Raw genomic sequence first — 72,089 nt, 5'->3', positions numbered from 1 at the left:
GGGATGGAAGCACTACAAGAAAATTGTTAATTAGCGACGGAAATTAGCGACGGATTTTTTCCGTCGCTAATTAGCGACAGATTAGCTAGAGATAGAATTTGTCGCTAATTCGCGACGGATTAGCGAGGAAACAAATTTTATCGCTAATCTGTCGCTACTTAGCGACGGATTAGCGACTAAATTTTTTGTCGCTACTTTTTATTACAAGAACACCATTTTAGCGATGGATTTAGAGAGGGAACTCTATCGTCGCTAATTCGTCGCTAATTAGCGACGGAGTAGCGACAGAATATATTCCGTCGCAGTTTTTGTATTTTGATTTAGCGACGGCTTAGCGACAGAATGTTTCCGTCGCTAAGCCGTCGCTAAATATCGCGTAAATCCCTAATCCCATCCCTCTTTCTCTTTTTCTTGTTTCGCTGTATTGCTTCCGCCCGCCGCCCTCTCCCTCCTGCCGCCCGTCGGCTCTCGCCACCGTCCGGCCGCCGTCGCCTCGCCGACGATCCTCGCTGCCGACCTCCCTGCTTGGCTAGCGGCTGCGCTAGGGACCCCGAGCACCGGCGACCCGCCGCCGACCTCTTCCTCCTCCCTGTTGTTCCTCCCTGTGGCTGCTGCCGGGAGGTGTTGTCTCCCCTTCGCCGGCGACTCGCAACCGGCGTCCTCAGCCGCCGACGACCGACGATCCTCCCTACAGCCACCTCTTCGCCTCCGCTCTGAGTTCCGGCGACCCAGTGGCCCCCGAGCTTCGCTCCAGGTCTCCCCCTCTCTGCTGTCGACTGCGTCGGCCACCGGCGACCTCGCCAGCCGCCGCTCCCCGTGCTTTCCGGCAGGGGGGTCGACCCCCTGCGTTTCCGGCAGGGGGGGTCGACCCCCTGCCGGAAAGGCATGGGGGTCGCCCCCCTGCGTTTCCGGCAGGGGTGGTCGACCCCCTGCCGGAAAGGCATGGGGGGTCGACCCCCTGCCGAAAATGCAGGGGGTCGACCCCCCCTGCCGTAAAGGCACGACAGGGGGTCAACCCCCCATGCCGTAAAGGCACGGCAGGGGGTCAACCCCCCATGCCGGAACTGCCTTTCCGGCAGGGGGTTTAACCCCCTTCCCTACCGGAAAGGCAGGTGGTTTAACTGGCTAGGTTGAGATTTAAAATTCAAAAAAAAAATTAATTATAAAAAAAAAATTCAAATCGAAATCAACTGGCTAGGTTGAGATTTAATCAACTGTGGTTAGTTAGAGTATTTCATAAATTTTTATCAATTTGTTAGTTTGTTCTAGTTAGAGTAGTTCATAAATTTTTATCAATTTGTTAGTTTGTTAATGTCTACTGGTAGTTAGTTTTACTTCAATTTGTTTTCTTGAAATCTGGTTAGTTAGAGTATTTCAATCTATTAGTCTTTTATAATTATATTTTTCTTAGATAGATTGGTATTTAATGTTCTCACAATCAGTTAGTTAGATTAGGGCTATTTGAATTCTTTATGATAGTGGTGGTTAAACGGAGTTCACATCTTTTCTAGTAAACTAATTGATTGATTTACTATTCCTTTGCTAAGTAGTTCAGATTAGAAATTGTCTATGACTTTATGTTAGTCGACTGGTTCAACATGTTATAGCTGGTTTGTTAAATTAGCATCTTCTAGTTAGATTTGGCTTAACATATATACTATTTTTCTTTTCTCTTCTTTCAATTAGTTAGAGTTGTTTTAATTTGTTTTAATTTTTTTAGTTAGTGTTTCATCTTGTTTCATGATTAGTTAGTTTGTGTTTAATTTGTTTTGTTTTTGTGCAGATTTTTCAACGGAACCAACTCGTGCTCGGCCACCTGTGGTAAGTAAATGACAAAAACAATGCAAATCGGGTAAATACCCGTGGTGAGTAAGTGATGTAAACGTATCACATGTTATTTAATTTATTGAATGCAGCACTTTATTGTTCACACACTCACTTAGTTGTTGATATCTAGGACTGCTTTGTTGGAGTTCGGAGATCATGCTGAGCATGATTTTAATGTAGAAATATGGAAGTGTTCTTATTTTTGGAGTACGGAGTCCATGCTAAGCATGGTAGTAGTTAGTGAGATATTGAAGTGTGTTTGCTGCAGGTACATGTTTGCCATTTATTTGATATGAATGATTATGATGTATTGCAATGTTTGATGTAATTGTATCCATGCTTGCATGTAGTTATTTTCAATTTGATTTTGACTTCCATGTGAAATTTTATAATAAAAGCATGCTTCAAATTATTGTATCGTCATTAATAGTTTGCAGATGAAAATATTAAGTTATCAATGCATGCATCAAAATTCTTGTTATTGTTTGACATAGTATATTGCATGATAAATTTGATATTTTCTTCATCGTAGCATTCTGATTGTTTTTTTCTTAATTCGTTAGGATACTATTCGTAACATCATACGACAGAATGACTGCAAACCGTGAATGGATGTACCGTAGGATAGTGGACAATGAGTTATCGCATGAATATATGGATGGTGTCGATAGTTTTATTGAATTTGCAACGGCGAGTGTCAGTACGGTAGATCCCACAAGTCGGATTAGGTGTCCCTGCAAGATTTGTAAGAATAATCGATTTGTAGAACCTCATGGCGTTAGACATCACCTATACAGGAAGGGTTTTGTGAGTGATTATCAGAACTGGACGTTTCATGGAGAAGAATTTAGAAACGATTTTGATGCACGGGTGAATGTGGTGCACGATAATCCATATACGAATTTGATATTTGATGCTGCAGGAACAGAACTGGGTTCTGCTATGAGTTCTAGTGATGTAAGAACTGTCGTAGATGAAGAATCACCAAACGATGCAGCTAGTAGATTTTATGATTTACTTAAAGATGCTGATGAGCCACTTTGGAACGGTTGTGAGAGTCACACTATCTTGTCTGCAGTTCTTCAACTAATGAATTTGAAGTCCGAGTATAATTTGAGTCAATCATGTTTTGACCGTTTGTGCATGATTGTGAAGAGTATGTTGCCTAAAGATGAGAAATTGCCACAAAATTTCTATCGTGCGAAAGTTATGGTCAACGCTCTAGGTATGGGTTACAAAAAGATTGATGCTTGTCCAAATCACTGCATGTTGTATTTCAAGGAGCAGGAAAACGACATATCATGCCCGTCATGTGGGTATCCTCGGTTCAAGCCAAAGACAAGAGGCAATGGTAGCACGAGATCAAAGGAAGTTTCATACAAGTCGCTCCGCTACTTTCCTATCACTCCTAGATTGCAGCGATTGTATATGTCTTTTACAGCAGGCACAACTGAAATGGAAGGTTCATCCTCAAGATTGTCTGGCATAGAGATTTTAAGAAGATTGCGATACTTTCCAGATGTATTAACAGATGCCCGCAGTCCTACACCCTTCCGTGGATTTGAGAAGGAACACAATTGGACGAAAAAATCTATTTTTTGGGAACTACCGTATTGGCCGACCCTATTGATACGACATAATTTGGATGTGATGCATGTAGAGAAAAATGTGTTTGATAATGTGTTCAATACAGTAATGAATATTAAAGGAAAAACGAAGGATAATCCGAAGGCCCGTATGGATTTAAAATTAATATGTAAAAGACCAGAATTGGAACTCAAAGAGTATAATGGCAAAGTACTGAAACCAAAGGCGAAGTACGTGCTCGGACCTGATCAAATAAAACATATATGTCAATGGTTGAGACAACTGAGATTTCCAGATGGATATGTCTCTAACATTGCTCGGGCTGTGAAGATTGACGATGGACAGTTATATGGGTTGAAGAGCCATGATTGTCATATCTTTATGCAACGATTGATACCCCTAGCATTCCATGATATGTTAGACAAACCTATATGGGGGGTATTGTCTGAGTTGAGCGGATTTTTCAGAACATTGTGCGCATCGGAGGTCATTGTATAAGATGTAAAGAATCTCGAGGACTCTGTCATCACCACTGTTTGTCTGTTAGAAAAGATATTTACGCCAGCATTTTTTGATGTTATGGAACATTTGATCATACATTTGCCATATGAACTAAGGGTTGGTGGCCCTGTGCAATATCGATGGATGTACCCATTTGAAAGGTATATGTTTTTTTATATTTGTCTCTTTAATGACAGATATTTAAAATTTGAAATATATATTCTTGTCAGATGCATGTTCGACCTAAAAAAAAAGGTTCGTAATAAAGCAAGAGTAGAAGGCTCTATTTGTGAGGCGTACACTTTAGAAGAGATTTCAAATTTCTCATCTATGTACTTCGAACCTCATATTTCAACACGTTACACATGCCCGCCCCGTAACGATGATGGAGAACAAGTAACTGTAGCTGACAAGCTGTCAATATTTCAACGACTTGGGCATGCATTTGGTAGTTGCCGATCAAGGCTATTGACAGATCGAGAGCAAGATGCAGCACACATCTATATTCTTTTTAATTGTTCAGCGATCGACCCATACATCGAGTAAGTATATGTATATGCAACTCAATTATAAATCTGTTTATGTTCTATATGTGGATACATGGCTCGGTAATATAAGTATTTGTGGTTTGCAGACGATTTGATCTGGAGTTGCAAAGCAAAGTTTCACATCTCACTAATGCAGAAGTACAAAAAGAACGTGAAACTAAGTTTGTGGAGTGGTTGAAACAGTTGGTAAAGAAGCTAACATAAATTTTGTACTTATAAACAACACTAAGTTACTTAATTGATCGTGATCACAATAATTGTTTATGTCTGTGCGTAGGTTCGCCATGGTGATGTTAAAGATCAAGGAATATGTGATTTAGAAAATGGTCCGACCAAAGTTGTGCAATGCTACAACGGGTATATCGTAAATGGTTATCGATTCCATACAAAAGACTACGGTATAAACAAATCAACGATAAATAGTGGCGTGTGTGTCAAGGGTAGCAGCTACGGTGAAAATGAACATGATTACTACGGTGTTATAGAGGAAATAATGGAGTTGACTTACTTAGGCATGAATAACAGGGTTACGGTATTCAAGTGTCATTGGTTTGATCCAACTGCAACAAGACTCGACAAAGCTTCAGGCATTGTGGAGGTGAATCATAAATCCAGGTTTGGAACATATGAATCATTCATATTAGCCTCGCAAGCTCAACACGTTTATTATACTTCATATCCGAGTATAAAAAAGTCAGATAGAAATAAATGGTGGGCAGTTTGCAAGGTGAAATCCAAACTATACCCCGAGTATGATCAGTTACAGGAAGATGAGTTAGCTGAAGACAATGATTACTATCAATCAGATGATGTCTGTGACTTCGCTTATGGTCACGATGTTGCGCATGATATGCATGTCATATCTCCATTGGCTGATGAAACATTCATAGAGGAATGTGATCCAAATGATGTACCAAGTGGATGGGCAAACAATGAAGAAGAAGAAGAAGAAGAAGAAGAAGAAAGTCAAACTAGTGACGAGGAAGAATTCTCAAGCTAGTGAGCAAAATCTTATACTACAAACCTCTATTTAAATGCATTGTAATACTTGATGTGAGTTGTATTGCAATACTTGGTGTGAATGATTAAAAATTTTATTTCAATGTATTGTAATACTTGATACGAATGATTCGAATGCATTGTAATACTTGATGTGAATGATTTCAATTATCTGAATGTATTATAATTTATGCAATTAACGAATGATTTGAATTAGTGCAATACTTGATGTCAATGATTTGAATTATTTGAATGCATTGCAATGCTTGATGTGAATGACTTGAATGCATTGTAATACTTGATGTGAATTATTTGAATGTATTGTATGACATATGTTATTTGTTAGAATATGGTTCATGGAGGTTATAGTGGTCGCTCATCCAGTAGTAGCCAGGCTCAACCTTCATCTTCACGGGCTCCTGTGATAGGTATATCATATAACTGATTAGATGCTTGATTAGTTCAAATGCACATTCTGAGAACTTGGTGTGTATTTTTTTACAGATGATGTTGCGCCTGTACACGACCCACCTACACCAGTTGATCGCACAAGTCAACAACCAACACAGGAAACAGGGTCTTCTCAGGCTGGCACAAGAAGACTCATTCGAATAGTGTATATCGATAATCGACCATAAGTATTTTGTTTTCAATTATTGCATATCTTTTAAATATTTTATATTGATATTTACTGTGTAACAATTCATGTGCAGCACGAGGTTTAAGCCACTAGAAGTAGTACGGGAGATTAGGAATTCACTTCTTCAACATCTACTAGGACCAGTTGCTCAATGGAAAGAGTACCCAAAGGAGGTGTTAGACAGATTGTGGTCCTCATTCATGGTATACAGTTGTTCCTCATAGTTAATGTGTTTCATATTTAATTTATTTAAGCAATGTCTACTAATTTTCTGAAAATATTTGTAGGCTTCGAATCGCTTTGCAACTACGGTGGAAGAAAATGATGCAAGGAAGGTGTGGCAGAAGGTGGCTGTCAATCGATTTGCAGACATGCTGCACACTATGAAGACTGCAGCAAAAAAAGCATCTGGCGTAGTAGATGATCCATTACTGTGGAAGGGCCATGATCCTATTACTATCAGGAGAGATTACTGGGATGAAATGTGCGATATGTGGGCGGTAGATGCATTTAAAAATCGCTCTGCGAAGGCTTCACAAAATCGATCGAAGATGCCCGAAGCCCATCTACACACAGGTGGATCTAAGACATTCGGGAGTCACCTAAAGAAAATGGTAACTCATCAATATATAATATTAATTTTATAAGTATTGTTGCAAATTTGTGTACTAAATCTTTTGTCATTTAACTTCGCAGGAAGCAGAAAAAGGAGGCAGTGTACCATATAAGGATGTGTTTGTAGAAACACATAAACGGAAGACCACAGGAGTCTTCGTATCAGAGAAGGCGAGAACGACAACGGTATGTATTAATTCTATTAATAATCATTGCAATATATATGCAAGTCATCATAATGTTATCATTAATTATTAATGAATACTTTAAACATTATTTTGTAGGAGGCATATGAGCAACAGATGGTAGAGCGATATGGCGAAGACGCTACTCAGCATCCATTATTTGATCCTACAGCATGGGTGACTGCAGCAGATGAACCCAAAAAAGGTCGCGTGTTCGGGTTTGGGAGTAATATGAACACTTCACCAGTTATTGGTTCTTCCAGTTACGGCTCACCGACTTCTTGCGCCGACATAAGCTCCAAGCAGCCGACTATTCTTTCCGGTGATGATGTACGCGAGATCATTAATAAATCACTGAATAACTACTTTCAATACACCGTCGCCCCCTTTCTCCGAAATGAGATCAAGGCCGCTGTTCAGGATAGGGGATCTTCGATTCCAGGTCCCTCTCAGGTATAATCACATATATAGTTTTTTTGTCTGTCTTAAAGCACATCTGAGCATGGTAGAATCACATATAGAGTTTTTCTAGATGCCTTAGAACACATATGAACATGCTATAATCACATATTCAATTTTTTTACTGCCTTAGCACACATATGAGCATGATAGAATCACATATAAAGTTGCTTTGCCTGCCTTAGAGCACATATAAGCATGCTATATTCACATATTCAATTTTTTTACTGCCTTAGCACACATACGAGCATGATCGAATCACATATATAGTTTTTTGCCTGCCTTAAAGCACATCTGAGCATGGTAGAATCACATATAGAGTTTTTTTATATGCCTTAGAACACATATGAACATGCTATAATCACATATTCAATTTTTTGACTGCCTTAGCACACATATGAGCATGATAGAATCACATATATATATATTTAACTTTTTGTCTGTCTTAGAGCACATATGAGCATGATAGAATCACATATAAAGTTTTTTTGATTGCATTAGAACACATAAGCATGCTATAATCACATATTCAGTTTTTTTACTGCCTAAGAACACATATGAGCATATTATAATCACATATTCTGTTTTTTGACTGCCTTAGCACACATATGAGCATGCTATAATAACATATAGAGTTTTTTAACTGCCTTAGAACACATATGAACATGTTATATATCATTTATGATAGAATCACATATAAAATTTTTGGCTTTGCCTGCCTTAGAGCACATATGAGCATGCTATATTCACATATTCAATTTTTTTACTGCCTTAGCACACATACGAGCATGATCGAATCACATATATAGTTTTTTGCCTGCCTTAAAGCACATCTGAGCATGGTAGAATCACATATAGAGTTTTTTTATATGCCTTAGAACACATATGAACATGCTATAATCACATATTCAATTTTTTTACTGCCTTAGCACACATATGAGCATGATAGAATCACATATAGAGTTTTTTTATTGCCTTAGATCACACATGAGCACATGATAGAATCACATATAGTGTGTAATTTATTTCATTATATTTTGTTTATCAATACTGATTGTTCTTTTCTTGTGTAGGCTGCTAGCGATAATCAGGGTAGTGGAGCTGAAGGGACAGATAAAGACAATGAACAAGAAGACGCACAAAATCTTGGCGATGATTAGAGGACTGTGTTGAAGAAGTTCTATTTTTTTTATTTTTCCTAATTGTAATTGTTGAATTGTAAATGATTAAACTTCTTAGTTTTAAGGTGGAACGATTAATTATTATAGATACTTGTTATATGAATTTTTTTGTGTGGTTTGTTTTTTATTTACAGGAAATATAAATTATACAGGAAATATAAATGGTACAGTTCTCGGTAATTAATTTTTAAATAATTTTTTTTGATTTTTTTTCGTTTTTGCGACGGATTAGCGACGGATGATTCCGTCGCTATTCATATTAATCTAGCGACGGCTTAGCGACGGAATTAAATCCGTCGCCACTCCTGGTCGCCGTTTAGTACCGGCGGATTGGCGACGGAATATAGCGCTCATTATTCCGTCGCAATTAGCGACGGACTTGGCGACGGAATAATTCCGTCGCCAGTTAGCGTCGAAATATTCGCGACGTAAGCATACTGTCGCCGCGTTGTCGCTAATCCGTCGCTAACCATGTTAGCGACGGAATGTGGTCGTCGCTAATCTACTGCTTTGTTGTAGTGAAGGTTGACCTAAGTGAAATTGATCCCATAAACAAATACATTAAACTTTGAGATTGGATTGAATCAAATATTTTTAAAACAACTACACATTTGATCTCAAACTAGATTTGATATGTTCATATGCAAAACACATGTTTGCAAGATTGCATTTTTGTTCATGTGCACTGCACGTGAGTATCACTAGTCTATGATATGTCACAGGGACACACCATTTTGGCGGTGTCCCTGGTGACATGAGCGGACACACACAAACACAATGATTCGGATATTGATACGTATGTCACACCGAGACCTACTTCATCTTCCAAAGAGAGAGGCGTGTGGAAAGAAGGATGAGAGAGATAGGTAGGGAATATGGGTTAGAGAGAAACTCTTAGGAGGGCTTGTGGGAAGATGTAAGAATAGGCCTCTTTTTATAAGTCTATGTGGGGTTTCTTAATCTCATATGAAAACTCCTTTAATTTCTATCCAATTTAAATTTCAATTATTTTTTATATGAATTAAGTGTAACTTTAAAGTTCTTAACTAATTAGAATTCCAAAAAAAAATAGGAAACTGCTAACTAGACTTATTTATGAAATATGAAACTAATGATTTAATTTGACTTTAAATTAAAGTAAGAAAAGTAGGAGAGGCCCACATAGGAGGTGTCCCTCCCTATGGTTTAACTTACCTAATTAATTTAAATTAATTTTAAATTAAATTCAAATTGAAATCCAATCATAATTTAAATTCAATTAAATCTCAAAATTAAATTCAAATTCAAATTAAATTTACATTACAATTTAAATTCAAATTGAAATTAAATCTCAAATAAAATTCAACTCCATATTAAAATTAAATCCCAAAATAAAATTCAACCCAAATTCAAGACATAAAATTTATTTTTATTTGTTAAATAATTATAAAAAATTTGCAGGTAGCAGGCTTAGTTTGGGCAGAGCTTGGGCCTAACTTATAAGCTCAAGCCCCACCCGTGACCAATTGGGTCGGGCAGCCTAGCCCAGTGCCACCTCTACCCACTACCACTTAACAAAGTTATTAGAATTTGTTTTTTTTTTAAATGAATTTTAAGTTAGCCCCAAAGGGTTTGGTGTAGTGGGAGGGGCCTTGTGGGTGGTCAAGGTTCTATTCTCACATGTGTCAATTGGCGGAGCCACATTGGGGCTAGGGTGGGCAAGTGCCCACCAGGACCTGAAAATCTCCTCATAATTGATTATATGGTCAAAATGGGCAGTGCCCACACTAACCGGAAACTCGTATGAGGAGCCTGGGTCAAGGTGGGCACCACCTAGGCTTGATCCACAACACAACGTAAGGGCATTGTGTTGTGTCCCCATTCCCCCCCTCTCTCTCTCTCTCTCTCTCTCTCTCTCTCTCAAACCCTCCGCTTCTCTACTACTACGCTCTTGGCCATTCATTGTGTGCCAATCCTAGTTTAGTTTCTTAGCTCCATACCTACATAACGCCACACCTGCTTTAATGTGAAGCAAGGTGACTCTCTAGGGGTGAAGAGTGCCACATATTTACACCACCGAAACAATGATCGAAGTACAACAGGCATAGCCAACACATCTAGGCTTCATTTCAGAGGTGTTTTTCCTGTTCTTCAAGTAAATAAAAAGGAATTTTAAGTTTCTTTTTAATTCATTTTCTATGTAAATTGTACAGTGAAAACATATAAAATATATAATAAAAATTGCAATTCTTTTGATATTAAAACAACATTTTCAATATAAAAAAGATTTATGTTCATAACAATTGAAGTAAACTTTATATTTTTTGGACACATAAAAGAATCTTTTTTTATCATGAGGGATGGGAAAATCATTCTCGAAATTAGAGACCTTTACTGATTGCTGCCTTGCTTTGGCACGAGCAAGGGGCACAATACCCTTGCCATCCATAAAAATGAACCTTGACCGCCTGCCTAGCAGCTAAGGCCTTCTTTTACTATGCCAAGCTCCTTGAAGCTAAGAACTGTTTCAAAAGAGCTTCATGGGATGAGAACTTTCCTATAGGAATCTTCTGGTAACTGTTTGACTCACTGCTGAGTTACCATTGTGATGGTATCTATGTTGGACGATTATAACGGGGTAAATATTGGCTAATAAAAATCACTATTTTCTTCACAAATTTTCAAATTTTTGTAGATCAAATGTTACGGATGTGATCTACATAGTTTGTTTAGTAAAAAGCTTGTTTTGAATCATGTGATTATGACAAGTTATTAGGTTTTTAAATAAATCCAAAAAGCATTGGCACACATTGTGCCAAAATTTCATAGCTGAAAGGATCACATTTTTTCAACAAAAAAGCATGATCCAAGGCTTGATCCACAGTAAAGGGTTTTGAATGAACCTGGTCAATAAGGGGTTGGACAATTATGACCTTTATGTCATATTTATTCTTGAAATTTAGTAAAATTACCACTTTACCGTTAAAACTTATCGAAAGCGCTTTGAATGCATTATAATTTTGATTTTTATGAAATCAAGACAGTTTTCTTAGAATTTTGATACGAATGCAATACAACATTTAAAATTCTATAAATAGATCAATAAAATTATGATTTTGCCCTTAACCCCTTTATTTCTCTAGAATTGAGAGTATATATATGTTTGAAACAAACATGTTAAAATAAAAATTTATTTTTTTATTTATTCAAGAATTTTGTAGATATTACAACTTGACGGAGAATATCCTATTTTTTTGTGAAGGTTTGTGCAAGCATTAAATGCAATCATCATTAATACAAAAGTGATATTTCGTATTCTAGGGTTATTTTTACATAAACTAAGTTTTTTTTTTGTCTCCGAGAAGTGGCTCCCAACATTCTTCACTTAATAAAACATTTTAACAAATTTTAGGTATGTGGTTAGATTGAGTCTACAACTTGCACCTATGATTTCTTGCTTGTTAGTTCCTAACCTTCGTTAGTAGCAAATATTTCCCCATTATAACGTGACTAAGTAGACATATATAATGTCATATTGTCTAGAAATCAAGTTATGCTACAATGCTGCCGCATGTAGAGATGTTCCAAATATCTTAAAAAATTTATACAATAATGGCAGGAGACTTTTGACTTTTCGTTCCAATAATATGAAAGTTTGTCATGCATCTTATTTATTACCCTTTTATGGTTTAAGTTACTTATAAAACTTTCTAAAAGTCATAGGTTTGTGTTTTTTTGCTTGATATGAACCATTAAATGACTTTATCATTGTTTATTTAATAAAAAACATGTTTTTGATTAAGTAGCTCATGTGTTTTTGTTATGAGTTAAAAGGCCAATTATTGCACCACATTTGTAAGGATGGTCAATTAGCATATAACAAAAAAAAGATACTTTGAAATGTGATGAAACATTTATTTCAGTATCATTTGCATTATTTACAAGGAAAAGATTTGTTATAATCTTTTATATATACAAACAACTTATCAAATTATTTTATCTAGATTTTGATAAATTTGACTTTTTAAATATCATTTTCATAGTTTGTCTTACGATTGTATTCGAATTTTGGATTTCGAGCATGTGAATAATTTTTTTTTTCAATGATACAAAAATCAACAGCTAAAACACTCAGTGTCTAACAAATCCACTAGTTTGAACACATCTGCAATGTTTGGTTGAGTCAAAACTTTTCAACTAGAATGTACATACAGTTGGTTGTAGCAAATATATTCTTTTATTTACTAATTTTATATATTTTATATATTTATATACGGCAATATTTTCCCCATTTTTTTCAAAATATCGCGAGTTTTTAGATTTTCTTAAAAATAAAACTAGTGATATATATATATATATATATATATATATATATAGAGAGAGAGAGAGAGAGAGAGAGAGAGAGAGAGAGAGAGAGAGAGCTTCTATTTTCCTTTCCCCACTCCCAACCCTAACCCCTACTACGTCTCTATTCTTCCTTCTCCCAACCCCCCAACTTGTTTCTTGTAGATATTTTTTTTCCGCCTCCGGCGAAGGCGTATTCATTTTTCGGCGTTCCTTCTCTCTGCTACTGCTGTGGATTCGGAATCTCCTTCCCTAGGTGTGTTCTCTCTACATCTATCTATCTATCTATCTGTTTTTCATAATGATATAATTCTAGCCAATAGTTAGAATTACAGCAGCTGAGACCCTCCCCTTTTTTTTTCTCTTCTACTGAACGGAGTTCCATCACGGTCTCTCTCTCTATCTAGATTTTGTCCTTTTTTTGTTGGTTTCTGGTGGTTTGATCGATTTGGAGTTAGGGTGCACTTGAAATCATCGTTTTGTTTGGGGATTGTTCTTTCTCTCTCTCTCTCTAAATATTTCTAGGATGAATGAGTTGAATTTTGGGGTTTTATTGGGTGGTTCTTAGTAATTGGAGTGGTACGGGGATTTAGGGTTTGGTTGACGGTACCAATGATTTCTCATATGCTGAAATTGCTCAGATGAAGGTTTCTCGCAGAAGGAGCTCGTCCCGTATCAGTTTGTAGCTTGCCATTATGCATCAAGGCCGGAAGTTGGTTTTCTTCTTTTTCTTTGAATGCATTGGGATTCATTCTTCCTGGGATTTATGTTTGGGATTGGGGTTGGATTTGTGGTGATTGTAAGATATTCTTTCAGATTCAGCCCTTTCAAAATTTGCATTGTTTGGCGAACACGATGTCACTTTTAAGTGATTCATAGGCGAGCTTCTGATACTGTAGCATTTTGATGGTCATTAGGCCTTGCTTGTGTTCATGTACTGTTGAATTGGCTAGATCTGCCAAACATGATTTTCTCACTGAAGTGAGCTTTATTGAGTTGATCTATCATGCGATATTTGGCCTGTTGCTTGAGGTGGGAGTTTGAACCATAGTTTGTTGCATGTGTATTTGAGTGTATCACTCCCATTTCTGGAACTTTATTATCAAAGCGAAGTGATGTAGCAAGCTTATGGCCGTGTCCGATAAGCATGGCTGCTCATGTACAATTGAACAGCCTTGTTTCATTGGCTTTCTGGTTGAGCTATGTTTCTGGCCAAAATATTATGGTGCATTACATCTGGATGTTAGTTGCAAATTGATTCATTTTGAGCTCATTCAAGCTTCTTGAGCAATTATGTTGGAAACTTCAGCACTTCAAGGATGTACACAATGATCTGATGGCTGGATGTTAGTTGTGATATTGATTCATTTTGAGCTCATTCAAGCTGCATGAGCAATTATGTTGGAAACTTCAGCACGTCAAGGATGTACACAATGATCTGATGGCCGGACCACAGATTGAATTTTCTTTTTTGAATAGCAGTTTGGCAGTTTTATTTGGAATCTGGACATTTTGGAGATTCAGGTTTTCATGGTTACCACCACATATCTATCTCTTTTAGAACCAAGCTTATCCTCTTTTCTCAGAAACGATGTGGGACAGGGGTTTCAGTCAAAGGGCAATGGGTTTTTTCATGGCTGGTATCCTTTGATTAGGCAGCAACTACCAATAGGGTAAATCCCAAGAAGAGAGGTTTTCATATGGCAGTAAGTGCCTCTTGTTCTTATGGAAGATTTTTAATCTTGCTTGGTCAGATTGGGATGTTGATATTGCTGGGATCTGAAATTCCACTAGAGTGGGTGGGGGGGGGGTGAATAGTGAATTTGATTATGGATAGGAAATTAAAAATAATGGCAAGCACCACACAGTCAACACAAGATATATACTGGTTCGGTCAAGTTACTGACCTACGTCCAGTCCTCAAGTCTTATCACTTGAGTAATCCACTATTTACTCCTTGTTAAACCCAACAAGGATAAATAATACAAGCACCCTCATACAGACAACCCTGTAGAGGTCTTCTTCTCAAACCAAGAAGGAACAACACCCTCGTACAGACAACCCTGTAGAGGTCTTCTTCTTAAACTAAGAAGGAACAACACCCTCGTACAAACAACCCTGTAGAGGTCTTCTTCTCAAACCAAGAAGGAACAACACTCTCGTACAGACAACCCTGTAGAGGTCTTCTTCTTAAACCAAGAAAGAACAACACCCGCGTATAGACAACCCTATAGAGGTCTTTTTCTCAAATCAAGAAGGCAACAATATCACAACAGAAAGTTACACTTTCCCTATAGAACCTTTAAAATGATATGCAATAGATGAATGCACCTTTTGGAATATCTCAGTTTTGAAGATTCTCTTAGATTGTTCTCTTTTCAAAAAGAAGTAAGAATGATCACTCAGGAGAATAATTAGTTCTTTTTGCTTTTTCTCAACACACTCGATTTTTGTCAGAGAGCTTTTCTTGTCTATTTCTTCCTCTTTCTTTTAAATGCTTTGTGTGTTTTCTTGAAAAATCTTGTTTTTGACATTTTTTTGTTTGTATATATAGGTTTACAAAAATATATCTTTGTGAAACACTTTCAAATGAGTGTACCTTTTGATATGAGACACCTTGTCTCTTCAAGACATCCTTTCTTTTATGAAAAAGTTATGTTCTTTAGAATATAATAATTTGTGTACAATTTCACTTTTTCATAAATGTCTTGTAAACCAATAAATGTTTGTATATAAAAATAATGTTTTTTATTACAAATCGTCATATCTCAAATAAATGATTTGAAGTGCACTAAATGCTTGAGTATTTAAAATAATGATTCTTTTTACAAATCGTCATTTCTTAAATAAATGCTTTGAAATACAATTAATGCTTGAGTGTTTAAAGTAATGATTATTTTATAAATTGTCATTTTTTGAGTAATTGCTTTGAAGTACCATCAATGCTTGAGTAATAAATAATGTTCTCAAATACAAGTCAACACTTCTTGAGTGAGTGTTTTTGAAATTACATTTAATGCTTTAAGGAATATATAAATAAAAAGTCATTTCTTGAATTAATTGTTTTGAAATACAATTAATGCTTTCTTGAAAAATCGTCAATTCATATGTGAATGCTCTTATCTTATGAGCTAGTATATCTTATCACTAGTTGTCTTTTACATAAATGTTTTTGAAATCATGAACTATTATGTCTTATCAATAGTTGTCTTTTTCATAAATGCTTTTGAGATCATGAACTATTATGTCTTATCAATAACTGTCTTTTTCATAAATGCTTTTGAAATCATGAGCTATTATGTCTTATCAATTTGTCTTTTTCATAAATGCTTTAGAAAGTACAATGATTGTTCTAAAAAGATCTTTTTGAAATAATACAACACATACTCAACGGTTACTTTTATGAAAACTTGTCTTTTTGTACATGAATGACTTATATGTTTATTGAGTGAGTTTAAAACATATACTGTAATAAGAAATATGCATGCTTATGAAGGTTTTGTTACATATGACTCTAATAAGAAAGAAACATTCTTGAGGTAGCCGATCATCTTCATCTTTAAGAGCCTTTATGAAGATTTGGCCAATCAAACTTTTCCGTCAGAATCCAAGTATGATTGCTTCAAATGTTGCACGTGATCACATAGTCTTCACTATTCTTTATTGAAAGAACCTTGCATCAAATAATAAACATATGTCCTTCTAGGAATATGGTGTCAAGCAAAAGACCTTTAAAGCTTCTTCATCTGGATCTTTTTGGTTCTTCTAGGATAGCTAGTCTTAATCATAATAGATATGCTTTTGTCATTGTTGATGATTACTCAAGATTCACTTGGGTAATATTTTAAAAAAATAAAAGTGACACGTTTTATGAATTTGAGATTTTATGCAAAAACTTACAAAATGAAAAATCCTCTACAATTGTCAAAATTCGAAGTGGATGAAACAAACTTTAAATGATTTTGGATTAAAATACGAAAACACTTCTATATTTTGTGATAATAAAAGTACTATAAATCTTTCAAAAAATCTTATATTACACTCTCGTACAAAGTATATCCAAATTAGACATCATTTTTTACGTGAACAAGTTCTTAACAATATAATTAAACTTGAATTTGTGCCTACAAATCATCAATTAGCAGATATTTTTACTAAACCACTTATAAATGAAGATTTTGTATGTATTAGAAGAGAATTAGGAATTTGTAAGCTAAGTGACTTATAAAACTGTCATTAACTTAATACACTTAATCATATTTTATGATTTATTTCACACAGCTAAAACTCTCTTGTGTCATATAGTATTTTTACCTCACGATTTTCTATTCTTGTACTATACACTATCTTGTCATTCATTTATATCACTCAATTTTTGTCATTCATCTTTAAATATTCAAAACTATTTATTATTATCTATTTTTTCTTTATATTATGTCATTCTTTTACACCATTTTTGGCCTCTTTCTCTCAAAGTACTATTCCAAAATGACAAGTAGTCATGTCAAGTACACACCACTTGATCACTTCAAGTCATTATTGCCTTATGTCTCTCTCTCCTTTTCACGCCTACCCATAAAGGCCATATGAATTATTTCAAGACCATCATGCAATTACTTTATGTCATGCACTCTCTTTTGTCATAAATTGCATGACATTGATTGAATGTACCTTATGATATCTTCTCCATTCACTCACACATAATTAAGTTGTCCTACACTTCTTTTCATTTCTTCTTTTATCTCAAAACCATGGTTCGCCCCATGAAAAATTAGAAACCTATCACCTAAGTTCTTTGTCTTCATTCTCAACTTGAATTATTTCTCAAAAGAATGGATATGACCACTGATTCACGAGTTGCCTAAAGTTACATCTCCTCTTGATATTCAATAATGCTACACTATCTATTTAAAGGGATTCGTCTTCATAGTTTCTCATCACACGAAAAATTCTTAATCATTTCATTTAAAAATTTTCGTTACATTCTTCTAGTCTCTAATTACCTAGTTCATATTTCAAGACTCCTATTCTGCTCACAATGGCCTCATCTTCCCAATCCTTCAATGAGGAAATTGACATGATTGACTCATCAGAGCTTCGATATCCGGATTTAATCCAACACCACTATTATGTAAGTTCTCTTCAAATCTAACCCGGTAAGCTCATTTCCTTTGAAGACTTTACATATTTCGATCTCGAAATCTCTCTACAAGATATCGTCTACATTTTAGGCTCATCCAACCGTGCTTCCTATTATCCTGATCTTGTAAAACTTTTCTACACCAACATGTCGGTCGATAATGACCATCAGAACATCACTACCATGGTTTGTGGCCATCTCATTTCTTTCGATGTTCACACACTAGGTGCTATTCTAAACCTCGCATCCTATGACATTGACTTATCCAACATTATACCCATTGAACGCACTCTGTTCAAAAAGATTCTCAACTCTTTTAGGTTGATCAAGTTTTCTTGGCACTCCAGCAACCTTAAATCATATCAAGTCATAATATAACACTGTGTTCAAATACATGTTAGATACACAACAAATCATATCAAGTCATAATATAACATTTCACATATCATCATGTTAAGCATAAGCATATCATATTATATCAATATCACATCAGATATTCATCATCAAAATATTGTTTCTCAATATTCTCTCCCTTTTTGACGATGACAATATATGCTCTCCTTATCAATATGCCATATATATCAAGATGATTAAACATGATAGATCGCAATGCATACGATAGAGATTCATAAAGAAAATAATAATCAAGCAGTAGATGCTTATTACAGACACACATAGAGTTTATAAGTTGTGTACACATCATATGTGCACATAAGTTTAAGTTTTTTCCCCCTTTTGTTTTTTTCCCTTTTTGTCATCGACAAAAAGGAGATAAGAGTATCATCATAAAAAAATATCATTCCGAGTTTGATGGCGAATGCAGATGTTTGAGGATAAGGTCTTGTCCAATCTTCAATGATTGAAACACTGATATTAAAGAAGCTTGATTCTGCATAAGTAGATCTTGTGTTGTCTGAACATCCACTGGAACAGAGAACATGTCTGAATGAGATGTCTGCTCAGTATCTGGCTCACCATATTCTTCGTCTTCATTTGGTTGATGAGGATAATATACTTGAGAAAGAATGGTAGCGTCAAAGACTTGAGTAGAGAAGGATACTACTTCGTCTTGAAGCGATACATTGAAGTATGAAAGAGTGAATGTGATGAAATAACCAAACTGAAGGAGACGAAAGACTCAGAAGTTTATCATGTTTTCAAAAATAATAGACGACCAATTTATAGGGAGAGGACAAAAAATTGCATACAACAAGAGAGAAATCTCATTGGCCACGAATCCTTTTCAATTTGTCTTTGGAAATACATTTTGAGAGAGGATTTATGAGAGAAGTCTCGCATGCGGTTTAAGATTGCTAGAGTGCCATGAAAACTTGGTCTACCTAGTAGAGTTGAGAATCTTATTGAACACTGTGCGTTCAATGGGTGCTATGTTAGACAAGTCAATGCCGTAGGATGAGAAGTTTAAAATAACTTCTAGTGTATGAACATCAAAGGATATGAGATGGTCACAAACCATGGTAGTGATGTTCTTATGGTCATTATTGACAGTCATGTTGGTATAAAAAACAATGTCAGGATAGTAGGAGGCACGGTTAGATGATCCTAGAATGTAAACAAACTCTTGTAGAGAAGACTTTAGGTCAAAAAATGTGAAATCTTCAAAGCAAATGAGCCTATTGAGTTGGATTTGAAGAGAGCTTACATAGTTGTGGTGTTGGATTAAGTCCGGATATCGAAGTTTTGAGGAGTCAATCATGTTGATTTCATAATTGAAGAATTGAGAAGATTAGGCCATTGTGAGTAGAATGAAAAACTTGAAATATGAACTAGGTCGTTAGAGACTAAAAGAATGTAACGAAAATTTTGAAATGAAATGTTCAAGAAATTTTCGTGTGACGAGAGACTTGGGGATCAATTTTCTTTAAATAGAGAGTGAAACATTATTGCAAATCAAAGAAAGATATAGCTTTAGGAAACTTGTGGATGAATAGTCATATAAACTCTTATGAGAAATGAATCAAGTTGAGAGTGAAGACAACAATTCAAGAAATGAATTTAAAAAAAGACATAGGGCGATCCATGGATTTGAGATAAAGTAAAAGAAGAACAACTCAACTCACATGTGAGTGTGAGTGGAGAAGATGTCATAAAGTACTTTCAATCAAAGTCAAGTTCTTGATGACAAAAGAGAGTGAAAGACATAAAGAGAAGTTATGATTGACTTGAAATAATTCATATAGACCTTATAGACAGGCTATAAAGGAGAAGTGACATAAAATGATTATGTCATGAAGTGATCAAGTGGTGTGTACTTGACATGCCTACTTGTTATTTTGGAATAGTACTTTGAAGGAGAGGCCAAAAATGACATGAAAGAATGTCATGATATAAAGGAAGTGTTATTACAACATCAACAACAACAACTACGCCTTCATCCCAAAATAATTGGGGTCGGCGATATGAACCAAAAAAGAAAATCATTCTGGGTCTTCCACATGAATCCTTCTCCTCCAATCATTTCTATCCAATGCCATGTCCTCGTTGATGTTCAAAGCATTCATATCCTTTCCTATCATCTCCATCCATGTCTTCCTAGGCCTACCCCGACCTCTTTTAACTAATATATTTTTCCATTTCTCCATCCTTCTAACTGGAGCATCATTAGGCCTTCGCCGAATATGTCCAAACCACCGTAAACGATTCTCTCATCTTATTTTCAATGGGTGCAACGCCTACCTTCTTATGTATCTCCTCGTTCTGAATCTTATCTTTTATTGTATTTCCACACATCCATCTAAGCATACACATCTCAACTACACTCATTTTTTGAATATGATGTCTCTTGGCAGCCCAACATTCCGTACCATATAGTAAAGCGGGCCTAATAGTCGTTCTATAAAACTTTCCCTTCAACCGCAATGGCATTCTACGATCGCACAACACTTCAGTTGCACTTTTCCATTTCATCCGCCCAACCTTTATCCTATGATTTACATCTCCATCAATTTCTCCATACTTTTGAATGATAGATCCCAAATATTTGAAATAATCATCCACCGGTATTTCTTGTTCACCAAGCTTCACTACACTCCCATCACTACTTCGTTGCTTACTAAACCGACATTCCATATATTATGTCTTACTCTTACTCAACTTAAAACCTCTTGCTTCCAATGTCTGTCTCCATAATTCTAACTTAGCATTAACCCCAACTCTAGACTCATCAATCAAAACAATATCATCAACAAACAACATATACACAACACATTTTCTTGAATTGATCTCGTAAGTGTAAAAAAACGGCTTTGAATATATTAGGTTCAATAATGAACCAATACACATGCACATGAAGTGCGGATATACCCACTAAAGGGAAAAACACAAACACATAATGTGCTAACACATAAACCCACAAAAGGGGCAAAAATGCCTATAAGGCATAAGTTAATATTATTGAAGAGAAGAAGGGTGTAACACCCATTACAATGGAGCAAAAAGCTCCTACAAGGAGTAATAATTACAAGGGAGAAAGCCCCTATTTATAAGCCTTTGAGGAGCCACTTAAGGGGCTCCCCAACGACTCTTTGGGGAGTCCTCCAATGTGGCGCAAACCACAAAAAATAAATTTAGAAAAAATAAAAAATAAAATAAAAATAAAAGAGAAAATGCAATCATATTCCAAAATGGAATATGCGTAAAATGACTAAACTACCCCTACGGCTAATATAGGAAAATATATATTTTATATATATAATTAGGAAGATACATATACATATATACCATATATGTATATGTTGTTAAAATGTACTCATCAATTATTGTAATTAGATATATTTTATATATATAAAAGATGATACATATACATATACAGTATATATGTATATGTATCTTCCTATTTATATATATAAAATATATATTTTCCTATATTAGCTGTAGGGGTAGTTTAGTCATTTTATGCATATTCCATTTTGGAATATGATTGTATTTTCTCTTTTATTTTTATTTTTTCATTTTATTTTTTCTAAATTTATTTTTTTGTGGTTTGCGCCACATTGAAGGGCTCCTCAAAGAGTCGTTGGGGAGCCCCCAACGGTCACAACAAAGGCTTATAAATAGGGGCTTTCCCCCATGTATTTGTCACTTCTTGGAGGAGCTTTTGCTCCATTGTAATGGGTGTTACACCCTTCTTCTCTTCAATAATATTAACTTATGTTTTCCCCTTTAGTGGGTATATCCGCACTTCATGTGCATGTGTATTGGTTCATTATTGAACCTAATGTATTCAAAGCGGTTTCTTTACATGGTATCAGAGCAAGGTTGGGATCGAGTTGCTCTTTGTTGCATTGGGAAGCGTGCTATTCAAGAAACTTTAAAGAAGAATGGTGAAGTTCTTGTTTCTCTTTTGCATCTTAAAATTATTTGGTATGCATTATATTTTTTTAAGTATTGTGCATTATAAAGAATTAGATATGTTTTTGCATATGTGTTCTCCTTGTCATTATGAGTTTGGATTCTTAACATTCCATTGAACTTTTTATATTATTCTCTTTCGTATGTCTTTTCTTGAAAAATAAGTTTTTTAAAGAAAGTTATGTTAGAAGTAAAATGTTTGTGAGATATGTAGCATTGCTCACATACTCTCATCATAATTATTTCATATTAAAGGTATGTGTTTACCCTCTAAAATGTCCTATATGAGGTTTTTCATAATATCATGTGTCTTTGAAAAATAATGTTTTATTTTCCTACCTAATGAGTTCTTTTTCATACGAGCAATGTTTGATTAAGAAGGCATTTTATAATACCGATTGAATTAAGTTTTAACAATGATCTCATAAAATAAGGTTATTCTCTTTACATTCTTCAATTCAATTTCAAGAATATGTTTTATTATAAAATTTATGGTCTTCATTAATGTTGCATACTTATTACATTAGGAGTTGGTTATAATCTATTAAGTCTTATAATATTATGAATTTTTGTTTATAGATTTATGCCATAACGCAATCCTATTATTCTTTTGGGGATTTTCTTCACTTTAATAAAGTTTTTCCTCTTCCTTTCGTATGTACCCTCATTTGGGGATTTGTTTTTTTTGTGTTGGATCTCTCTTTGAGAGGCCTTTTGATCCTTGAGAATCTTCTTATGAGTATATATTCTTTGAGAAGATTTCATGATTGCTATAAGCTTCTTTTTAAATAACAATATTGGTTTTTATGAGACTTCTTAAATATTACCATCTTTATGAAAGTTTGAGAGACTCAAGCATTTGCTCTTTTTATGAAATACAAGCACTAATGCATGTTTGCTACTTTTTACGCTTTTTGCGTATTTTGTTCAAGTGTTGTGAGGGTATCTTCGTGCACTTCTTTTATAAAGTATTAGTGCTTGTATGCGTATTGTCTCTTCGTAGACTTTTTCACATGGTACTCTCTTTTCAATAAAGAGATATTTATATTGCCTTCTTTAGGGCTTGTTTTTTGTCTCTTAATGGACTTGTGAGATTGTTTCTTTTATCATTATAAGTGCTTCCGCAATACCTTGTTACATGTTGTCCTAAATTTGCTCATTTAAGATTATTGCTATTCTACATCTTGGTATGCATATAATTGCAATTTATAAAGGCTTGATTTGATTCTTGGATTATTCGAAATCCGTTCTCACACATAACATTGCTTATATATTTCATGTTGTGTTTATTAAGTCTTTTTTATAATGATCATGATTGAACATAATTTCGTGTTTATGCAAAATTATTGTTATAAGACATATTGTTGTGATTAATTATGTTGGACCTTTGAATCGACCCTCTTTGTAAAATCACATATTTGAAAAAATGATTTCCCTAAGAGTTCATTGCCTTTTTATGACATTTATTTTCTATCCATCACAAGTTATATGATGCATCAATCATTTTTTATGGCCTTATTGTTATATTAGAGATGATTGTTGAGGTGAGTTATGGGCACCTTGTGTTATGTCATTTTAGATTGTCCACTTGCCATATTATATATGGTTGTTGAGGTGAGTTATGGGCACCTTGGTATTCTAGAATGATTTGTTATATGATCTCTAATTATGAGTGTGTCACTCGTTTTCTTTTGGCCATTGATTTTATGGATGCTCTTATCTATATATAAATGTGATGGATATATGGTGTTTGAAACCTTAAATGTTTTAAGGTATATTAAATTCAAGGGTTTTGAGACTATTGCTCAACCTTTTGTTGCTTATGAATCTTATGAGTGCATTTGCACATTTGTGAGTTCGTGTTTTGTGCTTTTTGTGCACAAATGTTTCAAGTGTTCTTGTTATGTGTATGTGTACATATCTATTTTCAAAATATTGTCCAAGGTTTTATTCATATGTTTGTCATTACAAGTTTTATTGCCTCAAAAGTCTTCTCCTCTTATACCTCTTATCTAAGTGTCATCATATGTAGACAAGAATTTTATTACACCTTTGTGTGTTGGTAGTCCTTTCTTGGCTTTGTTCTCTTGGTCTAGTAGCTGAACACACTTGTCTTGAGTGTTATTATATGTAGACAAGACACGTTGGTTCACACCATGGTGTGTGATTTTAGTCCATGTTGGCATTTGTGTCCTTGTTTTAGTCGCTGATATGTATGCCCATGGTTGGCTTTTTTCACTCATTTCAAGTGTCATTTTATGTAGACAAGAGATGTATTGTGTTTTAGCCCATGGTTGACTTGATACTCTTGTTCTAATAGCTGAACATACTTGATCTTGAGTGTATTTTTACGTAGACAAGAGATGCTTTTGATCCATGTTGGCATGTATTCTCTTGTTCTTGTCGTTGATGCACTCATTTCAAGTATTATTATATATAGACAAGAGGTATTTTTACACACCTTTGTGTGTGTTTTTTGGCCTTTAATGGCATTATGGTTATGTTCTTGATCTAGTAGCTTATACACTTGATTTATGGGTTTTGGAGGACTAATGAGGTAGTTGCTTGTAGTGAATGAACTATTGTTGAAATTTGCAAAATTTCATTCATAACTTGTGTTTTAAGATATTCTAGTGAATCATATCATTGATATGCATGTTTGGAAACCAATTTAATATTTTGGCATTTAATCTACATATTAAGTGCTTATGGTTTTGACCACCTTTGTATTTAATATGCAAAATGATTTTTTATAATTGCAATCATTTGAGTGAGATATTCCTAAATGTGTAAGGTTCCCTACTAAAATAGAGAAATGTGTAGATTATGCATTGCAAAATGCATATGGTTCCCTCAAAATGATTGAATTAATTCATACCTCTTTATAAGCTTCTTATGAAGCCTTTTATGAGTGAAATATATTTTTCCACCTCTCTTGTGTGTTTGACCACTTTTGTGGTCTATTTTGCCCATTAGTGGCTTCTTGTATATGTGAGTGCTTCCGTGCTTACTCTTGGAGACTTCGTCTCTCTTGTTTGACACTTCATTATGAGCTTCTTATGGGGTCCCATGGCGGACCATTGCTTTATTCCCCATTGTGGGGTTGTGTTTTGACCATTTTTAGAGCTTGTGAAAGCATTATGCATTCTTGTAATTCGTTTCCTCTCTCTCTTTAACATGATATATGTTTTTGAAATATTGGTTTTCTAAATTTTCTTTTCATGCTAAAGTAATTTTCCTATCATGTGCTTCAAATTACTATGCATAAGTTATATTTTTGCACCATTGTTTTGTGGGTGAGTCATCCGATATGGTTTTGATTTATCTTGTTAGGAATGTTCCATTTGAGTAAAGTGCAAAGATATTTTTTACTTGTTCTTGGTTGTTATTTCACAGGATCTTGGAGATGGGATAAAAAGAAGTACCCTGGATAGATCGGAAAATGTGTTCACCATTAGAAGACAATTGGAGGAAGGCATTTGCAAATTTAAATGACATCCTCACTGAAGCCTCTTGGAGTCTTGCGACTTTTTTCAATCTTTTCGTTTCTCCACGCAAAGTTTGAGGGGGAGTGTTAAAATGTACTCATCAATTATTGTAATTAGATATATTTTATATATATATAAGATGATACATATACATATATGGTATATATGTATATGTATCTTCCTATTTATATATATAAAATATATATATTCCTATATTAGCCATAGGGGTAGTTTAGTCATTTTACGCATATTCCATTTTGGAATATGATTTTTTCTCTTTTATTTTTTCTAAATTTATTTTTTTGTGGTTTGCGCCACATTGGAGGGCTCCCAACGACTCCTTTGGGAGCCCCCAATGTGGCTCCTCAAAGGCTTATAAATAGGGCCTTTCATCCATGTATTTGTCACTTCTTGGAGGCGCTTTTGCTCCATTGTAATGGGTGTTACACCCTTCTTCTCTTCAATAATATTAACTTATGCCTTGTAGGCATTTTTGCCCCTTTTGTGGGTTTATGTGTTAGCACATTATGTGCCTGTGTTCTCCCCTTTAGTGGGTATATCCGCACTTCATGTGCATGTGTATTGGTTCATTATTGAACCTAATGTATTCAAAGCCGTTTCTTTACATATGAATCATCTTTTATATATATAAAATATATCTAATTACAATAAGTGATGAGTACATTTTAACACCCTCCCTCAAACTTTGCGGTGGGGAAACGAAAAGATTGAAAAAAGTCGCAAGACTCCAAGAGGCTTCAGTAAGGATGTCATTGAAATTTGCAAATGCCTTCCTCCAATTGTCTTCTAATGGTGAACACAATTTTCGATTTATCCAAGGTACTTCTTTTTATCTCATCTCCAAGATCCTGTGAAATAACAAACAAGAACAAGTAAAAAATATCTTTGCACTTTACTCAAATGGAACATTCCTAACAAGATAAATCAAAACCATATCGGATGACTCACCCACAAAACAATGGTGCAAAAATATAACTTATGCATATAAATTTGAAGCACATGATAGAATAATTACTTTAGCATGAAAAGAAAATTTAGAAAACCAAAATTTCAAGATCATATATCATGTCAGAGAGGAAATGAATTACAAGAATGCATAATGTTTTCACAAGCTCTAAAAATGGACAAAACACAACCGCACAATGGGGAATAAAGCAATACTCCGCCATGAGACCCCATAAGAGGCTTATAATGCAGTGCCGAACAAGATAAACGAAGTCTTCAAAAGCAAACAAGAGAGCACACACATACCCAAATAGCCACTAATGGGCAAGAGAACAACAAAACCACAAAAGTGGCAAAACACCCAACTGAAGAGGAAAATATATATTCCACTCAAGAAGGCTTCAAAGAAGCATATAAAGAGGTATGAATTAATGGGTGTTATTCATTTTACAATGCATAATCTACACATTTCTCTATTTTAGTAGGGAACCTTACACATTGAGAAACATCTCACTCAAATGATTGCAATTATAAAAATTCATTTTGCATATTAAATACAAAGGTGGCCAAAACCATAAGCACTTAATATGTAGATTAAATGCAAAAAAATTTTGCTTTTAAAATATGCATATTAATGATATGATTCTCTTGTATCTTTAAAGGGCAAAATCTGAATGAAATTTCACAAATTTCAACAATAGTTCATTCACTACAAGCAACTACCTCATTAGTCCTCCAAAACCCATAAATCAAGTGTATAAGCTACTAGATCAAGAACATAACCATAATGCCATTAAAGGCCAAAAAACACACACAAAGGTGTGTAAAAATACCTCTTGTCTATATATAATAATACTTGAAATGAGTGCATCAACGACAAGAACAAGAGAATACATGCCAACATGGATCAAAAGCATCTCTTGTCTACGTAAAAATACACTCAAGATCAAGTATGTTCAGCTATTAGAACAAGAGTATCAAGTCAACCATGGGCTAAAACACAATACATCTCTTGTCTACATAAAATGACACTTGAAATGAGTGAAAAAAGCCAACCATGGGCATACATATCAGCGACTAAAATAAGGACACAAATGCCAACATGGACTAAAATCACACACCATGGTGTGAACCAACGTGTCTTGTCTACATATAATAACACTCAAGACAAGTGTGTTCAGCTACTAGACCAAGAGAACAAAGCCAAGAAAGGACTACCAACACACAAAGGTGTAATAAAATTCTTGTCTACATATGATGACACTTAGATAAGAGGTATAAGAGGAGAAGACTTTTGAGGCAATAAAACTTGTAATGACAAACATATGAATAAAACCTTGGACAATATTTTGAAAATAGATATGTACACATACACATAACAAGAACACTTGAAACATTTGTGCACAAAAAGCACAAAACACGAACTCACAAATGTGCAAATGCACTCATAAGATTCATAAGCAACAAAAGGTTGAGCAATAGTCTCAAAACCCTTGAATTTAATATACCTTAAAACATTTAAGGTTTCAAACACCATATATCCATCACATTTATATATAGATAAGAGCATCCATAAAATCAATGGCCAAAAGAAAACGAGTGACACACTCATAATTAGAGATCATATAACAAATCATTCTAGAGTCTCAAGGTGCCCATAACTCACCTCAACAACCATATATAATATGGCAAGTGGACAATCTAAAATGACATAACACAAGGTGCCCATAACTCACCTCAACAATCATCTCTAATATAACAATACAACAACAACAACTACGCCTTCATCCCAAAACAATTGGGGTCAGCGATATGAACCAAAAAAGAAATTCATTTTGGGTCTTCCACATGAATCCTTTTCCTCCAATCATTTCTATCCAATGCCATGTCCTCAGTGAGGTTCAAAGCATTCATATCCTTTCCTATCATCTCCATCCAAGTCTTCCTAGGCCTACTCCGACCTCTTTTAACTAATATATTTTCCCATTTCTCCAACCTTCTAACTGGAGCATCATTAGGCCTTCACCGAATATGTCCAAACCACCGTAAACGATTCTCTCGCATCTTATTTTCAATGGGTGCAACACCTACCTTCTTACGTATCTCCTCATTCCGAATCTTATCTTTTATTGTGTTTCCACACATCCATCTAAGCATCCACATCTCAGCTACTCTCTAATATAACAATAAGGCCATAAAAAAAAGATTGATGCATCATATAACTTGTGATGGATAGAAAATAAATGTCATAAAAAGGCAATGAACTCTTAGGGAAGTCATTTTTCAAATATGTGATTTTACAAAGAGGGCCCATTCAAAGGTCTAACATAATTAATCACAACAATATGCCTTATAACAATGATTTTGCATAAACACGAAATTATGTTCAATCATGATCATTATCAAAAAGACTTAATAAACACAACATGAAATATATAAGCAATGTTATGTGTGAGAACGGATTTCGAATAATCCAAGAATCAAATCAAGCCTTTATAAATTGCAATTATATGCATACCAAGATGTAGAATAGCAATAATCTTAAATGAGCAAATTTAGGACAACATGTAACAAGGTATTGCAGAAGCACTTATAATGATAAAAGAAACATTCTCACAAGTCCATTAAGAGACAAAAAACAAGCCCTAAAGAAGGCAATATAAACATCTTTTTATTGAAAAGAGAGTACCATGTGAAAAAGTCTACAAAGAGACAATACGCATACAAGCACTAATACTTTATAAAAGAAGTGCACGAAGATACCCTCACAACACTTAGAACAAAATACGCAAAAAACGTAAAAAGTAGCAAACATTCAATAGTGCATGTATTTCATAAAAAGAGCAAATGCTTGAGTCTATCAAGCTTTCATAAAGATGGTAATATTTAAGAAGTCTCATAAAAACCAATATTGTTATTTAAAAAGAAGCTTATAACAATCATGAAATCTTCTCAAAGAGTATATACTCAAAAGAAGATTCTCAAGGATCAAAAGGCCTCTCAAAGAGAGATCCAACACAAAAAAAACAAATCCCCAAATGAGGGTACATACGAAAGGAAGAGGGAAAACTTTATTAAAGTGAAGAAAATCCTCAAAAGAATAATAGGATTGCGTTATGGCATAAATCTATAAACAAAAATTCATAATATTATAAGACTTAATAGATTATAACCAACTCCTAATGTAATAAGTATGCAACATTAATGAAGACCATAAATTTTATAATAAAACATATTCTTGAAATTGAATTGAAGAATGTAAAGAGAATAACCTTATTTTATGAGATCATTGTTAAAACTTAATTCAATCGGTATTATAAAATGCCTTCTTAATCAAACATTGCTCGTATGAAAAAGAACTCATTAGGTAGGAAAATAAAACATTATTTTTCAAAGACACATGATATTATGAAAAACCTCATATAGGACATTTTAGAGGGTAAACACATACCTTTAATATGAAATAATTATGATGAGAGTATGTGAGCAATGCTACATATCTCACAAACATTTTACTTCTAACATAACTTTCTTTAAAAAACTTATTTTTCAAGAAAAGACATACGAAAGAGAATAATATAAAAAGTTGAATGGAATGTTTAGAATCCAAACTCATAATGACAAGGAGAACATATATGCAAAAACATATCTAATTCTTTATAATGCACAATACTTAAAAAAATATAATGCATACCAAATAATTTTAAGATGCAAAAGAGAGAAACGAGAACTTCACCATTCTTCTTTAAAGTTTCTTGAATAGCACACCTCCCAATGCAACAAAGAGCAACTCGATCCCAATCTTGCTCTGATACCATGTAAAGAAACCGCTTTGAATATATTAGGTTCAATAATGAACCAATAAACGACTTTGAATACATTAAGTTCAATAATGAATCAATACACATGCACATGAAGTGCGGATATACCCACTAAAGGGGAAAACACAAGCACATAATGTGCTAACACAGAAACCCACAAAAGGGGCAAAAATGCCTATAAGGCATAAGTTAATATTATTGAAGAGAAGAAGGGTGTAACACCCATTACAATGGAGCAAAAAGCTCCTACAAGGAGTAACAAATACAAGGGGGAAAACTCCTATTTATAAGCCTTTGAGGAGCCACATAGGGGACTCCCAAAGGAGTCGTTGGGGAGCCCCCCAACGGTCACAAATGTAACCGTTGGGGGCTCCCAACGACTCCTTTGGGAGTCCCCTATGTGGCTCCTCAAAGGCTTATAAATAGGAGCTTTCCTCCTTGTATTTGTTACTCCTTGTAGGAGCTTTTTGCTCCATTGTAATGGGTGTTACACCCTTCTTCTCTTCAATAATATTAACTTATGCCTTATAGGCATTTTTGCCTCTTTGGAGAGTCCTCCAATGTGGCGCAAACCACAAAAAATAAATTTAAAAAAACTAAAAAAAAAAATAAAAGACAAAATACAATCATATTCCAAAATGGAATATGCGTAAAATGACTAAACTACCCCTACGGCTAATATAGGAAAATATATATTTTATATATATAATTAGGAAGATACATTTACATATATACCATATATGTATATGTATAATCTTTTATATATATAAAATATATCTAATTACAATAATTGGTGAGTACATTTTAACAGTAAGCTCATCCATCACTATAGCAAATAGGAAAGGGCTTAAAGCAGATCCTTGATGTAACCCAATCGTTATAGGAAAATTGGTTGTCACCCCTCCACAAGTGCGAACATTGGTTACTACTCCTTCATACATATCTTTAATTATACTAATGTACTTTAGAGAAACACCTTTCTTCATCATTGTCTACCAGAGAACGTCCCTAGGTACTCTATCGTATGCCTTCTCCAAATCAATACAAACCATGTGCAAATCTTTGTTCCTCTTTCTATTTCTCTCAATAAGTTGTCTAAGAAGATGCATAGCTTCCATAGTTGATCTTCCAGGCATAAAACCAAATTGATTCTCCGATATCATGACAACCTTCCTCAACCTAGACTCAATCACCCTCTCCCAAAGTTTCATAGTATGACTCATGAGTTTTATACCACGATAGTTTGTGCAATCTTGTATATCACCTTTATTCTTATATAGAGGCACCAAAGTACTCTTCTTCCACTCATTAGGCATCTTATTTGTCAGCCAAATCTTGTTAAAAAGATTTGTCAACCATTCTAAACCTTTCTCTCCCAAGCATTTTCAAGTTTCGATAGGTATACCATCTGGGGAACTGCCCTTCTTGATTTCATTTTCTTCAAAGCCTCTGTAATTTCTTTCTTTTGAATCTTGCGCATGAAGTCACGATTCATCTCATGAAAAGGAATGGAGAAGTCTCCAAGATCCTGAGCATGACTTCCATTAAATAGCTTATCAAAATAATCTTTCCATCTTTCCTTAATCTCCTCATCTTTGACACCCTTTGCGTTTCATCTTTGATACATCTAACCATACCCAGATCCCTCGATTTCCTATCTCTCATCTTTGCAAGCCTATAAATATTCTTCTCGTCCTCTTTGGTATCCAACTTGTCATAAACCTCCTTATATACCTTATCCCTCGCGTTTCAAACTACTTTTTTAGCTTCCTTCTTTGCTATCATATATTTCTCCAAATTCTCATTATCACGACTCTTAGATTTTTATAACACTCTCTTTTAACCTTAATAACTAATTTCACATCCTCGTTCCACCATGATGTATCCTTACCTAGCGGTGCACCGCCTTTAGACTCACCCAATACCTCCTTAGCCACCTTTCTCATGCCACCCGCTATCTTATTGCACATTGATTCTGAATCCTCCTTGAGACACCAATCAACTTTCTTAACTACCTGCTCTACAAACATTCCTTGTTTAGCTCCTTTCAGTGCCCCACCACTTAATTCTAGGATCTATCCTATGTTTATCCCTTTTGCGACATTGTTTAATTCTAAGATCTAAAATTAAGACTCTATGTTGTGTAACTACACTTTCTCCAGGTATAACCTTACAATCGATGCAACAACCCCTATCTTTCTTTCTAAGTAGGAAAAAATCTATCTGACTCGTATTAACCCTACTTTTAAATGTTACTAGGTGAGACTCCCTCTTCTTAAACCAAGTGTTTGCTAAGATCATATCATAGGACAAACCAAAATCTAAAATCCTTTCTCAACTTTCGTTTCTTTCTCCTATACCATAGCCTTCATGGATACTCTCAAATCCATCCATACTAATGCCTACATGTCCATTAAGGTCACCGTCGATGAAAAGTTTTTCTCCATAAGATATCCCTTGTACTACTCCATCTAAATCTTCCCAAAATTGATGCTTAATGAAATCATCTAAACCTACTTGAGGTGCATAAACACTAATAATATTAATAATATCCATACCTAATACTAATTTAATAAGTAAAATCCTATCACCCTTCCTATGAACCTCAACTACATTATCTATAAACTCACGACTCATAACAATCCCTACTCTATTCCTATTCCTATTTATTCCTGTATACCAAATCTTATATCCCCAAGGTTCTATCACTTTTGCTTTCTCACCTACCCATTTGGTCTCTTGTAGACATAAAATATCAATCTGTCTCCTACACATAACATCTACTAACTCTACCAACTTACCAGTTAATGACCCTATGTTCCAAGTGGCTAACCTAATTTTATGGTCTTGGACTAACTTCTTTACCCCCACCCGTCCAACAAAGTGAGGGAACCCTTGCCTATTTGACACTACATTGTTATTAAATAGATAAAAATAGTTTTAAATATTTAAATATGAATGGCAAAAATTTAGTGATATAAATGAATGACAAGGTAGTGTGTAGTACAATAATAGAAAATTGTGAGGTATAAAAATATTATATGATACATGAGAGTTTTAGCCGTGTGACATAAATCATTATTTGGACATAAAATATGATTAAGTGTATTAAGTTAATGATAGTAATATAAGTCACTTAGCTTACAAATTCCTAATTTTCTTCTAATATGTACAAAATCCTCATTTTTTAATGGTTTGGTGAAAATTTCAGCTAATTGTTGATTAGTAGATACAAATTCAAGTTTAATTACATTGTTTAAAACTTGCTCACATAGAAAGTGATGTCGGATTTGAATGTGTTTTGTACGAGAATGTAGAATAGGGTTTTTAGAAAGATTAATCGCATTCGTATTATCACACAATATAGTTGTATTTTCGAATTTTAAACAAAAATCATTTAGGGTTTGTTTCATCCAGATTACTTGTGTACATGCTAGACTTGCAACAGTATATTCAGTTTCAGTAGTTGACAATGATACACAGTTCTGTTTCTTACTGACCCAAGAGACTAGTAAATGTCTTATCAAATGACAAGTTTCACTTGTACTCTTTCTGTCAGATTTACTAGCAGCAAAATCAGCATCACTGTAAGATATTAAGTCAAAATTAGATGACTTTGAATAAAATAATCCAAAATCACCTGTTCCTTTTAAGTATCTCATAATTCTTTTTACAACTTTAAGATGTGATTCTTTAGGATTAGACTGAAATCTAGCACACAAACATACACTAAACATTATATCTGGACGGTTAGTAGTTAAATATATTAGAGATCCTATCATACCTTTGTACAATTTTGTATCAACAGTCTTACCATCTTTATCTTTGTCCAATGCAGTAGTTGTACTCATAGGTGTGTTCTTTGAAGCTGATGAGTTCATATTGAACCTCTTTAAAGGCTCATTTGCATATTTTGACTGATTGATGAACACTCTATCCTTAGTTTGCTTTATGTGCAATTCAAGAAAGTATGTGAGTTCTCCTATCATACTCATCTCAAATTCTTTCTGCATGAACTTAGAAAATTCTTGACAAAGACGGTCATTAGTAGATCCAAAGATGATATCGTCCATATATGTTTGAATGATTAAGGTATGAGCATCCACTACTTTTATAGATAAAGTTGAGTCAACTTTTCCTATTGAAAATCCATTTTTTAATAAAAAAGTCTTAAGACGGTCATACCAAATACGAGGTGCTTGTTTCAAACCATACAAAGCACGTTTTAGTTTAAATACATTATCTGAAAATAATTCATTTTCAAATCCTGGAGGTTGTTTTATATATACTTCTTCATTTATAAAATCGTTTAGAAAAACACTTTTAACATCCATTTGATATAATTTAAAGTCCATATAACTTAGCATATGCCAAAAACATACGAATGGATTCAAGTCTAGCCACATGAGCAAAAGTTTCTTCAAAGTCAATATCTTCCTCCTGATTGTATCCTTGAGCCACCAACCTTGCCTTATTTCTTATTACATTACCTGACTCATCTAGCTTGTTTCCGAAGATCCATCTTGTCCCAATGATTTGATGATCTTTTGGTTTAGGTACAAGATCCTACACGTCATTTCTTTGGAACTGGTTAAGTTCTACAGTCATTGTCAGCATCCAGAACTCATCTATGATAGCTTCATCAATCTTTTTAGGTTCAAGTTGAGAAATGAAAGCCATATTTGCAATTCGTTCCAACTGAGCCCTTGTTTGAACTCCTTTGGTTAAATCTCCCAAAATATGATCTTTGATTTTAGCAAATATTCTTTGATGATCGTCTTCATTAGATTTTGCTGAAATACCTATAGGAAAATCTGTACTTTCAAAGTCATCATCATTAGTGTCATTATGAATAGATTGACTAATAGATTCATCAAAACTGACGTGCATAGATTCTTCAATAGTGTAAGTACTCTTATTGAAAACTGTATATGCTTTACTATGACTTGAATATCTTAAGAATATGCCTTCAACATATTTAACATCAAATTTATCAAGACTATCTTTAATATTCAGGATAAAGCATTTACATCCAAAGACTTTAAAGTAGTCTATTCTTGAAGTTTTGTCATAGAATAGTTCATAGGGAGTTTTATTCATTAAAGGCCTAATAAGAACTCTATTTAAGATATAACATGCAATATTTACAGCTTCAGCCCAAAAATATTTAACAAGATTGTTATGTTGGAGCATTGTTCTGGCATATTCTTTCTTGGTTCTATTCTTTCTTTCTACTACACCATTCTGGGGTGCAGCTCTAGGAAAGGCAAAGTTATGAGAAATACCATGCAAGTTACATAAATTAATAAAAAGTTTATTATCAAATTCTCCTCTATGGTCACTTCGAATTTTGACAATTGTAGAGGATTTTTCATTTTATAAATTTTTTGCATAAAATCTCAAATTTATAAAACATGTCACTTTTATTTTTCAAAAATATTACCCAAGTGAATCTTGAATAATCATCAACAATAACAAAAGCATATCTATTATGATTAAGACTAGCTATCCTAGAAGGACCAAAAAGATCCAGATGAAGAAGCTCTAAAGGTCTTTTGCTTGACACCATATTCTTTGATTTGAAAGATGATTTTGACAGTTTTCCCAATTGACAAACATCAAAACAATAATCTTTTTTAAAAGACATTTTAGGCAACCCACAAAATAACTTATTTTTGGCAAGTTTTGAGATATATTTAAAGTTGATATGTCCCATCCTCATATGCCTAAATTTTGAGAGTCATTATTAGCAGTGAGACAATGTTCAGAAATACTATCTGATGCAGCGACTTCGAGGGAAATTGAATAGCTGCCCACCAGAAGATCGATGGGCTTTTATTTCTTTTATTTTCAATAGTAGTTCAATAACTAATGGGAGAACAATGAACAGAAAGAAAAAAAAAGAACTGACAATAACAGAAAAGGGGAAATAAAGGAATAAGCAAGAACAAAGAATAAAGCTGCAATCTCTTCAATCTTCTCTGCCCCACGAAACCCTAGGAGAGGGCCTTTTAAAAACGATTTCTGGATCCGGGTCGCGGGTCCAGTCCTGGACCCGAATCGCGATCCGGGTCAGCTCCCATTGGCTGTTGACTCTGTGATGTCCGCACCACGCCTGGAATAGGTGCGCAGGGGTACTTCCCTGCGTCATGGCTCCGTACCTGCACTGGGGTCGGACACGTGGGTTCGATCATCTGCCCTTTGTGGTGGATCGGGTAGCCCGATGGATCCAGTCGGGTCCTGCCCTGCATCATCCTCCCCGGGTTGGGAAGAAGTCGGCTCTGACGGCTTGTTGTCTCCTCAGTAAGCATATAGATCAGTCACATTAAAAATAGGGGAAATATGCCAATCATTGGGCAACTGAAGGAGGTAGGCATTCACACCTAGTCGCCGAAGGATCTTAAAAGGACCATACTTCTTAGGACTCAATTTGCTATAGGTGCCTACCAAAAAACGCTCGGGACGCAAGTAGACCCAGACGAGTTGACCGACTTTTAACTGGACATCACGACGACTTTGATCTACGAAAGCTTTGTAGGCCTCGTAGCTTTCAACCAGTTTGGCTCAGACCTATTTGTGGATATCGTGCATATACTCGACGACATCAAATGCGTCTGGAGCTGGAGCTGGGAGATCGGACACAGGGGCTAGGTCAACGACATGGGTGGGCGACCGACCATACACCACTTGGAACGGGGACTTACCTGTAGAACGGTTAAAGGAATTATTGTATGCGAACTCGGCTTGAGGCAACACGAGATCCCAAGTTTTGACATTTTCTCCCACTAAACTTCGTAACAGGTTTCCTAAGGTGCGATTAACAACTTCGGTTTGGCCATCTGTTTGCGGGTGGTATGCACTGCTGAACTGAAGCTTGGTATTCAATAAAGCCCACAACGATTTCCAAAAATGGCTCATAAAACGCGTGTCACGATCAGAAGTGATGGTGCGGGGTAAGCCATGGAAACGGGCGACGTCCTTGAAGTAATAGGAAGCTACTAAGGAGGCGTTAGTGGTTCGCTTACATGGAACGAAAATAGCCATTTTGGAAAACCGGTCAACAACAACAAGAATTGAATCCACACGACGTGGAGTTCTGGGAAGACCTACTATAAAGTCCATGGATACGTGCTCCCACGGCCGTTCCAGAATGGGTAACGGGTTTTACAGACCACTATTCTGACGATGACCCTTGGATACTTGACACACATGACAACCTTGGATGAACTTGACAACATCCTTGCGCATTTTGGGCCAAAAGTATCGTTCATCTAGCAGAGCGAACGTCTTATCATGCCCGAAATGCCCTGCTAACCCTCTTTCATGTAACTCAGAAATCAACTAAAGCCTAAGGGAGAAATCAGGTACACATAATTTGTTCCCACGGAAGAGGTAACCATTATGAATACTAAAACGGGGGTCGATGGTGCGATCTGAAGAAATACACCCCTCCCAGACTTGGTGAAAATCAGGGTCCGTGGGGTATAATTCCTTGCATTGTTCGAAATCAATAACCTGCACTGACATAGTCATCAGAAGGCTGTTCTTCCTACTAAGAGCGTCAGCCACCTTGTTCAGGGTACCAGATTGATGGCGAAGCGAAAAGGTGTACTCTTGCAAGAAGCTGACCCACTTGGCATGACAAGCACTCAACTTCTTTTGACTATTCAGATACTTCAATGCCTCATGGTCTGTGTACAAGACAAATTCCTTATAAATGAGATAATGTCTCCAATAACGAAGGGCTTGTACCACGGCATAAAACTCAACATCGTAAGTGGAATACTGACCATGGTTGCCAGTTGAGGAAGCGGGAGCGGGAAGCGATACGGGAAGCGGGAGCGGGAAGCGAGGCACACAAAATTTTAGGAAGCGGGGAAGCGTGGGACCACTTAGGAGCGATTCGGGAAGTGTCTCGGAAGCGAGGGGAAGCGAAAAAAATAAAAATAAAAAATAAAAAATACAAAAAATTGAAAAAAAAACAAACAGGGGAAGCGAGGGGGAAGCGTGGGGGAAGCGCGTCCCCCATTAAAGGGAAGCACGCTTCCCAAAAAAAGGGGACGCGCTTCCCAAAAAAGGGGGACGCTTCCCCCCACGCTTCGGAAGCGCGACGTTCCGCGCTTCCGAAGCGCGCTTCCCCTTTTAGCTAGTTGCTTCCGGTAACCCTGATACTGACACCTAGCCTGAGTCAGCTTCTCACTAAAGAAGGCCACAGACCTACGATTCTGACTCAAGACTGCGCCAATTCCCACTTTGGAGGCATCACACTCAACCTCAAAGACTGCACTAAAATCAGGGAGGGCTAAGACAGGAGCGCTGGTCATTTTTTCTTTGATGATCGTAAAGGCTTTTCCCGCCGCGGGCGTCCAATGAAAGCTAGTACCCTTTAGGCACTCCGTGATGGGGGCCATGAGGGTGCTAAAATTTCTCACGAAACGTCGGTAAAAAGTGGCTAACCCGTGGAAACTACGGATATCTCCTATAGTCTTTGGGGTAGGCCAATCGACAATCGCGCGGACGTTTGCGGGGTCGGCCTTGACGCCATCGGATGACACAATAAAACCTAAAAACACGACACTGGACGTCATAAACTCACACTTTTTCGCATTGGCATACAATTTTTCCTTCCTCAAGATTTCTAAGACTTGACGCAGATGACTCAAATGATCGGACAACGACGAACTGTAAATCAAAATATCATCAAAGTAAACAACAACAAACTTCCCAATACACGGACGCAAGACTTGGGTCATCATGTTCATGAAGGTACTTGGGGCATTAGATAACCCAAACGGCATGACTAACCACTCATACAACCCATCACGTGCCTTGAATGCCGTTTTTCACTCATCCCCCTCCCGTATACGAATCTGGTGATACCTGCTTTTTAAATCTATTTTAGAGAAAATGGAGGCACCAGATAACATATCAAACATATCGTCTAAACGGGGAATGGGAAAACGATATTTGACCGTGATGCGATTGATCGCGCGACTATCAACACACATGCGCATGGACCCATCTTTCTTAGGAGTGAGTAAGGCGGGCACTGCACAAGGGCTAACACTCTCGCGAATGAAACCTTTTTGCAGTAATTCCTGAACCTGTCTCAGTAATTCGGTATGCTCGGAGGGGTTCATACGATATGCGAGAAGGTTGGGTAAACTCGACCCTGGCACAAAGTCAATGGCATGCTGGACTACCCTTGTCGAAGGTAGTCCATCAGGTAGGTCATCCGGCATAATGTCGCAGAACTCCTCTATAAGAAGGGCGACATCCGCGGGAATGGGCACTGAAGAACTCGTCAAGGGCTTTGCCACCAGGGCATAACAATAACCATCTTCCTGACACTGATTCAAGAAAAGCCGGTATGAGAGGACTGCTAACCTGGGGACTCGCTCAGGTTTGTCTACGGTGGGAAACCCGGTTTCCTTGATAGGGAGAAGGACTATCTTATGGCCATTGAAGATAAACGAGTAGGTGTTCTTGCGGCCATCGTGAGTTGTCTGGCGATCAAACTGCCAGGGACGTCCCAAGAGGATGTGACACGCGTACATAGGGGCTACATCACACCACACCTCGTCATGGTAGTGTTCCCCCATGGAAAACCGAACTAGGCATCGCTGAGTGATGGGAACCTCGTTTCCTTTCTTGAACCAGGCCATCTTATAGGGTTGGGACAGCTTCTCAGTGTTGAGTTTCAAGGTGGAAACTACACTCTCAGACACCATGTTCTCGCATACACCATGTTCTTGCATGCTCCGGTATCAATGATAACTTCACAAGCGTGACCCTCATAGTTGCACCGGGTCCTAAAAATGTTATTCCTCAACCATTTCGATGGGACAGACTCTCGGGGTGTGATCAACACATGACGGATGGACAACAAACTTTCGACGTTACCGTCGAATTCTATAACTTCCCTCTCATCCTCGTCCTCAACTAATGACTTGCTCTCACTCTCACTCTCACTGTCAGATGCGGGCTCTACAATACCTTTAACAAGATGAGTGTTCTTGCTGACGGTGGGACACTTAGACGCGACATGCCCTAACTCTTGACATCTAAAACAACGAAGGGTCGATTCACTAGGTTTGGCTTTGGACCGGGTATGGAAAGCTGGTCCTGACTGGTCAGGTTTGCTAAAGTCTGCTCTAGGCTTTGAATCACTAGAGGAGCTTGCTCCCGTGGTTGGGAAACCCGACTTAGGTCGACTGGTGGGTTCACTACGGGAAGTCCTATATTCTTGCCTCCTTTTCAGCTTGTCCTCGATGTTCATGGCGTAACTGCTGGCCTGATCTAATGTCTCAACTGTGACACAACTAAAATCATCAGAGATAGCAGGACGGAGACCCGAAATGTACCTCGTGACCTGTTGGCAGGCTGTTTCCTCGATCTGCACATGCAGGGAAAGACGATGGAACTCCGCAGTGTACTCTGCTACAGTTCGGGAGCCTTGACGCAGGGTCAGGTATTCCTTGTAGGCTCGCTCGGCGTGATCCGAAGGCACGAATTTTGACTACATCAATCTTTGCATTTACTCCCATGACTGTACGCGCTCTAATCCCTGCCGCTCTCTCGATCGTTGTAGCTCCACCCACCATGTCTGTGCTAGGCCTCTCAATCGAGTAGACGCTAGAGAGACACAACGATGTTCAGCGACAGTGTGATAGTCGAAGAAGAACTGCACGGCATAAGACCAGTCGAAGAACTGCTCCACGTCGAATCGCCCCGCAAACTCCGGAAGATCCAGTTTCACCCCGTAAGTGGAGGAGTGTTCTGGTGCTTTCTGTTGTTGCGGCTCCACCATTCCTGCAGGATGCTCGTTCCAGAAAATATCGTTGTCCCATACTGCTTCATTGTCCGTAGTGCGGTATTGCTCGTCGGGATGCTGGTGCTGTCGAACTCTACCGATGAGGGGTCGGCGGTCAGGGCGCGCCAGTTCCTGCTGACATTGCCTCGGTCTGGCTTGCCCGTGGGCGGGCACCATCTGCAGCCGGTATTGGGGTACCGGGATGACGGGAAGTCCAAGGTAGGGTGGAGGGTTCGAGTGGGGTTCGGGTTCCTGGCGGGTAGGGTTGGTATAATATGGGTGTGGGTTAGGAGTCTCGTGTTGGGTCGGATGCTGTATTGGGTTCTGGGTCAGGGTTGGGTGGACAGGTGGGTTTGGGTTTGGGTACAGGGCCTGGTGGGTATATTGATGGGTTGACTCGCCCGATGGGATATGGATCGGGCCCGTTCCTACACTACTCGTCGGACCCAGATATGGATGGGTTGGATCGAGGTTCGAGTTGTGAGGATAAGAGGCTTGGTTTGAACTCGATCCCCAATCCATAAGATTATGGGTCTGGTTTTGACCCGGCTCAAATCCAAACTGGAGCTCCGTCCGGGTCCGATATGGGTTTGGGTCGACATGGGGTCTATTTTGAGGGTCAAAATTAATGGGTTGGTTCTAGTTCGGGGACGCCCGCGAACCGGAACCAACTAGGTAGGCTGGGTAAGTGGGGTTTAGATCCAGACCCGCTCCCTGAGACCCAACAGCTGGTCCCAGCGAAACAGGCCTGTGCCCTACTGTAGCGAAAACTGGGCTGGACCTTCTTGGGTCTGGTCCAACCAAATGGGTTTGGCCCGCTCCCACTCGTAGAGGTGCTATCTCGGAGCCTCCCCGCGCGGGATCGGGAGGGAGAGATGAATCCCTCCTGATTTGGGCAGACGAACCCGGGTCTGCGGCAGGGCCTAGCGTGACGCTGGGCCCTGCCGACCCAGCTCCGTCTGCAGCGCACCTTGCGTGACGCCCTGCCATGAGCCAGGGCCTGCAGGTGGGCCCAACGCAAGGCTGGGGCCTTGCAGGCTCGGGTCGACCTGCGGCGTAGCCACAGGTACACGTGACCACGAGCCCAGACCTGTCGGTGGACCCAGCGCACTGTTGGGGTCCAGCAGGCTCGGCCCCACCTGTGATCCCAACACAGGAGCACGCTGTTTGGGGTGAGGTACCATTACCAGGGAGTTACTGCTCATCGGGGCTCCCTGGTGCTGCTGAAAGATGCCCAGATCAGGGGTGAATGCTGTCGCCGGCAGGAACGCAGCGACGCGACCCTGCTGGGGTTTGGCAGCGCTGTGAATCAAACCTGCGGCTGCGCCATCGACGAGGTCTGCGCACGGTTCTTTGGGCGATTCGAGTGTTGTTACGCGGTCCTCAAACCCATCCATCCTCTTCGACAGGCTGGCGATATCCCTACTCATTCGTAGCATATTCTCCTGGATTTTCGTCAACACGTCCATTACGCGCTGTAAGAGATCTTCGCTGCCAGCCTCCTCACGCTCTTCGTCTCGTGCCGGATTGGTCCCCGCTTCAAGAGTCATCTCGCTGATGAAGGTGGACGCCGGAGCTCTGATACCACTTTGATGCAGCGGCTTCGAGGGAAATTGAATAGCTGCCCACCAGAAGATCGGTGGGCTTTTATTCCTTTTATTTTCAATAGTAGTTCAATAACTAATGGGAGAACAATGAACAGAAAGAAAAAAAAAGAACTGACAATAACAGAAAAGGGGAAATAAAGGAATAAGCAAGAACAAAGAATAAAGCTGCAGTCTCTTCAATCTTCTCTGCCCCACGAAACCCTAGGAGAGGGCCTTTTAAAAACAATTTCTGGATTCGGGTCGCGGGTCCAGTCTTGGACCCGAATTGCGATCCGGGTCAGCTCCCATTGGCTGTTGACTCTGTGATGTCCGCACCACACCACGCCTGGAATAGGTGCGCAAGGGTACTTCCCTGCGTCGCGGCTCCGTACCTGCACTGGGGTCGGACACGTGGGTCCGGTCATCTGCCCTTTGTGGTGGATCGGGTAGCCTGATGGATCCAGTCGGGTCCTGCCCTACATCACTATCTAAATATAATTCATAGACATTTTTTCTTAGTCCTTTTAAAATAATATTTTTGTTTGAGTCAAATATAAGACATGCGTCATGTTTAAAACTGACATTATATCCTATGTCAAACATTTGACTGATGCTTAAAAGATTATGTTTTAAACATTTCACAAGGAGAACGTCTTTAATAAGAGGATGATCGATATTACCAATACGAATTATTAAACCTTTGTTGTTATATCCAAAGGTGACAGTTCCTCCTTCTTTGTATTGAAGAATAACAAATAGTTCTGGACGTCCTGTCGTATGTTTTGGACATCCACTATCTAATATCCACCTGTTCTTTTTCAATGCCTGCAACAAATCAAGTGAAAGACTTTTTTGGTACCCAATCGGGTCCCTTTTTTGTTAGATTTAGAAACCCATATCCATTTAGATTTGGGTTTCTCTTTGATAAGGGAAGAATACGTAGTATTTGATTTATAATTATTATAAGAATGATAACTCAACTTGGAGTTTAGAGAACTTTTGACAAAAATAGTTTTCTTATTTGAACAAGAAGGTTTATTGAAATGAGAGTAACCAATACCATTCTTGTAAAATGAGACTTTTTGAGAAGCTAGAAGTTTATCTAGGTTCTCTTTACCTTTGGTAAATTTGAAATTTGTTTTCATCAGATTTTCAGTTTTACTTCTTAATTCTGAAATTTCTATTTGAAGACTTTTAGTCTTTCCATTCGTAGAATTAATTTAAGAGGCAAGCAAGCCTTAGATTTTTCTCCTTTAGATCAGAATTTTCAATAGTAAGCTTTTCATTTTTCTGAGAAAGATCTAAGTTTTCTGATTTTAAAACTTTATTTTTTAGACTCATTTTTCTAGATTCTTCAAATAGTTCTTGAAAAGCATCTAGAAGTTCATCAAAAGAAAAGTCAGATTTTGGACTTAAAATGCTTTCTTCTGTCATGAAGCACATGTTTGTTGTTTCTGCTTTATCATCACTTGAATCTTCACTTGAGGATGGCTCTGAGTCATCCCATTGAGCATGAAGAACTTTCTTCTTGAAGTATTTTTTCTTTGGGTCTTCTTTTTAGAAGAGGACAGTCATGTTTTACATGACTTGACTTTTTGCAATGATAGCAGATGATTTCTCTTTGGGATCCTGCTTTTCCTTATGCTTTTTGACCAGCCTATCCTTTTTCATAAATCGATAGAATCTCCGAGTTAGAAAAGCTATTTCAGAATCATCTTCTGAGTCGTCTTCTTCAGGAAGGGCGGGGAAGGCAAGAGTTTTCTTTGATTGTTGTTCTTCTTCCCTTCATGTTGACTTCATAGGCCATAAGATTTTCTATTAAATCGTCCAAGGTAAGTTTGGATAGGTCTTGGGCTTCTTCAATGGCAGTGGTCTTTTTCTCCCAGTCGGATGTGATAGATCTCAACACCTTTTTTACCTTGTCAGTCTTAGAATAATTTTCTCCCAGAGATTTAAGATCATTGGTGATGTTGGTGAATCTGGTGAACATTTCAGTAATGATTTCATCTTTAATCATTTTGAATAGTTCGTATTTTCAAACCAAAAATGAGATCTTGGCTTCTTTTACTCTGTTTGTTCCTTCATGAATAACTTCCAGAGAATGTCATATATCATAAGCAGAATCACATATAGATATTCTGTTAAATTTATTTTGATCAATGACACAATATAATGCATTCATAGCTTTTGCATTTAAGTTTGCCATTTTTCTTTCTTTATCAGTTCATAAAGTATAGTATGATGTAGGGGAAGAATAAGGGCACTCTACGATTTTCCATACTGCAAAATCTACATACTTGAGAAATATGGTCATTCTACACTTCCAATAACCATAGTTAGTACCATTAAAAAAAAGCGGGCGAGAAGAGTGTTGACCTTCAATGTCACGAGTATAAGAGGATAATGCCATTTTTGTGCCGGAAGACTTGTTATATCAGAACTAGCAAAACCTGCTCTGATACCAAATGAAATTCTACTAGAGGGGGGGTGAATAGTGAATTTGATTACTGATCGGAAATTAAAAATAATTGCAAGCACCACACAGTCAACACATGATATATACTGGTTCGGTCAAGTTACTGGCCTATGTCCAGTTCTCAAGTCTTACCACTTGAGTAATCCACTATTTACTCCTTGTTAAACCCAACAAGGATAAATAATACAAACACCCTCGTACAGACAACCCTGTAGAGGTCTTCTTCTTAAACCAAGAAGGAACAACACCCTCGTACAAACAACCCTGTAAAGGTCTTCTTCTCAAACCAAGAAGGAACAACACCCTCGTACAGACAACCCTGTAGAGGTCTTCTTCTCAAACCAAGAAGGGATAACACCCTCGTACAGACAACCCTGTAGAGGTCTTCTTCTCAAACCAAGAAGGCAACAATATCACAACAGAAAGTTACACACTTTCCTTATAGAACCTTCAAAATGATTTGCAATAGATGAATGCACTTTTTGGAATATCTTAGTTTTGAAGATTCTCTTAGATTGTTCTCTTTTAAAAAAGAAGTAAGAATGATCACTCAGGAGAACAATTAGTTCTTTTTGCTTTTTCTCAACACACTCGATTTTTGTCAGAGAGCTTGTCTTGTCTTTTTCTCTCTCTTTTTCTTTCTCTTTCTTTTCAATGCTCTGTGTGTTTTCTTGAAAAATCTTGTTTTTGACATTTTTTTGTTTGTATATATAGGTTTACAAAAAGACGTGTCTTTTTAAAACACTTTCAAATGAGTGTACTTTTTGATATGAGACACCTTATCTCTTCAAGACATCCTTTCTTTTATGAAAAAGTTATGTTCTTTAGAATATAATAATTTGTGTACCATTTCACTTTTTCATAAATGTCTTATAAACCAATAAATGTTTGTGTATAAAAATAATGCTTTTTATTACAAATCGTCGTATCTCAAATAAATGATTTGAAGTGCACTAAATGCTTGAGTATTTAAAATAATGATTCTTTTTACAAATCGTCATTTCTTAAATAAATGCTTGAGTGTTTAAAGTAATGATTATTTTATAAATTGTCATTTCTTGAGTAATTGCTTTGAAGTACCATTAATGCTTGAGTAATAAATAATGTTCTCGAATACAAGTCGCCACTTCTTGAGTGAGTGTTTTTGAAATTACATTTAATGCTTTATGGAATATATAAATAAAAAGTCATTTCTTGAATTAATTGTTTTGAAATACAATTAATGCTTTCTTGAAAAATCGTCAATTCATATGTGAATGCTCTTATCTTATGAGCTAGTATATCTTATCACTAGTTATCTTTTACATAAATGCTTTTTAAATCATGAGCTATTATGTTTTATCAATAGTTGTTTTTTTCATAAATGTTTTGAAATCATGAGCTATTATGTCTTATTAATAGTTATATTTTTCATAAATGCTTTTGAAATCATGAGCTATTATGTCTTATCAATTTGTCTTTTTCATAAATGCTTTAGAAAGTACAATGATTGTTCTAAAAAGATCTTTTTGAAATAATACAACACATACTCAACGGTTACTTTTATGAAAACTTGTCTTTTTGTACATGAATGACTTATATGTTTATTGAGTGAGTTTAAAATATATACTATAATATGAAATATGCATGCTTGTGAAGGTTCTGTTACATATGACTCTAATAAGAAAGAAACATTCTTGAGGTAGCCGATCATCTCCATCTTTGAGAGCCTTTATGAAGATTTGGCCAATCAAGCTTTTCCTTCAGAATCCAAGTATGATTGCTTCAAATGTTGCACGTGATCATATAGTCTTCACTATTCTTTAGTGAAAGAACCTTGCATCAAATACACGTTAGATACACAACAAATCATATCAAGTCATAATATAACATTTCACATATCATGTTAAGCATTATTATATCAATATCACATCACATATTCATCATCAAAATATTGTTTCTCAACATGATCAACTTAAAGAGTCAAACTTTTTTGGTTGATTGTGCAATGCACAAGGAAAAGAAAAAAAGATTCGGCATTGGTGGACATTGGCCTGGTGGTTTACTTGATGGGAGCAAAATAAAAGAATATTGGATAACTCAAAGGATGACCTTTTGATGATTCATTTAAGAATTCAGAGATCTCTTAAGCTCTATGCACAAACTTTTGGAGTGGCTTTGACATTATTTAGACATGACACCTTTGGTTGGATTATTAGGAATGTCTATTTGTGTCACTTCACATTCTGTTTCTCACAAATTATATTTCTCCGTACTGATGATGCCTTCTTGTCTACCCCTTAATTGAAAGCTTGTTTTTCCTGAAAAAAGAGGTTATGTTAATACATGGGTGTATGCAAAATTCTATCTACTTGTGTGTGGAAGAAAAATGGCCTGTGGTCTGAAATGAATAGGAGCAAATAGAATGGGTCATGAAGTTGAGGCTATGATGACTTCATTGAAGGAGTTGATGCATTGTCAGCCTCTTACTGCTATGCTGGGTTTTACTTTAGCAGTATACTTTAGCTCTGTACTGCTATTTTTCTGTATATGCTGTTTCCTTCAATAAAGTCTCTTTAAAAAAAGTGTGTTTCAAATCTGAGCCTGATGAAGCTCACTGTTTTCTTGTTCTTCTTGAGAGGTCGTTCAACTTAGGTTAAGAGTGATGATTAGATTGGAATTGGTCATAGTCAGATATGAACCTAATCTGGCATCCCCAGACCCTTGATACAAGAAAAGAAAAATGCAAGGTTTAAAAAATTCGTGGAGTTTCTTGTTATTTCTATTGCATATCATATGACAAAGTTACTATTTTAATTTATCTAATAAGTTGCTAGTTGGATGTTTCTTTGATCTTATTATTTATTGGCGTCATGGATTAAATGGAGAATGGCATGAAAAAATTATATTCATATTTTTTGCTTGTGGTTGCTGAATTTTTCCGTTGTGAAACAAAGTTGAAGCCTGCCTTCTTCTTCTTGTTTTTTTTGGTAATCAAGTTTACATCCATAAAGTTGATATGATGAACGAAGGTAGAGGCTGGTTCTGATTAAGCTTCAACCTTTTTTATTTTCATCTTATACAACATATATGAATGTGGTTCTCTCTCTCTCAAAAAAAAAAAAAGAAGAAGAATGATGAGTAAATGGTCTTGCTACCCTTTTGTTAATGTTTCATATGTGTGCTTCCTGCTCACTGGTAGACAATTTTTCATATGTGTGCATTCAATAATTCACTTTCATTTGTGTGCAATTTTATTTATAGATTTATGTCTGAAAATATCTTATTATCATGATGCAGTTGGTGTTGGAAAATATATGCTTTATTTGTGGCAGAAGTGATTGCTTGTGCCTGTCCTTGAGAAGCTACACTCAAGTCACAGTGCCTACATGGCGGGTTTGCTACCTGGTGATCCTTCACATCATGTCATGGTTGATAGCTCACATAGTTTTAGTCATGACAAACTTGAGGAACCTGATCATTCAAGCTCCAATTGGTACTTCTCTAGAAAAGTGATTGAAGAGAATTCACCTTCTAGGAAAGATGGCATTGATGTAAAAAAAGAGACATACTTCCGCAAATCATATTGCACATTTCTTCAGGATTTAGGCATGAGACTTAAAGTGTAAGTTCATAATGATTTTTAGCTTCTTTAGCTTGAAGTTTCATATTTATCTACCCTGCTTTTACTGTTTTTTGTATTTGTCAACTATTGAGAGTTTTTGTTGTCTATGAATTCTAAATCATCGGTCATAGCCAACACCAAATGTGCTGTTTTAAAAAACATTTTGCAAAAATGCAGCATTTTGATTTTACTTTAATTTTCTTCCACTTTTTTGTTTTTTCACCTGAAAAACGAATGGATCGTGCTTGCTCTTCTGTTCCTATCATTTCATGCTTGGATTTAGGTGAGTATGATGAACGGAAAGGCTTAATGAAGCTAAGAACAGAACCAAATTGAACTGTAAATATGAATTAAAATTTTGAAGGACTGCATAAAATTGTTTGATTGTGCTACTATGTGCTGTTAAAGTGTGACTATAAAGGTTCATGCAGTGGTCCATAAAGGGTAATTCTCTTTTTGGTCAGTGTATGGGAGATGCTTTTGCGATAACTTACTCCTGGTAGAAAACGACAAATGGAGGAGCCTTTTTGTAAGTGAGATTGCATGGAGGGACAAAAAAAAGGGCCATGATGTTTGTTTGGATTGCCAGAAGCAAAGATGTTGACAGTGTGGATTAATGCATAGTTAGTAGTTAAAATAGAAAATTTTCTTGTAGAGATGGTTTATTGGTCTGGGTGCTAAATTTATGAGATGCATACATCATTTTGTTATGTTTTTAGAGTATGAAAAAAACTGTAAATGATCAAGGGTTAGATCATTGGTACAAATCTTGAGAGGAATCAACTATCCTAAATCTGTGGAGTTCTGTTCATCTACGAGTTGTTATATTGGTTAATAAGGGACATATAGACTCCCAAGGAGGTGGGTGCAAGATAAAGAATCTAGATCCTTTGGGGTTTTTAATAATCACCATTCACAAGGATTTAGTTTGTGAGTCATGGTTTGCCGAGGTGCAAAGACTGTCGCACATTGGAGTAGGTTCACAAAGGACCATAGGATGCTTGTAAGTTGTAACACAGGTTGTGAAGAACCTGGTAACCGTGCACTTGACACACTTATGAGTGAAAAACCTTTTGGTGTTCTATTTCTGAGTTGCCAGAAGGTCATCATGCCCATGCGTCATCTATAGCCAAAAGGTGAAATCTGTGACTTGGCTTTCAATCAAGTTCATACAAATTTAGATATAGGATATTGGTGTACTAGACCAGATTGAGTGGCAGGTTCTTAGTTTAGATATGATCAATGAGATACTAGACCTTTTTGTTCAGTAATAACTCGATCTTTCAATAAGCTACAATAAATAGTCAATCCATTTTTTTACTTCCTGTTCTTCTCTTCTTCTCAGAGGGACTATACTATATAAATAAAGGATTACTTCGATCCTGATAGTTATTTTTCAATCAGTGGATAGGAGCTATACTCTGGATCAGGATCATGGGGAAGTACTTTTTGATTGGTGTACTAGACCAGGGTGACTGGAAGAGATTCTTAGTTTAACTCAAAACCAAACTCATTCAAATTATATATTGTCAATGTGATATCTTGCTTGGTATTATTCTATCATTTGGATTAAAATAATAGGTCTTTGTATGAGTGAGGATCTTCTTGAAAAAGAAGCGTGAAAGATAATACGTGGGGATGTTGGGATTAGAGCTATATTCTGAGGGGTCAATATGACTGTCATTTGAGTGGGATGGGGTCCATCCCACTTCTTACCCAACTGGGACCCCATCCCACTTTTTACCCAACTGGATGTCTTCTAAAGTCATGATTAGATTTGGACCATGCATCTGGTTACTTGAGGAAAATATAGTGTTGTGGCTTAAATAAGCATAAGCAGATTGTGAATACATCAATACTGGGAAGTATCCTATCTACATGGAGTCAACTTTTCTTTGCAATATGAGGTTGGAAAAGAAAAAGTTAAGTATGATGCACTTCGATGTGCAGGCGAAGAACAACAAATGAGACACAGTTTTGAAAGACATTGATGTGATCCTCATAGTCATACCTCATGTGTCAGATGCTGAACACCAATACCTTTATTTGTATTACAGTGATTATAATATGGTTGATTACTAGAATTATAGAATGGAGGTTGAGGGAGGAGAGGTTTTGTTCTAATTGGTTGCTTGAAGGTGACCTCAGCGCAAAGTTCTTCCATCGTATAGCCCTCGCAAGATCAAGATTCAACTTAGCTTGCACCATGGCAGAGTTTCTCGGAGGAAATTTGAAGCCACAGATACTGTTCACTGTTCAGCCCACTCCCTTTGATGGAAATCATGCCATAGATCTGCACTCTAGAGGAAATTAAAACTGTTATTTCGAACATGCCCAAAAAGTAAGGTACCAGGTTCTGCTGGTTTTTTCATAGATTTCTTCAATCTGTTCTGGTCCAATTGCAAGAAAGGCATCCTTGACATTTTTCAGGAGTTCCATTTCAATGATGTGCTCTCCAAGGAGATGTGTAGGTCAATTTGGATCTTATTACCAAAAGGAATGAGCATCACAAAACATAGAAAAATTCAGACCAATCTCTTTATGTAGCTGTAGTTTTTAAGGTATCACTGGTTAAGAGATTGAAAAAGATGCTGCCATACCTAATTTCCAGAGCCAACTTCCATTCATTCCCGGAAGACTCATTCACAAAATCAGAATATTTGCTTAAGAGTCTTCATTACACCAGTAGAGGCATAAGCGAATTTATGCTCAAGGTAGATCTCCCAAAGCTTTTGATTTGGCTGGCCAGCAGTATCTCATGTATTGCACAGGCTTAATGCAACTAGGGGCATTACAGATCACTTGGATTCATAAGATCCTCTCAGCAACATCAATATCAGTGATCATCAATGCTACAAACAACCCGTGCCTCCGATTGAAATGAGGTCTTCATCAAGGCGGCCCTATCTTGTCTTTGCTATTAAATATTGCATGTCAAGGGCTGAGTGCACTCTTCAAGAGATCAGTAAAGAAGGATTTCCTTAAGGGAGTAAAAATACCAGGTGCCACCCCTTATTTTCTTGTAACTAATGGCGTGCTCATTTTTGGGAAGGTTGAAGCAACTGAAATTTGGAGGACGAGGTTTACACTAAAGGGGTTTTCACTTGCTTCAGGCCTACACATTGATGATAGTAAGAGCAAACTGATTATGCTTAATGTGGATGCAGTTACAAAAGCCAGAACAGCCAGCATAGTTGGTTGCTAATTAGGCCAACTACCAATGAAGTAGTTTATTTAATGGTATTTCAAGGGGTGTCCACTGGGAGGGCATGGTGTATAGAGTGAAAAATAGACTACAGATGCGGACTAGTGGATGCCTTTCATTGATGGGCAGTATAATTCTAATCAAGATCGTTCCAAACAACATCTCAGTGTACCTTTTGACTCTCTTTGAACTTCCAAGGAAGGTATAACATTAAATTGCATCAGCTTCCAACAATAGCTTATAAAGAGTGATCCTTATGGAGAGATAAATTTCAATTTGTTTTAGGCAATGGTTGGAAACTTCAAGACATGATTACCTAGAGAATCACATCACTTAACTTTTGAAGGAAGACTGGATAGCTGTGGACCATTGTTTGGTGCATAGTCATTCTAGGGTTGTAGTCTAAGCATGTCATATAAAAAGCTTTTGAAAAAAAAAATCAAATTTAAAATTGAAAAATGTTAGACTCAGAGATTGGAACACATAAATGGAAACTTGTGAATCTGAATGGTTATATTGTTTGGCTATCAAAGTGAAAAGATTCATAATGGTGAATAACTATATTATGACAAGGAGCTAGCCTGTCTATAATGTTGAGGATAAGGATGTCAATATCTATAGAGAACGAGATGTAAACATATGTGGAGCTCATTATACCAATTGGGATGCGAATGAAGAGGTGGACAGAGAGGTTTGCCCTAGACTATCTTTGAACTTCTTGGATGATGCAATTGCTGGCTAATGGGCACAACAAAGAGAAGGGGAAAGAGTATGCACAAGCTTTAATGCGTTTAGCCTTCAAGAGGAGTGTACAACTTGAAGACATGTATATTCAATCCTTAGTTCATCAATGTGGTTGATATCTGGTCTCTGGAGGCATAACTTTGTATCCCTATCTATTATTTAAGTGATTATTGATCTATTGCAAAAGTCTCTTTCAGGTTATAACATCTCTTTGGATTATGGTGATGAAGATTGGTGGAGGGATTTGTTTTATAATTAATTCTTGAGCTATGTCGTACGGATACCCCATTCTTGAGCTATGTCGTACGAGGGATTTGTTTTATACTAGTCACACTAAAAACCTTCAAAAAATGGTTGTATCCTGAATTCATGTGATATAGTTTCTAAGGATATTTAAAGTGATTTCATCATTTATTTTGCAATGATATATGTTTGTAAACTAGAAATCTTGCGAAAGTGAAAGATGACTTGATCTTACAAAAATCCCTTTCAAAATCAACTTAAAATGTACGAGACACCCATTTCAAACTCGGATTGTCTTTTCCAAGAGAAAGTAAAGTAGGAGCAGGTTCGACCTTCGTAGTGTAAGATCCATGATGTATCCAGATCAACAAGTTCCAAACTTTCGAAAATGATATCTTATGCAAATAAAAGAGAAATGCACATGAATATATCAAGTTAATAATAAAATTAAAATCAATAATCAAAATGAATGAAGAACAAGAAAAATGGATATAGATCTCACATTTTTTTGGACTTAGGGTCCATTTAGCCTTTTGAGCTCTAAATTTCAGGTTGATTCTACAGAGCCTCCTCTTAGTGCGAGTAGATGATCTAATAACATTTCTTTTCTTGATCCGACAACACTTCCATATATATTGGATGATTCGTAAAGTGGATCCAACAAAACCTTCACATAATGGTTTTGAACCAAGATGAAAGAAAGGTAGAGTAAGGACAAAGTCAGAAGTATCAACACTCAAGTGTACATCTCTTAAATAGGTTGAATCCTAGGGGTCACCCCCCATTTATAGGTTCTAGGAATAAGATATTGGGTTTTGGGTTTTTTGTTTATGGGATTTTAGATCTAAGTTCTTGAATCCAGCTATTGCACAAGTGGCTCTTGATTGGTCAGAAGGACTGAGTGTCAGAATCCTATGCAAGGTCTCTCTGATTGACTAGCTAAGGTCAAATAGTCTAGGTTCATTGAATGTGGACTATTGGATGGGTTCATTGAATGTGGATTTGGATAATATTTCTCCTTCTAAGCAACAATCCAACCAAATCTATGATAATCTAATTGGATCTAGATTTGGTCCAAAGATCCAAATAACAATTGGATTTGAATCAAGTCCAAAGATCCGAATAACAATTGGATCAAGTCTAAATGATCTCGTTCAACGAGACTCAAATGGTCTCGACAACCCAGTCTTTATAAAACTAGCCTGACCTCATTCAGTGAGACTTCATACAAGAGAGGCATATGTAGACACCCAATTTTTTATGACGTTCATGAACTAATGCTCAAAAAAGTGTGCTTTCCATGTTATCTAGTAAAACCTTTGAATATATTCGAATAACAATTGGATCAAGTCTAAATGATCTCGTTCAGTGAGACCCAAACGGTCTCGACAATCCAGTCTTTATAAAACTAGCTTGACCTCGTTCGGTGAGACTTCATACAAGAGATGCAGATGTAGACACCCAATTTTTGATGACGCTCATGAACTAATGCTCGAAAAAGTGTGCTTTCCAGGTTATTCAAGTCCAAACCTAATCCTATAAACCATATCCATAGTTCATCCATGTTTTTCACCTTTAAAACTTGATTTTTTGGTTCTTGAGCCTAAAAGATAAATTAAAGTGAAGGTCATAAGCTTTCTAAAGTGCTAAAAACCATGTCAAACTGACACCCAGATCAAAAGTTATGTCTGAAACAAGTTTTGTTTTCAAAATAGGTTTGATTCTGATCCAGATTCAACTTGCATGATATTTGGACTTGATCCAGATTCAATTGTCATTCAGATCTTTGGACCTTATCTATATCCAATGTCATTCATATATTTAGACTTGATCTAGAATCAATTGTCGTTCAATTTTTTTGACTTGATCCAGATGTAATTGGATTGTTGTTTAGAAGGAGAAACATTATCTAGATCCGGATTCAATGAACCTAACCTTCTGACATTTTTTAGTCCTTAAGTTAGGACACTTCAGCTAATCATGGGAGACCTTGTAGCATCATCCAATAGAATTTTAACACCCAGTTATTTTAGCTTATCAGGATTTGGCTACTGTGCAGCAACGTTATCCAAAAACTTAGATCTAAAATCTCATTAATAAAAAACCCAAAACTCAAAACCCAATATCTCATTCCTAGAACCTATAAATAAGGTGTGACTCCTAGGTTTCAACTTATCTAAGAGATATAAACCTGAGTGTTGATACCTGAGAGAGTGACATGACCATGTCTTTATTTTGCCTCTATTTTGTCTCAGTTCAGATCCATTATATGAAGGCTCTGCTAGATCCACTTCATGAATCGTCCAATTTACGTGGAAGTACCGTCAGATCGTGAAGAGAAGCACTTTTAGATCATCTACTCTCCCTAGGAAGGGGTTATGTCATAATCAACCTGAAATTTAGAGTTCAAAAAAGTTGAGATCCATATCCATTTTCCATGTTCTTCATTCATTTCGCCTATTGATCTTAATTTAGTTATCATTCTGTGTGAATAAATCGTGAATACGGTCCAAGTAATAAATGCTCGGGTTTCCTTGGCGTCCGTGAACAATAGGAGTTTGAAATGGATGTCCCATACATTTTATGATTATTTTGAAAGGTTTTTTTTGTGAAATTAAGGCGAATACCTTTCATTTCCGCAAAATTTTTCGTTTACAATGTTGCATATGGATTTCAATATTTCATATGCATGAGCAGAATTTGTTTAAGAGTTCTTTGGAAGGTAAGTTGGATGCCAAGTGCTGTGAAACTAAGATGAATTATTAGGAGGGCAAAAAAAGAATTTGTAGGAGCTCTATATGTTATTGGGCATGGTTGGGACTTGATAAAATCTTTTTCTTGTCCTCCACGACTCTCTTGAACAATTGGACCTTTTCAAGCTTCTTTATTCCTAATGTGATTTTCAGCTTGTTTCTGTGAGAACTTCATTCTTTCTTGTGGTTTGGCACATTCTTTCTTGTCCCAGTTTTGTTGGAAGCCCTCTTTCTTTAATTATTTTATTCGAAGGGCCTGTTCTAACTTTTTTTTGTTTTTATGGGACCATAATGTAATCAGAAAAACTATGATATTAGCATGTTCTGATGATGTTAAAAGAACAAATCATTCTTATTGGTGATATAAATAAGATTTAAGAACCTGAACTGTGACCATTCTTTTGGAAAGGGCATTTTGAAACAGGTTAGCGGTAACAAAGTTGTAGTCTGGACAAATTTTTCAAACATTTAATGTGTTTCTTGTGCTATGGAGGATTATCGGATAGGGAGATGACCTTAATAACATAGAATAAAAGACCTGCTATCTTTGTTTCTCACCTTTACGATATTTCCATCCTGATTGTGTGAAAATCACTTTGGATTGATCAGGAATAAAACATACCTTGATTTTATCACAGAGAACTGAATATTGCATAAAATAAACTGATACTTGTTTTAGTTGGTTGATTTATTGATTCACATCCCAAAGAAGATAGGACCATGCTTGGCAACAGAATTGAAGGATTCTTCCACAATGCACCTACACTGTATTCTTATAAGCTGATGCATGGTTAGTTCTTTCTGTTTGTCCTGCTAAGATATTTAACTGTGTGGAATATAAGATATTTAACTGTGAAGAGGCATCTCTCTCTCATATATAACTTCCATCTAAATCCTGATACAGCACCTGGTTACTGTGTTATAAATAGTATTGGAGCTCTAGATGTTTTGTTGGCTTGAGTTATTTTGGGTTTCTGAAGTGTATTTTCTTTGATTTATTTGTTTGTGGTTACCTGGCACGTTGTTGACTTATTACTTGAGTCAATCCAAATCCTTTTGTGTTAAATTTACCGTTGAATGAGAGCTAATCGTCTTTGATATACTAGTCCTTTGTTGTATTGGTGTTTCTTAGTATTCTTACTGATTTTATTCTTAATTATGTCATTTTATGTGATTTTCTGCCATTTTTTGTTGAACTTTGTCATTTCTTTAATTCTTTCTATTTCATTTTATTTGAGGATGCTTTCAGTTTTTCTTTATTTGAGGATTTCTTTAAATGAGTGTAGCTGAGATGCGTATGCTGAGATGGATGTGTGGAAATACAATAAAAGATAAGATTCGGAACGAGGAGATACGTAAGAAGGTAGGCGTTGCACCCATTGAAAATAAGATGAGAGAGAATCGTTTACGGTGGTTTGGACATATTCGGCGAAGGCCTAATGATGCTCCAGTTAGAAGGATGGAGAAATGGGAAAATATATTAGTTAAAAGAGGTCGGGGTAGGCCTAGGAAGACATGGATGGAGGTGATAGGAAAGGATATGAATGCTTTGAACCTCACCGAGGACATGGCATTGGATAGAAATGATTGGAGGAGAAGGATTCATGTGGAAGACCCAAAATGATTTTCTTTTTTGGTTCATATCGCCAACCTTAATTGTTTTGGGATGAAGGTGTAGTTGTTGTTGTTGTTGTATGCTTTCAGTTTTTCTTCAGAAGATACTTTTTCTTGCTATAATGAGGTCACGAGGATGACTGGCAGTGTGATATCATCCCTTTTCATTGTTGTTCTTTCTCCTTTAATGAATTAAATTTTTTACTATTTATTTATTATTTATCTTTAATGCAGGCCTCAAGTAACAATAGCAACAGCAATAATATTCTGCCACCGTTTTTTCCATTGCCATTCGCATTCAAAAAATGATCGGAGGGTAAGAGTTTTCTCCTTGGATTTTTTCAGTGTTTGATAAGTTTGTATTTTTTGAAATAATATGTTTCTCTGCATAGGTGATTGGTGAACTTCTGTGTGACATGCAATGCACGCATTGCTGCTAGTTTTACCAGCTTTCCTTTTCATGATGAGCTTAAGGGAAGTTTTATTGATGAATTGAACTTTAAGAAATACCATGCATGAACATTAGCTTGTGATTGGAAGCGGCCAATCTACTATTAACTAATCCGAAGTCGTAGTAATTAGTAATACCAGAATTCGGGCCATGGCACTCAATTGCAATGCTCTTTGAATGTTCAAGTGATGTGGACAATTGGGCTTTTGAAAGTATTTGTAGACTAGCATATAGGTCAGGCTGAATTCTTACTCCATGTTAGCAGAGCCTTGAAGCCTTTCCACGTGTCTGAGCTCTGGTGTTCCACATCTTATAACTTCTTAGAAGTGTGTCCTTCAATGCAGTAGGCTTAAAATGCAAAGGGAGACAATGGTACACAATTTGGAGATGGTGGCTACTGCCGACATCATGGGAGATTTGGCTTGAGTGAAATATCAGACTTTGTGAAGGAAAATCAAAACAGATTCTCATGTTTCATTTACATGTTCACGTGAAATTCTTAATTGGGCCAAGCTGAAATGGCTGCATTCCTATGTCACAGGGATTCGGCTAGCAGGGTGCCGCACCCGCGTCGACGCGACACGGGTGCGGCACCAGGTGCAGTCAACCCGACCCTGGGTGCGGTCAATGCACCCAGGGTCATTTTGGTCCAATTTTTTGGACTTTAAAAAAAATTGCCAAGAATTTTTTTTAATATATGTCACAGGGATTCTCCAACTAGGTGCCGCATCCGCACCCGATGCGGTCAACCTGACCCTGGGTGCAGTCAACGCACCCAGGGTCATTTATGTCCAACTTTTGGACTATATATATATATATATATATATATATATATATATATATATATATATATATATATATATATATATATATATATATATATATATATATATATATATATATATATATATATATATATATATATTTTCCGCACCCCCGCACCCGGGTTTTTTGGAAGTGCCGCATCCCCGCACCCATGTGACATAGCTACATTCGGATCTTGATTGGATAACACATAGGGTTCCATTTCATGGGGGTTGATTACTTGTGTCAACTTAATTGGTTTTCCTTTTATTTTTCTAGGCCAACTACTAGTCACCTTATTATGTATTTTCTTCCTTTTTTGTTTAATAATATTACTGCTCTTTTCATTCAAAACACAAATCAGAAGGCTTAAATATACCACATTGTCTGTCTAGACCACTTTAAGTTTCAACGAATGCATGCTGGTAACCACATTTTGTGCACATGGTAAACACTTGCTCACGAGTAATTGTTGCTGGGGATTCCTTTCTTTTGATAGCCAATCTGGAAACCAGGATACCTCAAGATAGTGGGACTTTAGCCAGCTGTACCTAAATGAAACATTCATTTAATGGTCCTGATTAATGAGATATCTGAAGCTTAGAGCCCCATCAAATGTCTTTTGTGAAGATGTTCATGAGTTTTGATGCCAAAAAATGGTTACTATGGGTTGGGAAGCCCAATTCTAGTGTGCTATTAAATTGATTTTTAGCAGCTCATCTCTTGACATCAAAATTTGTCGCAAGTAAACTCTGTTAATTTTTTTTCTGAAATACTCCTAAGGAATTTGATTTACCAAAAGTCACTATGTATGCAGTATGCACCCACCATCATATTTATTTTGAATAGGAGACTTTAGATTGATTTGCTTATCCCATCTTCTTTATTTCTTTTTCTGGCCACATCACTTTATCCATCCTTGCAATGTTGAAAGAGCCCAACCTTTTGATGCCAGAACTGAACCATAGCACTTTAGTGTACTCATCAAGTTGAGTTTGCTTGATGATTCCTTCTTACTTAAACTCCTCCCTGTGGAAGGGGAAGGCTAAGAATGAAAGTCTTTTCTTTTAATGGATAATTTTTTCTGAAATTAAGTGGCTGGGCATTAAAGTAACGGGTATTCTGATTGATAGTGTGATATCCCAAAATCCATTTCTCTTCCCTCCAATGACGTTGATATTCTAACTTTCTCTGTGCAGTAACTGGAAACCTTTACAAAATAATTTTTTTGTCAATAATTTGATTGAGGGCAACTTCCGAAAGAAACCTCTTAGCATGTTAAAAGCTGCTCCTTTTGTCTTATATCATATTATGACTATTCAGCCTATAGTCACTAGATATTTTGACACTCCGGGTTATGCTCTGGCACACTGCCAGCCAGATAGAAGCATGCTCCCTTGAATTATTTACTTAATGAACAAATTACTATTTTGTTTTACATCTAATTTTCAAAGATAATAATCCAAAAATTGGGATTATGAAATCACTTCAAGATAATTTTTAGTAAGATGAATTATGTTTATGGGCACTTCCAATGCAAATTCTCTTTTGTGTTTTCTTCTACATTTTTCTTCCAATTCTGCAAGTGCTTTTGTTCCCAGCCTGCACCCACTCCTGGTGTCTAATTCAGGGATAAACCGCTTATTGCTTTATGTGTTATTACTTATTAGGTTAGCACCTCTGTAAATGATACTTTCTCCAATACCAAATCTCTTGTCACGCTGCAGGTTTCTGAGTGAGATTGCCCAAGATTTAGCTGTTTGTTAGGAAACTGTACTTGGACACTTATAATGAGTCTAAGGGCTTCAACAACTACATTCAATGGAAGGTTACGGGATGGGTTACCTTGACTGAGATTGTTGGGGTGTCTGTGGTAGCTCCTGAGATATTATCAACTGTAAAGGAGGTTGACAAAATATCATTCTCTAGAAGTGATAGAAGTCTCCTATCTACATCCTTGAAAGGCCTTAGGTTCCACCTTTAGCAGAAAAGAGTCTTGCCTTCTTTTTTCCCCCTTTCCAGATTTATGGTTGCTATTTTTACCTAATTCCTCCTCAATAAGCTTGTTTTAACTTGTTTTCTGAGTGAAGCTATTTTGAGTATTTGGAATTGTTTGTTCTTGTCTCTGTTATTAGGTGCAACTATGAAATGCAGGCAATGGCTTGTAATGCATGGTATTGTAGGAACCTTTTCAGTTAGCTTTTCTAATTTTAAGTTTTGTTACAAGGTTGTGACAATTTTGAAACCTGTTGTACACAAGCAATAAAAACGACATCAGCCTATACATCAAGATGTACATGAATTCTCTCTCTCTCTCAAAAAAAAAAAATGTACATGAAAACTACCAATATTTTAACCACCATCATGGTTAAGTAACTTGGAAGATTTTTTAACTGGAGCCAATTACTTTGGAAATGTGGATTGGCACAATAGTTTTGTGATATCAAATTTCACACTAAGAACAGTTTTTGGATTTTTGGTTGTTGATTCACTGTTTCTCAAAGAACATTTCAAAAGATTGTCAAGTCCTATTTTCTACCTTTCTGCTATGAGATCTGCTGTTGGTCTAGAGTCCATTCCTTTTGATTACTTAAGCTTGTTGTTTGGGCTTATAACTGTTTGTTGTTTGATCTAATATGTATGGCTGCTTGGTGATGGAAATGAATCACTAAAATCAGCAGACTACTGCCTGTGAATGCTCTTATTCTCATCTATAGTGAGTTCTAAGAAAGCATAATCATAATGTGTACTGGAGATCTATGTGATTGACTGGCAAGCGTTGTATAGTGAGTGCACATGGTGCTGACCTAAGTCACAGGGACTCGGCAAAGCAGGTGCCGCACCCACGTCGACGCGATGCGGGTGCGGCACCTGGTGCAGTCAACACGACCCTGGGTGCGGTCAACGCACCCAGGGTCGTTTTCGTCCAGTTTTTTAACATAACTTTTTTTTTGTTGCCCGATCAAAATGGGCTGCGAAAGAGGATTAGGGCAAATTTTTTTTTGCCCTAATCCTCTCCTCTCCTGCGCAGCTCCGCTCTCTCGCTCGCCTCCTCTCCTCCGGACGTCTCGCAGGGGAGCCCGACGCCACCTCCTCCTCTCCCTCGTCGCAGGTACCCTCTCGCTCTCTTGTTGGGTCAGCAGGGGAGGGGCCGAGCCCCCCTCCCTGCTCCCTCTCACTCTCTTGTTGGGTCGGCAAGGGAGGGGCCGAGCCCCCCTCCCTGTTCCCTCTGATTTCAGGGGAGGGGCCGAGCCCCTCCCTATTTTCGGCAGGGGAGGGGCCGAGCCCCCCACCCTGCTATATATATATTTCTGCTGCAGCCCGCACCCAAGGTTTTTGAAAGTGCCGCACACCTGCACCTGCACCTGCACCCATGTGACATAGGTGCTGACTGTTATGTGCATTTTATTATTTGATGTGTCTATGCTAGCCTTCAAAGGATTCAATAGCTTGTTAGCTAGAATGTTGTGTCAAGACATACACAACGAGTTTGCCAACATGCTGCAAGTTGTACTTTGACATTTATATGTCTACAAGTAGTTTGTGTAGGATTCAGATGTCATTTATATGCTCTATTTGAAGATTGTACAATATTCTAGAATTCTTTCAAGGACCCTGCCTGCTCCACTCCTCTTATATTTGCTAATAAAGAGGTGTCGTGCAACTGGATCAAAAACATGAAATTGTGCCTTTTATGTTTTGAAAGAGTTTTGGTTTGGTAAGTTGCTGAAATCATTACAGCTGCAGAATGGCTACTAGTATTTCTTGATCTAGGAAGGTATTTCCTTTAAAGATTGGCTAACATCTGCTACAGACCATTGCAACAGTTTGTATGTTCCTGGCTGGGAAGGTGGAAGAAACTCCTCGGCCACTAAAGGATGTCATTCTTATCTCTTATGAAATTATCCACAAGAAGGATCCTGCTGCTATCCAAAGAATTAAGCAGAAAGTATGCTTTGCCTATAATTTTTACCTAGTTCATTTTTAATGTTGTCTGGTTTCACTTTTGTGCGTGATTATTTATCCGTGTGCATTTCCTTGGTTGCAATCTTCAGGAAGTCTATGAGCAACAAAAGGAGCTTATCTTACTCGGGGAGCGTGTTGTGCTCGCTACACTTGGGTTTGATCTTAATGTTCACCATCCGTACAAGCCCCTAGTTGAAGCTATAAAGAAATTCAAGGTGGCACAAAATGCCCTTGCTCAAGTTGCATGGAATTTTGTGAATGATGGGTACGTTATTCCTTCATTCTGTTTCTTATTCGCAATGAGGATTAAGAAGACTTTATTCCCTCTCGAATATTTTACCCAGTCGGAAGGGGTATGCAGGCTGCGGACATCCCTGTGCCTGCAGTTTAAACCCCATCATATTGCTGCTGGTGCCATTTTCCTTGCTGCTAAGTTTCTCAAGGTGAAGCTGCCATCTGATGGCGAGAAGTTCTGGTGGCAGGAATTTGATGTAACCCCCCGACAATTGGAAGGTTTTTTGTCTTATTTGAAATCCCTTTTTTTTTTACAAGAACTAGGTTGATGCTTGCCTTTGTCCTTTAGATCGTGTGCATCTTCTCATGGACATATCATTCCTCTCTTAACAGAGGTTAGCAATCAAATGCTGGAACTGTATGAACAAAATCGAGCTGTTCCACCTTCACATGGTAGTGAAGTAGATGGTGGGAGTGTGAGTGGTGCAGCAAACAATCAGGCACCAGCAAAGGCTCCACGAGTTGTCGAAGATGCACATGGCCATCCTCAAACTGCTACTGCAGCTTCTGTAAGCCAACCAGAGCAGTCAGTTTTGCGAGAAGATGCTGTCAACAAATATGGGGCTCAAGCTAAGCAAGGTGCACCATCTTCTCGGCCTGATAACCAAGTTGGACTCCAAAGAGGCACTCAAGGCCAGCATACTGATCAAGGAAGCGTGGGAACAAGAACAGGAGCTCCGGATTACAAGTTTGATGACCGCAAGGATCGCTGGCATCATGATACAGAACCATTTTCAGGAGGTTGGGATCAGGAAAATATGACTGAGGCACACCATACGTCCAAGTTTGGAGCGGAGAGGCCCATGGAAGATACAGAAAAGAAGGATGCATCTGACCGCAGGGAGTGGAAAGATGAGGATGCTATCTATAGGACCAGCAATGGCATTCAAGAAACTGTCGGTGGTGAAGGCAAGAGAGGCTATTCTGCCCCTGAAGTTATTCACAAGATTGACAAGGACAAGGTGAAGGCAGCTCTTGAGAAACGACGGAAATCCAGAGTTGAGGTCAATGATTCAAGGCCTGCAGCAATTAGGAAATCAGATGTCATGGATGAGGATGATCTCATCGAGAGGGAACTTGAAAGTGGAATTGAGTTGGCAGCAGAGGCTGAGAAGATCAAGCAGGAGAGAAGGCAGAGCTGGCCTAAATCATCATATAGAATGGATCAGTTAAATTCCATGCCACATAGGGGCCATGAAGAGGGTTTCGCCGATAGGGGAAGCAAGAGAGTTTCAGTGGTGGATGAGCAGTCACAGACAAGGAAGAGATCAAGGTCTTGGGACTCTGAAGATTTGAATGGTCAGGATCATTCATCAGAACAAGCAGCCACCGAGGAAGGGGAGTTACCGGGGATTGACGCACAGGAAGTCTATCCACCAAAAGCTGGCAATCGGAGCCCTCCACCAAGGGGTGAGAAAACGAGAAGCCCCTACGATCCATGGGAACAGAAGGGGCATCCAGACGCAAAAATAAGAAACCATTATGTGCAGAATTCTCTTGGTTATCATCACCAAGACCCACATAAAGAACTCTTTGGAAGAGGACGACATGAATATATTGACACGGAGCACAAACGGCACAGGTCAGAGAATCCTATTTAGAGTGCCATGGCCAACTGACTGGAAGACCCGGCATCTTTGTGCTGCTGCTTGGAAAGGGAATTGAAATTTTCAAAATCAGATTGGTTCCTCTAGTTGAGAATCTAGTACGAATTCATGGGCAAGGGATGGATACACAGTCAAACAAGGTGCATTACTTTTATTAGAACCCTCAGTTCCATTGAGATGGGACGGGTTACACTAAGTTGAATGAAACACAGTAACGGGTTTTCTTGGTGAGTGCTTAGTATCGCCATGTTCCTTTATTTTGTTTCAAAGGTTATGATCTGATTTTAGTAGATTGGATAAACTTGGATGTTGTAATTGTTGGTTCTAAGTTTGAAAGCTAAAAATGAAAAAAAAAATTATCGAGAAATTGCTTGTAAAAAAAAATTAAAATTACCTGTTGAATGCATTGATATACTGATCTTATTTTGTCCATGTTGACAAGCAGTTAAAACCTGTTCCTTTCTTATATATATCCAATTATTAATCAATGTCATGTTACAGTGTATCATTTTTGTTTTTAAAAAGTAATAGATCAAAACACTTTTAATATTAGATTCAATGCAGGTCTTTATTTCTGTTTTCAGTCCCATCTCAACCAAAGGGATGCATGTGTTTTGTAACTTGTTAGTAGTATGATTGGATCGAGGTTTGAGGGTATTGGAGGATATTCAGCTAATAAGGAAATATGATCACCTGTGCACCTTTATTATGTTTGTGCCCAGTGCTTATGCGTTAATCTGATTGCTGTCTCCTAATGCTAAGGTTTGATCAACCAGCACGCCTGGATCTCAGCTTAAGCAATCAAAGGGTGCACCAATTTTTAATACTTGTCAACAATCTTAGCAAGTTACAAACAAGTTTACGCAATAAATCAAGTGCTGATAGCCTTGCCAACCAGCCCCAATAGTCATAGCTCACCTGCGGCGATGGAGACGGGTTGAAGAAGCTTACCAGGCTGTTTCTGTAGTCTGTAACTACGAGGCTCTGCTCATCTGGTAGTGGCAACTTGTGAATGTCACCAAGTTGACGGGATGGCATAAGTTCGAAACCCACGGGTGGCGTCTGTTGCAAGGTCAAAGCTGGGTGTACTCTCTGGTGGGCAGGGGGGACTTGAAGGGTTTTACCAACCGGTAGCCATCCAATGTACGGTCATTGAGTTTTTTCCTTGGGTTATTCAAAAAAATCCTAGAGGTAAAAAAAAATTGCTAATATTTCAATTTGATGATTCGTTATCTCACTGAAGTTAGGGCTGGTAGACGAGCTGAATGAGCAGAGCTTATTGTGGCCAGGCTTGGCTTTGTTTGGGCGCCTATTTTTTTTTTTTAAATCCAGCTGGGGTTAGGCGACCCCTACCAGTTATACAATTATACCATTGGGTTTTGAACCTGCAACATCCCAACACAAGGTGACTTGCACCAGCTGCTCCTACCAGACAAGGGTGCCTGTTTTACAGGCTTAACAATCCAACGTGGGCTGTACCAATCTGCGTAGGACTTGTTTTGAGATTGGCTTGTTTAATACAACGAACTCTAAAATTGGCTCATCTTACTACTTGACGAGCCAATTATGAGATCCAAATGTGCTTGCAATGAGCTGAACTGAGCTCGGTCTCGTTTCATTTATGAGCCTTACTTGCAGGGTTTGATGCATCCTATCAATGGGGGCTCCGCGCTGGTAGGAGCAGCTGGTGCACATCACCTTATGTTGGGACGTTGCAGGTTCAAAACCCAATGGTATAGTTGTATAACTGGTAGGGGTCTGCCTCAAGGTTGTTAAATGCATTGAGGCGAAGCGAGGCGTTGAGCTTGTTATGAAGCGAGGCGTTGAAGCGTACGCTTCATGATCAAAATAAAAAAATATATAATATTAATAAAATAATAAAAATTTTAAATAAAAATTAATAATAAACGACAGTATAAAATAAATAGTATTTTCCTATAGTTAACTCGTCGTTGTCATCGGGTTGCTGCTCTTCCTCGCTGCCAACTTGCAATATCAGATGACATTTCTTTTATATCACATAAGAGTAGTACAACCTGCAATATCAGATGATGACTGTGTGACTGTATCTGCACCATGTTTAACAGGTGTTTAGGATTGCCCTTTTTTCCTTTTCCTGTTTCTGTTAAGATTTATCTGATCATGAGGCGATAGATTAGATGGATGAATGACTCAAAAGGGGTATCTTGTTACTCTTTTTGTGAGTTCACAATTTGTTTATTTACCTGGTTGCAGTCATCTCATCTATTTATCGGTTGAATTCATTTATTTAAAATATTCACCTTGCCTGAAAAAAGTAACCTGCAATTAATTTGGATTCCCATCAATGAGGAATCTAGGAAGAGTGGGAATTCACTATATGCAGAGACTTAATGCGAGACTTAATGCTGTAAACCACACTACAAGTTTAATTGATGGACAAAATCGTGTTATAGAGTCTTCTCTGTCTTATTCATGAAAGGGCACAGCACAAGGTACTTCACTCCTTTTCATTTTGATATGTCACTTCTCAAAATTGAACAGGGAGATATTTGTTTGATTATGCCTTAGTGATTGGATAAGAATTTTCTTCATTTTCAAATTAGCATCATGAATTTTCAAAGCATGTAGCTATTGATTCAGCAAGAACGTATTGGCCCTCTAAATCATGGAGTCAATATCATCATCTATTAATAAAAGGAACTTCTTGATTTGGCCAGAGAGCAAACTTACCAACTGCAGAGTTATACGCAGGTGACTGGAGCAGAACCTCAGGTGCCCTATACCTGGATGATAACAGGTCAGAAAAAACTGGAGCAAAAAAAAATTATAAGAACATGACCTTAGATGTATGGTAGCCTTACCATCGAGTTGAAACATATTCTGTGTATGGTGGCTTAGAGAAGACTTCACGTGCAAGACCAAAATCAGCAATCCTAATTGCATCTTTGGTAACCAAAAGATTCTCTGCATGAAAAATACAAGTACCTTTACCACTACTACTCAAAAAGAAAGCATGTTCACTTTTAATTCATGACCCATAAACTTATTTTCACCGCAACAGCATCAACCATCTCAACCGCTAATCAAACACTATAATGAATAACAAAAATTGTAGTTAATGACCAAACTTGACTATAAAACAGGAACACAAGCATCATGCTCAAGGCCTTCCTTATACTTCTGTTAATATAAATTTGAATCTTGCAAAGAAGAATTAGTGCTACACTGCTACCAATTGTAGTGTTAAGCAACAGAAGAATTCACCACATCTCCACTGATATTTCTGCTCTACTGTCTATGCAGTGAGAAGCGCTAGGCAACACCTAGATATTGTCTGGAAGCCCAAACAAAAATTCATTTTTAAATGAATCTTATAAAATTGAAAAATAAAAGTTACTAGATGATCATCTTTAAAATGCCATATTGAAAATTTTAATTATTTTCTTGTGAATCTACCTGTAAGTGCTTGCCTTGTGCCTAAGATTCATATGAGCACCGCAAACATAGCTAACCATGACCATGGCACAGGGCATCAATTCTAAGAACCACCTTGAAATTACAAGGCAGAAAAGGCAGCACAAACATGTGTGAACTAATCAAACAGACAACCAGATATAACCACATGATGTCCACAAATAATCACATGGACAAGAACTTCATAGGAAACCATACAATCTTAAACACGAAATCCCCCCATTCTTGAGTAAACAAATGGTGATGATACTTGATTGCTAGCAATTTTTTATTTCCATGAAGTACAACATTAATTTACTTAGAATGCAATAAAACAGTTCACCCATTACTCTTTCAAAGTTCAAACAGTAAAATGAAACTTGCAGTTAACAGTTAGGCTGCAATAGCAAAGAACCAAAAGAAGCCCCTTCGTATCATCATGCAAACGTGTCATCATCTTCTGATGTCATAATTCTAAATGTGATAAACATAACATAACTAATGTTGCAGACCGTATCATCATAGTTAACTGCAGCATTGCCACAGGATAAGAACTGTTGCTTCTGCTCTTAATACTACAATAATTTACCAATACCAAACTCCAATTTTGAATAATAATTCTGAAACTAAAACAGCAGAAGGCAGCACAAGGACAAAAGATCTGAAACAGACTGGTATTAACAACTATAAACCAAAGCAGAATATCTTGCATCAACCGCTCGATGATCTTTCCATCACCAAAATCATAATTATACAATAAATTATTTCTAACCACCGAAAAATGTCGCTCCAGGCACCACCTATTCAATGAGCTTTATTAATGACTCTATACCAGAGATATTTAATAGCACATGCACTTGTATGACACAGTTGATCTTAAACGACTAGCAGCAGAAACTTGAATTAGGAAGAATAACTACGGAATAAAATATTCAATGATCAATATGATCCACTTAGTCAAATGAACCTAGTGTGCAATGGAAAATTCACCTGGTTTCAGGTCTCGGTGAAAATACCCTTGCTGATGCATGTAAGCAAGAGCCTGAAATACTTGGAAGCACCAATTTCGCACTACAGCCTCCGAGAATAACTTGCCCCTATCTTTCATCAGCTGGTATAGGTTACATTCCTAACCAAAAAGTGAAGGCTATGAATCAGGAGATGTTTTCCTCAATAATCATGAGAAAAACTAAAAGCAACAAAGCAGAGACCACAGCCGAGTAAGCCCTCCCTGCCCTCTTTGATTTTTAAAGAGGGTTGGGGGAGGCACGAAAAGGGAAAGGAGGGGATGCGACGCACGGGGGGGATGAAGGTTTAAAAGAAACCCTCGCCCTCCCCCCTCTTCAGTGTTTTACTTTTATATATGTGGGTTGTACATGATGCGTACGCCTTCGAATAGAAGCGGGCCTCAAAGCGAGGCGCACGCTTCACTCATGTGAAGCGTGCGCTTCGAGTCTACAAACGCTTCACTACAGTGCTTCGGTACTTAGAGGTTGTGCTTCGCCTCTGAGGCGTACGCTTCAGGTACTGAGGCGTACGCCTCTCACAACACTGGTCTGCCTAACCCCAGCTTGCCTTAAAAAAAAAGTGTTTGATGCATCCTAAGGCGAATTTTTATTTCATATGTAAGGTAAAAACCATTTCAAGCAGCGTATTTTCTCATTGTTAATAATACTTGAGGTTTTATGTCATTGGACACTGCAAACAAGGAACAGGCTTAACAAACAACATGAAATCCCACCAAGAGCCATCCATTTAAAGATGTAAACAGTTCAGATTTGGATTGGATGTGGCCAAATGCCATATTCGACTAATCAGATGTTGTCTAAATGGATTTAAATTTGGATTTGGTTTCAGATGGTGAAAATGTCATACCAAATCTGCTTTTTTATATGTATACAGATTCAATTATTAGTCAGATTCAGTATTTGTTGGATTTGGTAGCAAAAAATCAAAACCAGGATTCAATTATAATTGGATATGGTTTTGACTGCAACTAAACTGAATCAAATTCGATGGGATGTCGGATAAAATCATATTCATTGAGATCCCTACATCCATCCGAATGACATTGTGCTAGAGATGAAAACGGGTGGGATATGAGTCAGGTCATACTTGGCCTCACACTGGATCTGATTTTTGAAAAATGGTAAAAAATTTATAACCATATCTAACTCAAATCTCATTGTAGAGCCCAGTTGTAAGACTGGATCGTAATATCTAATCAATTATCTTGTGAAAAAAGGCAAGACGAGCATATCCAATCATATTTGTTTACTCATTTTTGTTCCAGATCTTACCAAATCCGAGCATATTTATTCCAACTCTGACTCGGATTTGGACATGTACTACCTGGTCTCAGTAATATAGGACATGATCCTTTTTACCTTATTTCAAACTTTATATATAGAGAGTAGAGCGTACGTGCTTCAACATTAGGTGCTTGCGATACGTGTTTGATGGGTTTTTTCAGTTTTTTCGCAGTTCCGAACCCATAAATGTGTTAGGCATGGTCTATTTAGGAGGAATCCACACCTGGATCATGTGTTTTCAATGAAAAAAATGATATTTGGAGTCTTTCAACCTTATAAAAACCCACCCATGTGTCAGAATCAAACACTTCAAGAGCTGATGATCCCTATAAAATCAAGTACATAGATCACATCTTAGAATTTAAAAATAAAATAAAAAAACCTGAAAAACCTATCATGTATCACAAGCACCTAATGTTGAAGCACCTACGCTTTACTCTCTCTCTCTCTCTCTCTCTCTTGAAGTGATGTCACGCTTTGGCTTTAATAGGTCAGCAGCCGATCATACACTATTTATCAAGAAAACTAGCTCTAGCATAGTTGTTATGGTGGTATATGTGGATGACATTATTCTTACATGAGATGATGTGAAAGCCATTGAAGCCACAAAGGCTCATCTTAAAAAACACTTTGTTACAAAAGACCTTGGTTCACTTAGGTATTTTCTGGGTATAGAAGTTGCCAGGAGCCGTGAAGGGATGGTTTTGTCTCAACGGAAGTATGTTCTTGACTTATTAAAAGAAACAGGAATGTTGGGAGCCAAACCAGCAAATATTCCCATGGACCATAAAGTTCAGTTGTTTGAAGAAGCGTAAAAAACGGTTGATAGCAAAAGCTATTGCTCCCTAGTAGGGAAGCTACTGTATGTGACTGTGACCAGACCGGATATTGCTTTAGCAGTAAGCAAAGTTAGCCAGTTTATGGACAAACCAACTGAGGTACACTGGAATGCAGCGATTATGATTCTCAAATATCTAAAATCTTCTCCTGGAAAGGGGTTATTGTTCAGGAAAGGTGGAACTCTGGAGATAGTGGCCTATTCTGATGCTGACTATGCAGGATCTGTAGTGGATAGAAAATCTACCACAGGATTCTGTGTGTTTCTGGGAGACGACTTGATTTCTTGGAGAAGTAAGAAACAAAATGTGGTTTCTAGGTCAAGTGCAGAATCAGAATATCGGGCTATGGCCCAAATAGCTGCTGAATTGATGTGGGTTCCTACTGTTCTTCATGATCTTCAGGTGAAGGTTTCCTCTCCTATGACCATGATGTGTGATAACAAGGCTGCAACATATATAGCAAACAATCCTGTCTTTCATGAGAGAACAAAGCACATTGAGGTTGATTGTCACTATGTAAGAGATATGGTTCAAGCTGGACATATCAATACCAAATATCTTAAGTCGGAAGATCAAGTTGCAGATATGTTTACAAAACCCCTTGCTAGACCAAATTTCTCAAAATGTTGTGACAAGCTGAACATGATTGATATCTATGCTCCAGCTTGAGGGGGAGTGTTGAGAGTAGGTGG

General features: G+C 37.1%; 1 protein-coding gene across 4 annotated transcripts; it reads left to right on the top strand.

The window, feature by feature from the left end:
- The first annotated feature begins 12,905 nt into the window (after positions 1 to 12,905).
- LOC149829179 (cyclin-T1-3-like) lies at positions 12,906 to 65,178 on the top strand. Of its 4 annotated transcripts, none has more exons than XM_090017941.1 (7): positions 12,906 to 13,121; positions 48,806 to 49,130; positions 57,924 to 58,005; positions 62,759 to 62,893; positions 63,000 to 63,175; positions 63,272 to 63,423; positions 63,538 to 65,178. In XM_090017941.1, exons 2-7 carry the CDS (start codon positions 48,895 to 48,897, stop codon positions 64,803 to 64,805), a joined length of 2,049 nt encoding a protein of 682 aa, XP_089874067.1. In that variant the 5' UTR covers positions 12,906 to 13,121; positions 48,806 to 48,894; the 3' UTR covers positions 64,806 to 65,178. The 4 variants fall into 4 exon arrangements, with proteins under 4 accessions (XP_089874067.1, XP_089874068.1, XP_089874069.1 ...); XM_090017942.1 differs by lacking the exon at positions 12,906 to 13,121 and adding an exon at positions 13,138 to 13,577; XM_090017943.1 differs by lacking the exon at positions 12,906 to 13,121 and adding an exon at positions 47,036 to 48,255.
- Positions 65,179 to 72,089: the final 6,911 nt, after the last annotated feature.

The sequence above is a fragment of the Nuphar pumila genome, chromosome 9 (assembly GCF_984573655.1).
Source record: "Nuphar pumila chromosome 9, dmNupPumi1.hap1.1, whole genome shotgun sequence".
NCBI classification, from domain to species: Eukaryota; Viridiplantae; Streptophyta; class Magnoliopsida; order Nymphaeales; family Nymphaeaceae; genus Nuphar; species Nuphar pumila.
The sequence above is the reverse complement of the archived record's forward strand: the minus strand, read 5'-3'. Positions and strand labels throughout refer to the sequence as shown.

Coding starts and splice junctions, on each gene's coding strand:
- LOC149829179 (XM_090017941.1), top strand. CDS start 48,895: ATGGCGGGTTTGCTACCTGGTGATCCTTCACATCATGTCATGGTTGAT. Junction 62,894..62,999: donor TCCAAAGAATTAAGCAGAAA/GTATGCTTTGCC, acceptor TGCAATCTTCAG/GAAGTCTATGAGCAACAAAA. Junction 63,424..63,537: donor AACCCCCCGACAATTGGAAG/GTTTTTTGTCTT, acceptor CTCTCTTAACAG/AGGTTAGCAATCAAATGCTG.